This window comes from Hevea brasiliensis, chromosome 8 (assembly GCF_030052815.1).
Source record: "Hevea brasiliensis isolate MT/VB/25A 57/8 chromosome 8, ASM3005281v1, whole genome shotgun sequence".
In the NCBI taxonomy this organism is placed as follows: Eukaryota; Viridiplantae; Streptophyta; class Magnoliopsida; order Malpighiales; family Euphorbiaceae; genus Hevea; species Hevea brasiliensis.
In genome coordinates this window covers 59,971-132,059 of record NC_079500.1, presented here as the reverse complement: position 1 = coordinate 132,059, position 72,089 = coordinate 59,971, and the positions used below count along the sequence as shown (strand labels likewise).

Here is a 72,089-nt window from a genome sequence, read left to right as displayed (position 1 = left end):
CAAATCCCTAGGTTGTTCCATGAAAATGTTTTCTTCAATGTATCCATTGAGAAAACTGCTTTTGACATCCATCCGCCAAATCTCATAATCATAGTATGCACTATTGCTAATAAAATCCTAATTGATTTAAGCATGGCAACAAAGTAGAAAGTTTCCTCATAATCTATTCCTTGCCTTTGGCGAAACCCTTTCGCTACTAGCCTTGCCTTATAGGTCTCTACCTTTCCATCGTAACCAATTTTCTTCTTGAAAACCCATTTGTTTCCTATAGGTACAATACCTTGTGGGTCAAAAAGTTCCAAAACTTGATTCTTATACATGGAATCAATCTCGGATTTCATAGCATCAATCCATTTTGAATAGTCTATATCTGATATAGCTTCTTCTTAGGTAAGTGTATCATCCCCATGATCTACTTCTTCATGAGTTGACAACTCTTGTTCTTCTTCATGAAGAAAACCATATCTCATCGGGTGGGTGAGATACCTCGTTGTTCTACGAGGAACAAATGTAGATGTTTCATCAACGGGTATAGGTTGACTAGATGGATCTATATCCATCCGATGCTGGTTGGTCGAATTCTCCAATTCTAACTCTATTTGCCTTCCTTTGCCTCCTTCTTGAACAAACTGTTGTTCAAGAAATGTGGCATCTCTACTTATCACAACCTTTTGTGAAGTAGGCAATAAAAATAATATCCAAAACTATCTTTTGGATATCCAACAAATCGACCTTTTCTCGATCCGGTCTCCAATTTATCGTTGTTCACTTTTTGATATAAGTCGACAACCCCAAATCTTAACATGCTTAAGACTTGGTTTTCTTCCATGCCATATCTCATAAGGTGTGGAAGAAACTGATTTTGATGGAATCCTATTCAGAATATATAAAGTCGATTCTAATGCAAATCCTCAAAAGGAGATTGGCATATCAAGATAGCTCATCATACTACGCACCATATCCAATAAGGTACGATTTCTCCTTCAGATACACCATTCACCGTATGCGTCCCGGAGGAGTCACCGAGAAACAATGCCATGCTCTCTCAAGTATTCATCAAATTCAGTAATCAAATATTCACCTCAACGATCTGATCGAAGAGCTAAAATAATCTTTCCTATATGAATTTCTAATTCAGATATAAAATCTATGAACTTTTCAAAAGATACATGTTTGTATTACATCAAATACAAATACCCAAACCTTGATTTATCATCGAAAGGTAATAAAATAATGAAAGCCCTCTAGCCATTTCTTTAAATGGACCACATACATCACTATGTATTAGCTCCAAAATATTTTCACTCTTAGCCTGTCCAACAAAGGGTCATCTTGTCATTTTGCCCTGAATGCAAGATTCACAAGTTGGAGTAGGCTCAGAGCACAATGAGGATAGAATCCCTATTTTCTCCAATTTTGCAATCCTATCTTCTGCAACATGACATAACCTTAAGTGCCAAATATATTTTGAACTTGAGTTATTTTTCACCATGGCATTGCATTCATTTAGAGTGCTATACTATGGCCAGTGGTAACACTTTCTTACTGGCAATGGAAACACTTTCCTGTTAGCAATGGAAACACTTTCTGGCGGTGGAAACACTTTCCTTTGTCTTTGTCACTTTGGTCTTCCCTTTCTGCTTAGCTATTTTTTGGAAGGACCAGAATGTGAAGTTTCTTTTCTTATTGCCCTTCTTCTTGTTGGACTTTCCAGTGAAGAAGATGCAATCAAAGCTACCTCTTTTCCTTTATTCCCCAAAAAAATCTTTTGGGCAATAACTAGCATGTTGAGTAAACCAGCAAAGGTGCATTCCTGTTTAGTCATATGGAAATTTGTCACAAAATTCCCTAAAGACTAAGGAAGTGACTGAACGATCAAAAGCGTCTGTAGTAGGAAATACATTTTAAAGTAAAGATGTTACAACCGCTCAATCACCAATCATCTTGTGGACATGATCCTCAACATTCTGTCCCTCAAACATCCTCATACGGAATAGCCGTCTAGATATCTCATACCTAGCATTCTCGCGTGCTCACCATACAACTCTTGTAGGTGAAGGAGGATCTCACTTGCACTGCAAGTTTTCATCCCGTCAGAACTCATTACTCATGGAAGCAAAGTTGTAACAGTTTGCTCTCATATCATGGTGGTTACACTTGTCAAAAGTTTCATGTTCCTCTTTAGTGGCCTCTGGAGGTATGGGACCAGAACATTTGAATCTAGAACATATCCTATATGTTCAAGGTTCAAGACAAGTTTCAAATTTCTTAGCCAATCGCATGATTAGGTCCTATCAACTCTGTGATCAAGTATGCTTGCAAGGATATTGGATGGTAGTGGTTGTTTTGTGCTCATTTTTATCGTAAAATTAACTGCAGAAAATAACCAGATTAATTAGTAAATGTATCATGTAATTAACCAAAATGATTATGGTCTTTTAATCAAATTGGTCCTCCCACTAACTTAGCGAATCCTACACTTCCAAAGTAGAAAACGGAAATCCTAGTTGGATGGATTTCTAGTGGGTGATTGAATTCTTATAATTCTATTGATCATCCTCAGGTACATCCATTATTGGAATTACAATAAACTATAAGTGAGCAACTCCTTGCCCATCACATCTCATGTGAGGTTCAATCCTTTACCTAGCCCCTAATGCTCAAAATCTCAGGTACATCCATTATCGACTTATCTTGCATTAGTTAAGTTGATCACATTGAGACAGTAATTATGCAAATAATTTTAATGTCCTCAGGTACATCCAATATTGGCCACCAAACCATTTAAATATTTACAACATCTCATGCTTAACAATTATTCTTAAGAAAATCTCTTAAATAAATTGCATCTTATGCAACTATTTAAAATTTCTTAAAATAATTGCCCCAATGGAGGGGCTATGTTATAATTACTTTAATTATAGCATTTCCAACTTAATCATTTGTTTGGAAGATTTTATGGTCATTCTAATTACTATTAAGGTCTCACTTTGCACATTATCCATTTAGCATGCATATATCATATAATTGCATACATTCCCATACATCTCATGCATTCATGGATAAGCAGTAAATATGGTATGATCATGGACTTTCTAAGGGATTCAATTCTGAGCCACCAAGAATTGAATCTGGGCATTCCTAGGTGCATTTCATTCATTCATTTTACAAGAGTTGCTGAAGGAGTACATAATCAACACTTGATCTTGAATTCCTCCCACTGGTCCCACCAATGCTCTTGACCTCCTTGAACTTCTTGCAATCCAATATTACATAGTAATCCTTGGCATACCAAGGCGAATTTACAAGAACTTAAATAAATGAAATTACAACCCAAAAATATTATAAACTTAATAATACATGCCCAAAATAAATTAAAATAAATTAATTAATTTACAATCCCAAAGAAACATAAAAGAAATAAATCCAATCACATTGGTCTTTTATAGTCCATGATCATCCATCATGCATATCACTATTTAACAATTAAATAAAACATACATACTTAAATTAAATTGAATATCTCATATTCAACTTAAAAATCCAGATTTGAATATGATTCAAATAAATTTAAAAATTCAGATTTGAATCTCATTCAAACAAATTTAAAAATTCAGATTTGAATCACATTCAAACAACTTCAAAAATTCAGATTTGAATCACATTCAAACATTTTTTAAAAAATCAGATTTGAATCACATTCAAATATTTTTAAAAAAATCAGATCTGAATTTTATTGAATCAATTTTAAAAAATCAGATTTAAATATGATTCAAACAACTTTAAAAATTCAGATTTGAATCACATTCAAACAACTTTTAAAAATTCATATTTGAATCACATTCAAACAATTTTTTAAAATTCTGATTTGAATCATAATTTAATTGTGTGATTAAAACAACTAATTAAACACTTTAATTAGTCAAAGAATAGGCCTTAGATCATACAACAATTGCAGAATTAAAAGCCAAACCTTGAACCACCCATGGAACCATTGTTGCCGCCACCAATGGTGGCTCCACCATGTGTGCCGCCACACCTCATGATCCAACCAGCAATGAATCTCTTGATCTCATGATCAAACACACAATTAAATTATATAATCAACAATCTAAATGGCAAATATAGTGGCTCTGATAACAATTGAAGGAACGGAAGCGTGAAAAACACAAGATTATACCATTGAATTCAAAAATTTTCACCTAGGGTCACATGCACCATGCAAGATTTATTTTTATCTATTTGATTTCAATGATAAACAACATATTAAAACTCTTTTAATATGTTTTTGGATCTGTATTTGCCATTTAAGATTTTAAAATTAATCAGATTAATTTTAGAACCCTAGATTAAATCAAGAACGATTACACTAACCTCTTGATGTGCCGCAATGTCTGCGCCTTTGAGATTCGCCTTCGTGACACCAGATGTTGTCCCTCTAGCTTGTCCACACCAAGAACACCTATGGCAGCCCTTGAACAGCTTCTAAAGCTTTTTCTATTAATTAGAAATTCAAGTTCTGCCTTTTAAGAGATTAGAGATGTAAACAGGACACTAGAAACAATTTCTAGCGTTCTTAATTCAAGAGATTGATGGCTAATCTCTTTGAATTGATGAGAGATGAAGAGAAATAGCTGGAGAGGCTCAAAGTGGTGTGACAATTGAGAGGAGAGGCTGCTGGTTATGTTTTCTTTCATAACCACACTTAAATAGCTAGGTTAACACATTAAACCCTAGCCACATGTCACCTTTTGATTAGCTCTAGGTTTAAGTGACCCAATCACATTGTGCCAAGTGTAAAACCTATATTTAATCTTGATTTTAATCATCTTACATGATTAAAAAACATTTGGCAAGCTTATGTGTTATGCCATGTGTCACCATCTCATGGTGCCACGTGTCACACTGCAAAATGACCAAAATGCCCTCATGGTCTTAATTTTGAGTTCTTAACTCAAAATAATTATTTTCTTCTTCTAATTAATTTATATCAAATATAAATTAATCAATTAATCTCTATTAATTAATTTCTCATTAATTAAATTCATATTTAAACACTTTAAATATAAATTTAACTTATACTACACATCCAATAATCTAGATTTGGTTTCAAGTCATGCTAGGGACTTTGCAATTTAATTGCAAACCAAATCTATTTAATTAATCAATTAAACTCTTTAATTAATTAATTAAATCATATTTAAATAGGTGATAACTTGTGTATGTGTGTGACTTACTAGGCTCATCACTAATTGGCAATGAGACATGATATCAACTCTTAATATCATCAGAACTCTTTCTTACCATAAATGATTTCTCTAAATCATTTTATGAACCTCATAGACCATGATTAACACCTAGCATAGCATGCCATGGCCACCCAATTAGTAATAAGATTTACCTTAAATGAACCTATAATCATATGTTACCATGCACTAGAATCTCTCTCGGTAAAATCCCAACTCAAGCCGAGTCATGGTTTATGTCAAACTCCATTTGCTATGAATATTATGTTCTCTTTTAATTCCAGTTCTTGATTAAAAGATTTTTCTCATCGAAACTCTTTCTCAATAAATCTATCTGTCTGCCAGAACTTGAAACATCAAGAACAATTAAATGAATATAGGATTTTAACTCTATTTACTTAGAGGAACAGATTCCATCTTGATCAACACCTACCTCCATATATAACTAGTAGAGCCAACAGATGCCCATATACCTATACACAAGACAAGTATGAAAGCAAAGATCAAACTCAAACTACCTATATACAAGATAACTGTGCTATCTCAGGTCTAAAGATTATATGCACTGATATGATTTATGACAAAACATTGACAAGAGTAAACTCCATGTGCTTGTCATAAGTGTCACTGGTTCGGCCTACTTATCATGTATAAGTGCCTATCATGTTTGTTATATGGCATGAGACTCACCATTCCATCTTATTTATATCTCATATAAATAACTTGGGAACAAACATGAATACAATCTTTCTGGATAAGTCATGTCCTTATTATGAAGTATCCTCGATTGTGAACCTATTTATGATACTTTGTGCTAGAAATATTGTCACTCATATTCTTAACAACTTAAGAATAATATTTCTAACAAAATATCAATGGACCTTTTCTATTACACATAAATATATTATGTAAACGGAAAAGTGGAAATGCCTTTTATTAATAAAAATATATACAAGATACATACTAAATGATATGCTCTAGGGCATACTACTAACACAATCTTGATTAAAATCAAATTTAACATCATGATTCAAAAGATTTGTTAAGGGTTTAGCAAGTTTAGAAAAATCCTGAATAAATCGCCGGTAAAACCCAGCATGTCCAAGGAAACTCCGCACTCCTTTGACAGTGGTTGGAGGGGGCATTTTTTCAATAATTTCTATTTTAGCTCTATCCACTTCAATTCCCCTATTTGAGATTAAATGCCCTAAAACAATCCCCTCTTGGACCATAAAGTGGCATTTCTCCCAATTCAACACCAAATCATTATCAGCACATCTCTGCAAGATTTTAGACAAATTAGTCAAGCATGAATCAAAATTAGTACCATATACTGAAAAGTCATCCATGAAGACCTCCATAATTTCTTCAATAAAATCAGAAAAAATGGCCATCATGCACCTTTGAAATGTGCCAGGCGCATTACACAATCCGAATGGCATCCTTCGATAGGCAAAGGTGCCATAGGGACAGGTAAAGGTAGTTTTTTCTTGGTCATCAGGATGGATTGGAATTTGAAAGAAACCAGAATATCCATCTAAATAACAAAAGAATGAATGCTTGGCTAATCTCTCTAACATTTGATCCATAAAAGGAAGGGGAAAATGGTCTTTTCTTGTGGCATTGTTCAACTTCCTATAGTCTATGCACATTCTCCAACCTGTAACAGTTCTAGTGGGTATCAATTCATTATTCTCATTTTTAACAATCACACCCCACCTTTTTTGGTACAATATGCACAGGACTAACCCACTCATCGTAAATAGGGTAAATAATTCCAAAGACTAGTAATTTTAGGATTTCCTTTTTCACAACATCCTTCATTGTAGGATTCAATCTTCTTTGATGTTCAATGGAAGGTTTACTATTTGGCTCAAGGAAAATCCTATGCATACAAACTGTTGGACTAATTCCCTTTATATCATCAATTGCATAACCCAAAACTCTCCTATATTCTCTCAAAACTCTCAACAATTTTTCATTCTCAATATCAGTCAAAGATGCATTAATTATAACAGGATATGTTTCATTGGGTCCAAGAAAAGCATACCTGAGGTTGGAAGGAAGAGGTTTAAGATCTACCTTTGGGGCATCCTCTACCTTTAATGATGGTGGTTTGATCTCCAAATTTTGTACTCCTTCAAGTTGAAAAATTGTGGCTTCAGGATGTGGTGGAGAGCTTTCCAAATATTGTGCAAATATAGCCATGTTGTGATTATCATCATCAATGCTCCCACCATGGACTAAGCAATTTTCAAGAGGGTCTTGTGGATAGCTTTTTCTGAAATGCTCTTGAACAATCTCATCAATAATATCTACCCGCAAACAAGACTCAACTTCTTCATGTTTCCTTTTCATGGCTGGATTGATGTTGAATATCATTTGATCATCTCCCACTCTAAGTGTCAATTGCTCACCCTTCACATCAATTAATGCACCAGATACAAAAAGGGTCTTCCCAATAAGATAGGAACTTTTGTGTCTTCTTCCATATCCAAAATGACAAAGTCCACCGGAATGTAAAATTTCCCAACCTTGATAGGCACATTTTCAAGAATGCCTTCCGGATACTTAATTGAACGGTCAGCCAATGATAGATACATGTTTGTGGGCTTCAATTCTCCCATATTCAACTTCTCATATATTGAAAGTGGCATTAGGCTGACACTAGCTCCAAGGTCACATAAGGCATTTGCCACACAATTATCACCAATATGACAAGGAATGGAAAACACACCCGGATCTTTGAGTTTGGGAGGTAACTTTCCTCGGATTATAGCACTGCATTGCTCTCCCAAGTTGATGGTGTCATAATCTTCTAGTCTTCTCTTGTTGGAAAGAATCTCCTTCAAAATCTTGGCATAACTTGGCATTTGGGATAGTGCCTTAGTGAATGGCACATTGATATACAACTTCTTTAGCACTTCAAGGAATTTGCCAAATTGTTTGTCTAGCTTATGCTTGATGAATCTTTGAGGGTAGGGAAGGGTGGGTTTGTAAGGTTCAGGTGGGATGTATGGTTTCTCTCCCTCATCTTGCTCACTTTTGCTTTCTTCTTCTTTTTCATTTTTCTTGCTCTCAACTGAATTTTCTTCTTTTGTGCTCTCTTTTTCTTCTCTCTTTTTTTCACTCTCTTGACCAACTTTTTTACCACTTCTCAAGGTTACAACCTCACATTGTTCATGAGGGTTTTGTGGTTGGCTAGGTAGTTTCCCATAGGAATTGCTTCCCGATGAGCTTGCTTGTTGAGCCAATTGAGTCTCCAACATGCGGTTGTGGACTTGTAATTGATCCATGGTTTGTCTCATGTGTTGCATTTCTTCCTCCAATTTGCTATTCATCTTGCTTTGTTCAGCAAAAAATTTCTCCATCATGCTTTCCAAGGTTGGCTTCGGTTCATGAGGTGAAAGGGATTGTTGTGCTCTTGCTTGATATCCCGGTGGTGGTTGCCTTGTGGGCTGAAATTGAGGCTGAAATTGAGGCTTGTTCTGCTGCATAAACTGCTGGTTATGGGGATAATTTGAGCTTTGGCCTTGTTGAGCAAAAGTTGCTTGTGGTCTCCATGTTGAGTTGTTCACATTAGAGTAAGCATTTCCCATAGGTTTCTGTTGATAACCTCCTGCATAAGCAGCTTGTTCTTGCAAATAATCATCACCATAAGAAGAGTAATCAACTCCACAACTTTGAGTTCCATCTGTGAAGGCAACTTGTTGCATAGTTGTAGGAGTTGAGGTTGTTGCCTTTGTGCAAAAATCACTAAGAAGCTGAGTCAACTGATCAAATCTTGCATTCATGTAGCTAACTGAGTCAAGTTCATAAATCCCAGCCTTCTTTGGCTCAAGTGCTCTAGGATTTCCCCATAAATGGGTATTATGAGCAATCTTCTCTAATAGATCATAGCATTCTTCACTTGTCATTCTCATGAAATCTCCCGCTTGTGAATCAATTGTGTTTCTTATGGCTGGAGTAACTCTGGTGTAGAAATTCTGAACAATCATCCATTTGGGTATTTCATGATGAGGACATTGCCTTTCAAGCTCCTTAAATCTCATCCAAGATTCATACAAAGTTTCATCATCTCTTGGTTTAAAAGCTACCATCAAATTCCTCAAATGAGTGGTCTTCCCAGGTGGGAAAAATTGAGATAGAAAAGCTTGAGATAGCTGCTCCCAAGTAGCTATAATAGCTTGTGGAAGTGAGTCATACCACTCCAATGCTGAATCCCGAAGAGAGAATGGAAATAAGGTGAGCCGAATAACTTCATCTGAAACTCCAGGCTGCCTTTGTGTGCCACATATCATCAAAAATTTCTTCAAATGAGAATGAGGATTTTCAAGTGGACTACCTCCAAATTGTGAATTCTGAACCATTTGAATAAGACCAGTCTTTAACTCAAATTGATTAGCTCCAATGATAAGTCTGTTATCTCTCACATCAGCACATCTAGGAAAAGCATAATCCAACATGGATCTTCTTTGAGGATCATTTTGATTAACCACTTCATTTTGCCTATTTTGCTCATTTCCTCCATTGTCTCCACCAATAGCTCTATTTTGATTCTCCATATTTTCAATGGTCACCTCTTGCTCAAATCTTTGTTATTCTTCTTTTTCTGCTTCCTTTCTTCTCTTGTATTCCTTTTTGTTGGCTCGACAGAATTTTTCAATTTCTGGGTTGAACAACAATTCAGTATCACTTGTGCTTTTCGATCGTCTCATAAACAAGAAAAGTACCTGAAAAACACAAGGAACAATAGTGAAAATAAAAGAAAATAAAAATTCTAATTAGCTTAAAACAATTAAAATCCAACTTAAAAACAAACAATTCCCCGGCAACGGCGCCAAAAACTTGGTACGGTGTCCGCAAGTGCACAGTCATGAGTATAGTTTTAAAAAATGATATCGATCCCACAGGGAATTGTGCTTAAATTGGAAATAAAAGTATAAGCTAATTAGAATGACAAAAATTAAAGATGTAAAATGAAATTTGGAATTAAAATTGGTATTTGAGGAATTAAAACTAAATCAAACAATTAACTAAAATTAATTAAACTAGATTACCAAAAATTAATTTGAAATTTCTATTTATGAAATTTGAGAGGAATTAAATCTAAATTCAATAAAAAATAAAGTGACTCTAGAGATTGGATTTAAATTGGATTTAAATTTAATTTGGATTTAAATTGAAATTGCTATTTATGAGATTTGGAGGATTTAAATCTAAATTCAATGAAAATTAAATTGATTCTAGAGATTGGATTTTCAATATTGTTTGCATGTGGTTTATCCCTAATTTAGCCAAACACATGAGAATTGTAATTTTGAGGGAAATCAATTCTTAAATTTTTGAAACCTTTTTCAAGCATTTCAAAGTTGGTTTTCATTAAATCAAACCATGTTTTCACGGTATTTCAAACCTAACAAAAACCCATTTAAAGCTCTAATTGATTTTTGGAAAGTTCCCCTTAATCCTCTTAGCTTATCTCTAACACCAAGAAAATAAAGTTTATTGCAAGATTATCTATCCCTAATATTCACTTTTCAGTCCATCTATTAAGGATTAAAGCTTAACTTAATGAGGGCCCATTCATCAAGCAAGGCAACAAGCTCACAAGCAATAAATCAAAATGTAACAAATCCCATTTAAATGGCTAAATCAGTTCAAAACCACAATACAAATCAATATTTACAAACCCATCTCTAGAATCTCAATAAACTACTCACAAATCATTGTTTAAAGACAAACCCAAATGTATAAATGAAGAAATAATGGAAGTGTAAGCTAAGGGGTAGAAAAACCCAGAAATATGCAGCAGATTCTGCTGCACAAAAGTGCAGAAACGTGATCTGCAGCTGCTGGAAAAAGAATGCAGAAAGTGCTCCCTCTTTCTCTCTTTCTAATCTTGCCAAAAATGCCTCCCTTGCTCTCTATGGAAAGAAAATGATAAAATGAGGCTTTATATAGGCTAAGGGTCTGCCCTAGAATGGGTAAAAGGGGGAAGGTTCCAGAGAAAGTGAGGTAAAAGTCGAGTAACGGAAATGCCACGTCCAATTATTTCCAGAAATGACATAAGCCGAGTCGGTTGTGTCGTGGGTTGTTATGCGGGTTGTGTCGCCTCGGCGTGAATATCGACGATCGACACAACCCGTGACATAAGCTAATTCGCTTGGCTGCAGTTGTGTCGCCTCGCCATTTTTACTCAACTTCAAAATTTTTGCAATTCGACTTTAATCTCCTCCAAATGGCTACTCTGATCAAAATACATCAAATTTCTCCAAATTTACCCTACAAAACAAATAAATTCCAAAAATTAAACTAAGAAAAGTGAAAATTGCAAAATTGACTAAATATATACTAATATCTATAATAATGGCTATGAACAAGGGTAAATTATGTGCAAAAATTACACCTAAATGATGATCTAAAATGCATGCATCAGCTGTTGAATATGGTTCCATTAAAACTTTAGCTCCTTTGTTTTTTTTTTTTAATTTATTTATTCAAATCATCCTGATCTTCTCTTCATTTTTTTCTTACCCTGCTTTGTTTTTCTCCCTCCATGTTTATTTCCCTCTGTAACCACACTTTTTTTTCTTCTCTCATTCTATCTCTATTTTTTGTCTTATGATAAATGCTATAAGTTGTATGTGTAAAAAGATTAATAAGTTGTCTTAGATCTCCAAGGAATAAAGATGACAATGCAGGAAAATCATTTCTCGATAGAAAATGCATAAAAATAATGTTTAGAGAATTGAATGAAAATACTTGAATTGTTAAAAAAATTTAAAAATTTTCATTTTCATTTGGAAATATGTTTTCATAATATTGTATTTTTAAAAGGATATAGCCCAACAAATTAATTTTATTCAAATAGAGAGATTATATAGTAATTTGACTAGTATTAAAATTCACTAACTAATAAAAAAATAGACAAAAATTTTACTGATCGATACAATTTATTCATATCTGCAAGTATCCATACATGCAATTATCAGGACTAGAATATGTACGATACTGCTACTTCTGGTCGAAACTAGCACAAGAGACCATTTGCTTCATTGCTTCATCAATTACTAGCTGTGAATTAGAACTAGAAGCAACATCCTCCAAGATTTCATTTGTGCTATTATCCTCAGAAGCTTCCACTTCAGTAAATTCATTTGTTTCATCGAGTAAAACAAGACTCTCCACAAAAGTATCCAAATAAAAGGAGTGTGCATTGCCCCAAATTTTTGTATCAAAGATTTCTTCTGTCTTTGGATCATAGAAAACTAGGTCTCCAAATGATTTTGCCAATAGAACCTTACCACTTTGCCTAAATGCAACTAACTTTCGTATCCATTTCAAATGTGAAATATTGAAAAGTTTGGTCCAAGATCCTGGAATGCCATATTCTTTCATCATCCAAACTGTAAAACAGCCTTCTCCTGTCAATTTAAAAGAAGCAACCAGCAAAAGTGATCCATCAAAAACTGCAACATCCATAAAGTGATATTTCTTAACCAAACAATCTGGTACCTCCATTTCCCCAAACACCTCTTCTCCCAAAGAAAACGACACAATCACATCCCGTACACCTGGCCCATTGCCTCGCTTGGCAACCCAATGACAAGCTCCATTCAGAAAAGCAGACGTTGAGCGCGCAGTGATGAAATATTTCAGATCTTTTTTAACCTTTCTCCAACCCCTACTTCTCAAACTGTATATCTCAACAAAAGGCCGAATCTCATCAAAGATAAAATGCGAATACACTATTCTCACAAGCTTATAATCATCAGTAGTGGAATCAAAGCCAAACCCAAGTGAGGGTATATAGGGTCCATATGAGGTAAACGTAAAATTAGGACAAGGAATGTTAACAATCTTTCTAACACTAGGGTTCCATAAAAAAGCTTTCTCAGCGTATTTGCCATAAACGTCATCAGATAGACAAAAAACCCCATTGCAAGAACCCACTATATTAACAAAATGCTTTATGCCTTTAAATGGGCAATCAAGTTTAAGACTCTTTCACTCCTGACTACCATAGATCTTTCTGGAAATAATCTACATGGTGAGCTTCCTGAAGAACTAACAAACCTGGTTGGTCTTCTAGTTTTGAACCTGTCAAGAAACAACATCAGTGGCCAGATTCCACACAGCATTTCAGAATTGCATCAGTTGTTATCTCTTGATCTGTCAGGCAATAATCTTTCAGGTCCAATTCCTTCAAGCCTCTCTTCATTGACGTTTCTGGAATATTTGAACTTGTCCAACAACAACTTATGTGGTGCAATCCCATATACAAATCAGATGTCAACTTTTAATGAATCCTCCTTTGATGGGAACCCATGTCTATGTGGAAATCCCCTTGTTGTGAAGTGCTCGCATAACAATAATAATTCTGACAATGGAGGGACCAGTAACCATTCAGACTATAATGGGTTGATTGATAACTGGTTTTACTTGAACATTGGGTTGGGATATGCAGCAGGTTTACTGCTTCCATATTTGTTATTTGCAGTGAGAAGATCTTGGGGTGGTGCATACTTTGGTGTTGTGGATAGGATCGTAAACAGATTGTCAAATGCATCTGCTCGTGGATAGGATTGTACACAGATTGTCAAGTGCATCAAGCAGAATAGCAACAAGAACAAGAACTCAGTGCAGTTGCTGAGTTCTCTTTCCTCTTCCAGGTTCTTGTAAAAAATTTTGCCACTGCTGTCAGTTTAAAGTTGTTTGAAGTTAAAAGTTCACTTGTTTTCACATAAATGGCTTGTAAAGATATATAAAATGAGACATGGGTTAGCTTCTGCATTCCCATCAATCTTTCAGAGTACAGTCTTGACATAAAAAAAGGGTCTCAAAGATTCTGAGAATTAACCTGCTTCCTTCATGGCAAGGAAGCAGGCACCTACAGAGGAGAAAAGTTCAATTTAATATGCATAAGGTTATGAGATGATTGTAGTTCTTGAGCTTGTTCTTTTAAGGTTGATTTCTGAGTAGAAACTGTTTCAAATTGTTGCTCTAACATTACCTCCGATATAAAATTGAAATGTTTTCACCATTTTCTCATCCTTCCAACAGCAGCCATTGGCCTTATGATCCAGAATAACAAGACATCAGCCCAAACTAGGAGTCGTTTGGTAAAAGTACTTGCCATTCGTATGAAATGATCGGACTGTTATTGAAATACAGCGAAATCTTTAGCCTGTCTTTACTTAAACGACCTGCCGTCTATCAGTGATTGCTCCTTCCCTGGACAGGGTATGCAAACAGTCGATTCAGTGAACTGAACTGATAAAACTGAAAATCAAAAATCAAGAATTTTGACAATCAACCTAAATCGATCACTAAAGTATAATTGAACTGAACCAAATCGATAAAATATTGGTTTGATTTGATTTTAAACCGATCAAATGGAATTTTGTAAGATTTCATATTTTTAATATTAAATCTCAATAATAAAAACATAAAAAAAAATTAAAAATCAAAACTAAAAAAATCTTAGGGTTTATATATATATATATATATATATATATATATATATATATATATATATATATATATATATATATAATTCGATTCAGTTCTATTTTTTTATTTATTATGAAAATAATCGAAACAAACTGATTAACCAAAATTATCAAAATTTATAAATTGAATCAAACTGATTAAATTTTAAAACCAAATCGATTGAATTAAATTAATTCAGTTCAATTCAATTTTTCAATTCAAATCAAAATTTGCTCACCCTACCTCGACTAGAGTTTCCATGGAAACTTTATTTTTTACCAAATAATTTTTTATTAAAACAAATTTTATTTTGTTAATAATTGTTTTTTTAATGAATTAAAAAGATGTAATTTAATAGTAAAAAAATAAAGTAATTAGAAAATATTGCATGGAGTACTCCCTAAATCCTTCCTTTGTTGCATTAAACGGTGCCGTTTCCGACTTATCATATTCCCAATTAAATGTTAGCTTCCCTAATTGTACATAGCCATAGCCCCCGATTTCAAAATCCCTAATTCAAGACTTAGCGAACGATTTGAACTGGATCGGAACTGACGGTTCTGATTTAATATTCAGGAGATTGGAAACGAAATCGCTTGTTTCCATGAGATATCTAGAGCAGGAGCGATTCTTCTTCTTGGATTCCCTGAACTCGTAGCCAAAAGCAAGAAAATCTCCAACAGAGAAAATGTTCTGCTTTTGCGTGTTCGATATGTCCACCGCGTCAATCATTGAGAGAAGTTTCAAATTGCTTTTATTTGATCAATATCCCCCTTTTATGCTTGATTGCTATTATATCAGTTACATCATAATTGCTTATCTACTACACCAACAACCTATCAACAGGTCACTCATTGGCCGTTCATTACCCCATCTAACAACAGCGTTGGCCAAGCATGGCAGGACAATTTTCCATGTATATATGTGACATATTTAAATTAAGAAATCGAACGAAAAACTTAAACTTGAATATGGAGGAGTTTCATGATCCAAATGAGTTACCTGCATGGGATTGTGTTACACGGAATAATTATGGAATTCCAGAAAGAATGATTAATTATAAGCATGGATAAACCATGGAGAGTTCATATTCAAAAGTGCTTTATTTAAACTGCGTCGGATCCACTTTAAACCTCTGGACGCACCGGTGTTGTTAGTGGGGAAGTAAAGAAACGCACTTATATCCAATACGTGCTTAGAACTGTTTCTAGTCAATTATAGAACTGTTTCTAGTCAATTATATCCTATATGTTCAAGGTTCAGAACAAGTTTCAAATTTCTTAGCCAATCAGAGAGATTAGGCCCTGTCAACCTATTGCGATCAAGTACGCGTGCAAGGATATTGGATGGTGGTGGTTGTTCTGTGCTCATTATTATCAGAAAATTGCAGAAAATAACCAGATTAATTAGTAAATATATCAAGTAATTAACCAAAATAATTATGGTTTTTTAATCAAATTAGTCCTCCCACTAACTTAACGAATCCTACACTTCTAAAGTAGAAAATGAAAATCCTAGTTGGATGGATTTCTAGTGGGTGATTGAATTCTTATAATTCTATTGATCATCCTCAGGTACATAAGTTATTGGAATTACAATAAACTATAAGTGAGCAACTCCTTGCCCATCACATCTCATGTGAGGTTTAATCCTTTACCTAGCCCCTAATGCTCAAAATCTCAGGTACATCCATTATTAACTTATCTTGCATTAGTTAAGTTGATCCCATTGAGCCAGTAATTATGCAAATAATTTTAATGTCATCAGGTACATTCAATATTGGCCACCAAACCATTTACATATTTACAACATCTTATACTTAATAATTATTCTTAAGAAAATCTCTTAAATTAATTGCATCTTATGCAACTATTTAAAATTTCTTAAAACAATTGCCCCAATGGAGGGCCCATGTTATAATTACTTTAATTATAGCATTTCTAACTTAATCATTTGTTTGGAAGATTTTATGGTCATCCTAATTACTATTAAGGTCTCACTTTGCACATTATCCATTTAGCATGCATATATCATATAATTGCATACATTTCCATACATCTCATGCATTCATGGATAAGCAGTAAATATGGTATGATCATGGACTTTCTAAGGGATTCAATTCTGAGCCACCAAGAATTGAATCAGGGCATTCCTAGGTGCATTTCATTCATTCATTTTACAAGAGTTGCTGAAGGAGTACATAATCAACACTTGATCTTGAATTTCTCTCACTGGTCCCACCAATGCTCTTGATCTCCTTGAACTTCTTGCAATCCAATATTACATAGTAATCCTTGGCATACCAAGGCGAATTTACAAGAACTTAAATAAATGAAATTACAATCCAAAAAATATTATAAACTTAATAATACATGCCTAAAATAAATTAAAATAAATTAATTAATTTACAATCTCAAAGAAACATAAAAGAAATAAATCCAATCATATTGGTCTTTTATAGTTCATGATCATCCATCATGCATATCACTATTTAACAATTAAATAAAACATACATACTTAAATTAAATTGAATATCTCATATTCAACTTAAAAATCCAGATTTGAATATGATTCAAATAAATTTAAAAATTCAGATTTGAATCTCATTCAAACAATTTTTAAAAAATCAGATTTGAATCACATTCAAACAATTTTTAAAAAATCAGATTTGAATCCCATTCAAACAATTTTTAAAAATTCAGATCTGAATATTATTCAAACAACTTTTAAAAAAAATCAGATTTAAATATGATTTAAACAACTTTAAAAATTCAGATTTGAATCACATTCAAACAACTTTTAAAATTCAGATTTGAATCACATTCAAACAATTTTTAAAATTTTGATTTGAATCAATATTTAATTGTGTGATTAAAATTCTAATTAAAAAATTTAATTAGACATAGGATGAGCTTTTAGATCATACAACAATTGCAAATTAAAAAGCCAAACCTTGAGCCACCCATGAAGCCACAAACCTTGCACACCATGAAGGTGTTCTCTTGCATACCGCCACACATCCATTGCAAAAAACAATGGATAAATCATCTAATAATCAAAACACACAATTAAATCATATAATCAACAATCTAAATGGCAAATATAGTGGCTCTGATACCAATTGAAGGAGCGGAAATGTGAACAACACAAGTTTATACCATTGAATTCAAAAATTTTCACCTAGGGTCACATGCATCATGCAAGATTTATTTTTATCTATTTGATTTCAATGATAAACAACATATTAAAACTCTTTTAATATATTTTTGGATCTGTATTTGCTATTTAAGAGTTTAAAGTTAATCGGATTAATTTTAGAACTCTAGATTAAATCAAGAACAAACACACTAACCTCTTGAAGCACTGCAGTGTATTTGCGCCTTTGAGATTCGTCTTCAGGACACCAGATGTTGTCCCTCTAGCTTGTCTATACCAAGAACACCTATAGCAGCCCTTGAACAGCTTCTAAAGTTTTTTCTATTATTTAGAAAATCAAGTTCTGCCTTTTAAGAGATTAAAGATGTAAACGGGGACACTAGAAACGATTTCTAGTATTTTTAATTCAAGAGATTGTTTGTTAATCTCTTGGAATAGATGAGAGATGAAGAGAAAGAGAGAATATGAGTCTCAAGGGTGGCGGCACACAATGGGAGGCAGCAGCTTGTGTGTTTTAATTTTTCATAACAACACTTATATAGCTAGGTTAACACATTAAACCCTTGCCACATGTCACCCTTTGATTGGTTCTAAGTTTAATTGACCCAATCACATTGTGCCAAGTGTCAAACCTATATTTAATCTTAATTTTAATCATCTTACATGATTAAAAGACATTTTGCAAGCTTATGTGTAATGCCATGTGTCACCATCTCATGGTGCCACATGTCTCCCTGTGAAATGACCAAAATGCCCCTGTGTCTTAATTTTGAGTTCTTAACCCAAAATAATTATTTCTCTTTTTCTAATCAATTTATATCAAATATAAATTAATTAATTAATCTATATTAATTAATTTCACATTAATTAAATTCATATTTAAACACTTTAAATATAAATTTAACTTATACTTTACATCCAATAATCTAGATTTGATTTCAAGTCATGCTAGGGACTTTGCAATCTAATTGCAAACCAAACCTATTTAATTAATCAATTAAACTCTTTAATTAATTAATTAAATCATATTTAATTAGGTGATAACTTGTGTATGTGTGTGACTTACTAGGCTCATCACTAATTGGCAATGAGATAATTACTTTCATACTTACTTCAAGTTCCATGGCTTCCCAAAAATCAAGGATTCTTTCTTTCAAATTTTCTTTTCATTTTCATGATATTTGTACTTGGCTAAACATGCTTTTCATGTTTAATAAAGAGAAGAAGAGGGATTAGTGCACTAACCTTACTTGAGCTTCCCAAACTTCAATTTTCTTGCTTCCTATGGGTGTCTATAGCTTCCTTAGGGTGTGGGGAGTATTTTTTGTGAAGGGTGCTACAGGTTTTGATGGGTAGAAGCTTGGGAAATCAAGCTTGAAAGCTTGAATATCAATGGAGGAAATGGGGGACAATGGGGGACGGCAAAGAGAGAGGGAAGAGATGGAGAATATGACTTTAGTTGGTGAGTTTTGTCTCTTATGTTTTATATTTATATATTTATATGTGTACTTAATTTGTTTTAAATATTCATAAGCTTTTCTTTTCTTTTCTTTTCTTTTCTTTTCCTTTCTTTTCTTTTCTTTTCTTTTCTTCTTCTTTCTTTTCTAATTCAATTTATAAAGTTTTAATTCATACTAATTATTTTAATTCTCTAAATTTTTAATTTGACATTTAGGTCAAAATTCACCTTTGGGGGGTGAAATGACCAAAATGCCCTTAGTAGTGCATATTGGGTTATTTTTATTATTTTTGTACCAATTTATAAATTCTCTAAATTTTAATTTATTTTTCTCTCATTTTTTCTATATTTTTTTAACATTTATTTCTTCAATTTATGCCTACTCACTATAGTCTAGGTGTAGTTCTAGATATTTTGACTATCCGAACAGATATTAGTCGTTGGAACAGTAAAATGTACGGACTATCTATGTTGAGGGCGTTATACCTACTTCTCAAACTGTAAATCTCAACCAAAGGTGGAATCTCATAGAAGTTAAAATCACTATCTTGCAAATACACTACACTCACCAACTTAAAATCATCAGTAGTGGAACCAAAACCAAACCCAACTGAGTGTATATAGGGTCCATGTTGTAAAGGGGTTAGAAAGTTTAAGTAGTAATATGTAAATTTCAGGGACTAAAGGGGATATTTTGTAATTATTTTCTACTTATGTAATTTTGGGGTGTGATGGCTCAAGCATATTGATGTCTCCTCCTGTCACACCTCATTGTGCTCCTAATGCTCTTTAGGGGGGAGTGACTAGTCGGCAAGTGCTGGGCCGGACAGTCACCGGTTGGTGAGTCCCTATTCCTTCACTGCTTGTAGGTTTCCCCCTTGCCTACAAGTGAATGTGAGGAATCCCTATTTCATTGTATTGATGATGATATTTGAATGAAATAAGTAGCCCGTTCTTGATATATCGGTGCCTCGTTGTTCTTGATGCTTCTGTATATATATTATTGCCCCGTTGCTTGATGTGTTTGTTGTGCCTGTGATGCTTGCTTATATGAGACATTGTGGGAGAATCTCCCTTAATTGGCTTGCTAAAGCCCTATTCTAATGAAAGCCCCTTTTGATGTGCAGATTATTGTGAGAATCTCCTGGCTGACTTGTCTTGAAAGAGTTCAAGCCAAGTGCCGCACGGTCCCAAGTGAGTGCTAAAACCTGGGCCCGTGACAGTTGGTATCAGAGCAATTGATCCTTGAACGGCTTTGAAAGCATGACAAAATCAACCGTACGCATTGAGGCCCTGGAGAAAAGGGTTGAAGAATTTCTTACCTGGGTTAATGAAAAGCCCACTCGTGAGGAGCTGACAAGAGAGCTTGAGTCAGTCTACCTCATTGTTGAGTAACGAGATAAGCGCATTGAGGCGCTAGAAGAGAAAATTGAGTATCTCTTGGCTATGGTAGCCAAACTATCTGAGGGTGAGGGTGAGCCAATAGAGCTTGAGGCCACCCAAGATCCCAGAGCTGAGGGTGTGCCAATAGAGCTTGAGGCCACCCAAGATCCCAGAGGTGAGGGTGTGCCAATATAGCTTGAGGCCACCCAAAATCCTATGCATGAAAGAAATACCCGATTGGGAAACCTTGAGAGCAGAATGCTAAATCTTGAGGCAGTGGCCTCCGATATGGAAGAGCTTGTTAAAAGCTTAAAATCTATTTCCATTTCTCACAATTCTCTTGTAGGAGCTGTGGATGATATGAAAGAGGATGTCAGCGAGACCGTGAAGATAATCCAAGGTCAATTACATGAACTAGAAGGGAAGGTAAGCTTACTAATAAGAGCTACCAGAAACCCTATCATGGGGTCTTACGAGGTAGGCAATGCAAAAATCCCTGAGCCTAAGGCTTTTGGGGGTACTCGTGATGCAAAAGAGGTAGATAATTTCCTCTTTGATATTGAATTATATTTCAATGCTACTAAAAATAATTCTGATGAAGGCAGGTTGAAAATGGTCCCATGTACTTAGCTGAGGATGCCAAACTGTGGTGGCGTACGAAAGTGGAAGAAACTATATCCAGGCAGTGCTCAATTGCTAGTTGGGATGACATTAAAAGGGAATTAAAAGCACAATTTTACCCTGAGAATGTTGCCTATAACGCACGGTGCAAATTAAATGATTTACAGCAAACAGGTTCCATTCGGGAGTATGTAAGGGAATTCTCGACATTAATGCTAAATATCAAGGATATGACAGGAACAGATAGACTATTCAACTTTCTAAAAGGTTTGAAACCTTGGGTGAAGAACGAGTTAATGAGACAGAATGTGAAAGAGTTAAAGACAGCCTTAGCCATAGCAGAAAGTCTAGATGATTATTCTACTAATACTTCCAAAAGGAAGTTTGATTCCTCACTAAGCCTAGACAATTGCCCTAAATGGGGCAAGATTTCAAGTGGGGGAGTGAACAAGGATTACTCCCCATTTGAAGGGACAAAAAGTAAGAGTTGGGGCTTTAAGACTAGAGCAGATAGGCCAACCAATTTGGGGAAAGAGCCAAATGAGAGAGGATCATGGAATGATCAATCCCCGAGAATAAATAGCATGATAATGACTGAACCCAAACAATCGAAATGCTATCTGTGTGATGGACCACATCGTTTCACTGATTGCCCACATAAGAGTACATTAAATGTCTTACAAGCAATTCGAGAAGAAGAGAAAGGCCTCAAAGGAAAGGAACAAAGGGAAGATGATAGTACTCCATCAATGGTAGGTGCCATACGCTCTCTTGGAGCTCTGGAGAAGCAAAAACATAAACCATTCACTGAGAAAGGATTGATCTATGTTGATTTATGGATCAATGGAAAAGCAGCAAGAGCTTTGGTGGACGCTGGAGCCACTGATAACTTCATAGCTGATAGGGCAGCATTACAGTTTCAGCTAAACATGCAAGAGGATACAGGAAAGATCAAAGCAGTTAACTCTAAGGCAACAAACATTGTGGGAGTGGCTCGCAGAGTATCTTGTCAGATGGGGTCTTGGAATGGTGAGATTGATTTTACAATAATCCCTCTTGATGATTTTGATGTGGTGATTGGAATGGAATTTATGAAGAAAGCACAGGCCATCCCCATTCCAATAGCAGACTGTCTCCTATTGATGGGGGATAAACTTTGCATCGTCCCGACAAACTTTAATCCCATTTGTGAAAAGAAATTGATAGCCTCTCTTCAGCTCACAAAGAGTGCTAAAAATACGGAACCAACACGTACAAGAGACAAACATGAATTCATTATTGTGACCTGGTATGATAACTATAAACTTCTTGTTATGTCTTTTAGACTAACAAATACTTTGGCTACTTGTTGCATGATAGCAAACCAGGTGTTCCGGAAGACGCAAGTCAACTTTCTAAGCTATGAATCCCAACAGAGTAGAGATCACACCACATCCTACTTCCTAAAGGAGTGGAATCAAGATGGAGAGAAGACAAGGGTCCAATTAGAACAAGCATCAAATCAGATGAAGGATTGGGCAATTGAAAATCAACAACCAAAAGAATCGCAAGTTGAAGATCAAATGATGATGATACGACTACCAGACCAACTGCACCTCCTTTGTAATCAAAATAAGAGACTAATTCACAAGGATAAGAAGCCAAGGTTACTGATTATTGGGTTCGACCAACTAACTTGCAGAGCAGAGTTATCAAAATGGATGAAGATTCAGTCACTTTGCCATGCTACTAGTACAAAGCAATACCATGCAGAAGAGATAGATCCTAGCCGTGATAAATCCACTGGAGCTGTAGAAGAAATCCAATCAGAGCAAGCTGTCAAAACTACCCAGAGTCAAGCATACAAGGAGTATCTCATCAAATTAGAAACAGACATCCAACCACAAAGGCAACACAGTGGAGAGTTCTTGCAAGTGCAATCCTGGTTGTAAATACGCACTGCACTCTTTTTCCTTCACCAAGGTTTTTTCCCACTGGGTTTTACTTGGTCAAGGTTTTTTAATGAGGCAGTATCCCATCGCGTATTTTACAACCACATGCACAGAAGATTGAAGAGTTTCCATAAGCTTAGTCGACGAGGACGTCGACCGTTCAAGTGGGGGAGAATGTAAAGGGGTTAGAAAGTTTAAGTAGTAATATGTAAATTTCAAGGACTAAAGGGGATATTTTGTAATTATTTTCTATTTATGTAATTTTGGGGTGTGATGGCTCAAGCATATTGATGTCTCCTCCTGTCACACCTCATTATGCTCCTAATGCTCTTTAGGGGGGAGTGACTAGTAGGCAAGTGCTGGGCCCGACAGTCACCGGTTGGTGAGTCCCTATTCCTTCACTGCTTGTAGGTTTCCCCCCTGCCTATAAGTGAATGTGAGGAATCCCTATTTCATTGTATTGATGATGATATTTGAATGAAATAAGTAGCCCGTTCTTGATATATCGGTGCCTCGTTGTTCTTGATGCTTGTGTATATATATTATTACCCCATTGCTTGATGTGTTTGTTGTGCCTGTGATGCTTGCTTATATGAGACTTGTGGGAGAATCTCCCTTAATTGGCTTGCTAAAGCCCTATTCTAATGAAAGACCCTTTTGATGTGCAGATTATTGTGAGAATCTCCTGGCTGACTTGTCTTGAAAGAGTTCAAGCCAAGTGCCGCACGGTCCCAAGTGAGTGCTAAAACCTGGGCCCGTGACAGTTGGTATCAGAGCAATTGATCCTTGAACGGCTTTGAAAGCATGACAAAATCAACCGTATGCATTGAGGCCCTGGAGAAAAGGGTCGAAGATTTTCTTACCTGGGTTAATGAAAAGCCCACTCGTGAGGAGCTGACAAGAGAGCTTAAGTCAGTCTACCTCATTGTTGAGCAACGAGATAAGCGCATTGAGGCGCTAGAAGAGAAAACTGAGTATCTCTTGGCTATGGTAGCCAAACTATCTGAGGGTGAGGGTGAGCCAATAGAGCTTGAGGCCACCCAAGATCCCAAGGGTGAGGGTGAGCCAATAGAGCTTGAGGCCACCCAAGATCCCAGAGGTGAGGGTGTGCCAATAGAGCTTGAGGCCACCCAAAATCCTATGCATGAAAGAAATACCCGATTGGGAAACCTTGAGAGCAGAATGCTAAATCTTGAGGCAGTGGCCTCCGATATGGAAGAGCTTGCTGAAAGCTTAAAATCTATTTCCATTTCTCACAATTCTCTTGTAGGAGCTGTGGATGATATGTTAAAATTAAAAATATAATTGTGATAGAATACCGGGGAAGATTATTATTTTGTAATTGTATTTTAGTGGAATTAATTATTAAAATTAATTATATTTTTAATTTATGAGTTAAATTAAAATAATTAATTTTTTGATAAAATTATGTAAAAATAATTTTTAAATATTTAAGTATGTGATTAAAAAGTATTTAAATGAAGATAATGTTGATATTTTTAAAAATTATTTAGATAATATTATTTTTTATTTGGTTAAATAATAGTTTTAAAATAAATAAATAAATTATAAACAAGACATCCTTTCTTATGATTTTTAACTTATTTTAAGTAATTTTTTTAATTTATTAATCAAATCAAATGATAATTTACACATAACTTTTTATTTATACGTAGCTTTGACCAACTTATAAGTTAAACTAAACATCCTCTTATTTTTAGTCAATTAAACTATTTACACAATATGAGGATTTTTTTCATTAGTTAATGGATTTTAATTCCAATGAAATTATTAGTTAATTTCTCTATTTTGATGAAAATATTTAGTAAGTTATTGTATTTTAAAAACTTTAGGTCTTCCCTTTTTTTTATATTCAAATTTTTCAGATTTTCTCTTCTTTTTTCTTTTATCTCTGCTTTATTTTTCTCCCTCCATGCTTATTTCTCTCTGTAACCACACTTTTTTTTTCTCTCATTTTATCTTTATTTTTCATCTTTTGATAAATGCTACAAGCTTTCTATGTAAAAAGATTAATAAGTTGTTTTAGATCTCCAAGGAATAAAGGCAATAATAAAGAAAAATTATTTATCAATAGAAAAAGCATAAAAAAAAATATTCAAAGAATTGAATGAAAATTTAGTCTTCACACAGCTTTTCATTTTCATTTATAAATATGTTTTTCATAATATTATGTTTTTCAAAAGACATAGGATAATTAAATAGTTTTATTAAAATAGAGAGATTTTATAGTAATTTGATTAGTATTAAAATTTATTAACTAGTAGAAACTTTGACAAAAATTTTCCAGAAAGACGCATTTATTCATATATGCAAGTATCTATGCATGCAATTATTAGGACCTAAATATGTACGATACTGCTACTTCTGGCCGAAACTAGCACAAGAAGACCATTTGCTTCATTGTGTAGAAATGGACTCTCCCTGTGCTTCTTCCTTTGATTCTCCATTTGCTTCATCAATTACAATCTATGAATTAGAACTAGAAGCGACCTCCTCCAAGATTTCACTTGTGCCATTATCCTCAGAAGCTTCCACTTCTGTAAATTCATCTGTTTCATTGAGTAAAACAAGACTCTCCGCAAAAATATCCAAATAAAAGGAGTTTGCATTGCCCCGAATTTTTGTATCAAAGATTTCTTCTGTCTTTGGATCATAGCAAACTAGCTGTCCAAATAATTTTGCCAATAGAACCTTACCACTTTGCCTAAATGCAACTAACTTTCTTATCCATTTCAAATGTGATTTAAAATCAGGAATATCGAAAAGTCTGGTCCAAGATCCTGGAACACCATATTCTTTCATCATCCAAACTGTAAAACAGCCTTCCCCAGTCAGTTTAAAAGATGCAACCAGCAGAAGTGATCCATCAAAAACTGCAACATCCACAAACTGGTATTTCTTAACCAAACAATCTGGTACCTCCATTTCTCCAAACGCCTCTTCTCCCAAGGAAAACGACACAATCGCATCGCATACACCAGGCCCATAAAATCGCTTATTGGCAACCCAATGACAAGCTCCGTTCAGAAAAGCGGACGTTGAGCGCGCAGTGATGACATATTTCAGATTATTATCAACCTTTCTCCAACCCCTACTTCTCAAACTGTAAATCTCAACAAAAGGCCGAATCTCACCAAAGTTAAAATGCGAGTACACTATTCTCACAAGCTTATAATCATCAGTAGTGGAATCAAAGCCAAACCCAAGTGAGGGTATATAGGGTCCATATGGGGTATGTTAACAATCTTTCTAACACTAGGGTTCCATAAAGCAGCTCTCTCGGTGTATTTGCCATAAACATCATCAGATAGACAAAAGATTTCTTCTGTCTTTGTATCCAAGTAGAAGGAGTATCCAAATAGAAGGAGTGTGCATTGCCCCGAATTTTTGTATCAAATATTTCTTCTGTCTTTGGATCATAGAAAACTAGCTGTCCGAATAATTTTGCCAATAGAACCTTACCACTTTGCCTAAATGCAACTAACTTTCGTATCCATTTCAAATGTGATTCAAAATCAGGAATATCGAAAAGTTTGGTCCAAGATCCTGGAACACCATATTCTTTCATCATCCAAACTGTAAAACAGCCTTCCCCAGAAAATTTAAAAGATGCAGCCAGCAGAAGTGATCCATCAAAAACTGCAACATCCACAAACTGGTATTTCTTAACCAAACAATCTGGTACCTCCATTTCTCCAAACACCTCTTCTCCCAAGGAAAACGACACAATCGCATCGCATGCACCAGGCCCATTAGGTGGCTTAGTGGCAACCCAATGACAAGTTCCATTCAGAAAAGCAGACGTTGAGAAATCAGCGATGACATATTTCAGATCATTATTATCAACCTTTCTCCAAACCCTACTTCTCAAACTGTAAATCTCAACCGGTTAGGCAGCAGTTATATCTTTCTTTGTATATAAACAATAGAAGATTCTGGAATAGAGGTCGTTACTCTTTCTTTCTACACATAATTTTTCTTCTTCTAGTAATTTCAAAATATTCTTTCATAATTTTTCTACACAAAATATTAAATTGAACATTAATTCCAAAATAAAAATATTATTTAATATTATTATTAAAATATAAAAATTTTCTTTTAAGGAATTGAAGAAGTAGAAATTCAAATAAAACTGAGAGGAATTCTAGAATTGTAGTTACTGCATGTGTTCTTAATTTTTAAACAAAATTTAAAGGTTTACGATTAAATAATTAAACAAATAAAACCCTCATTTTATTATTTTATATATTTGTTTTTGTTAATTTAATATTTAAGAAATTTTTAAATAAAATGAGGTTTTTTTTAAGGTAGAATAAATTATTATTTAGTTCTGTATTTTAATAAAACTAATTATTTAATTTTTATATTTTAAAAAATATTTTGTTTAGCTTTTATATTTTACTTCTGTTAAACTATTTAATTTCTTCATTAATTTTTTCGTTAGTTAATACTGATTAAGCTACTATTTAGTCTCTTTATTTTAGTAAAATTAATTAATTAGTCCTTATATCTTAGAAAAACATGTTAGTTGATCTCTATAATTTAACTCAATTAATTATTTACTCTTATAATTATTTTTTATACCTAAATTATCCTAATCCTTTTCCTTCTTATTCTCTCTTCATAAAAATAGTATAAGCAATCTACATAAAAAAAAAATCAATTTTCTTAAATTTTTAAATAATTAAGGAAAATTATTTCCCAGCAAAGAAGCACACAAAAAAGATGTCCAAAAAATTAAAAATGAAAAAAATTTACATTTAAATTTAATTTTCACATAACAAAATTTCAATTTTTATTGAGGAGTATATTTTTAAAATACGGTATTGTTCAAAATATATAGATAAATTAATTAGTTTCACTAAAATAAAGAAACTGAATAGCGATTTTTTAAAATACAAGATCAACTAATTAATTTTCTAAAAATAAAAAGACTAAATAATAATTTGAATAGCATAAATATTAAAAAATTTAACAAAACGAATAAATAATTTAACAAAAAAATAAAATATATGAACTAAATGAGTGTATGCGTTTACTTTATACTAAAACAGGCTATGAGTATTCTGAAACTCGGTATTTAGTCTAGAACACCATGCAGATGTAACACGTATTGTAGGCCCTGTAAGCTATAATGAGCTTGATTTTGATGATAACAAAACTTAATGAAATATACATTAACCCTTTGTGCATAAGTATTTGAAGTAATTTTATAGGTCATGATATGCAAAAACATTGATGGAAGGACTATTCTATTGACATGGCTTATATAAAAGGAGTTTATCATCTTGTATAACACAAGACGAATCAAAGTCCATGAAGAAATAGAATAGAAGTTAAGTTCTTAGGTCCATTGTACAAGATTGGAGAATTTATGCCATTTGAGACCTAAAATCAATTTTGTTTTTAGATTTAAGAGTTTAGAAAGTGTTTTTATATCATTTCTAAGGTTTTTGAATGGTCAAAATAATTTTTACAACCTTTCTTCAAAAACTCAAAATTTCAATTTTTAAGTCAAAAGAGCTAAATTAGTTAACCCGCTAAGTAAAATTAGTTAACTAGTTTTGATGTCTAAAATTCTCTGTCTTACAAAACTAATTAACCGGTGAAAATTTTAGTTAACTATTTTTATGACCTGACCTGACTCAACTCTGCTGCACGACTTTCTAAGCAATAATGGCTAGTTTTTTGAAAATTAAAGAGCCGTTAGACACACTCTCCAGCAGACGTTTTTGGCAATGAAAAGCACCTATAAAAGGCATCATTTACTACAATTCTAACTAATGAAAGTGCTCTTATTCATAGTGAATTTATTGTGGTTTTTAAAGCTTTCATTCAATTACTCTTGAGCTTGAGTGGCAAATCTTCTCTCTCAATCTTCTAGCATTAAATTTTGTATTTGAGAGTTATTGAGAGTGATTTCTTCTACACCAAAACCTATTTAAGGTTGTGTACGTGTGAGGACACACTTGTGGAAGGTTTTCAAGCACCTTGTGAAGCTTGTGGGAGGTTTTCAAGCACCTTGTGAAGCTTGTGGTCTTTTGTGGGTGTAGAAAGAGATGATTCTCATATATTTCAATTAATCTGTTCATGGGTATTTATATACAATTGATTCCTATAATTGTGTTATACTAATTAGGAAGAAATCCTAAATAAGAAATCCTAAATAGGAATAGAATCTGAGAATATACAGAAATAATATAATGATTGACTTTCCATAACACTCCCTCAAGTTGGAGCATAGATGTTAATCATGCCCAACTTGTTACAAATGTAGTCAATCCTAGCTCCATTGAGCTTTTGTGAAAATATCTCCTAACCGCTCTCCGCTTTGATATGTCCTGTTGAGATGATCTGTTGTTGAATCTTTTCACGAACAAAGTGACAATTAATCTCAATATGTTTGGTTCGCTCATGAAATACCGGATTAGAAGCAATATGGAGAGCAGCTTGATTATCACACCACAATTTCGCAGGCAGGGGGGTCTTAAAACCTGTCTCATCTAGTAATTGAAATATCCACATTACCTCACATACTGATTGTGCCATGGCTCTGTATTCGAATTCAAAGACTAGATCGAGAAACTACACTCGCTTCTTGCTTTTCCAAGACACCAAATTTCCTCCAACAAAACGCAATATCCAGAGTTGACCTCCTATCAACCTTAGATCCAGCCGGCATCTCAAAAACATTCAACATTTAAATGCCCATGATTACCATATAACAAACCTCTTCCCGAGCTCCTTCAGATAGCACAAGATTTGTCCCAAGACTTCCCAATGAGCAACGGTTGGGAAGACATAAACCGACTTACCACACTAACGGCATAAGCAATGTCGGGACGAGTGACGAAGGTAGTTCAATTTTCCTACCAATCTCCCAGATCTCTCTGGATCTTCAAACAACTCACTATCCCCGCTAATGATTGTAAATTTGGAGTCATTGGTGCACTACAAGGCTTAGCACCTAATTTTCCTGTCTCTGTCAATAGATCAAGGACATATTTTCTTTGAGACAAGAAAATACCCTTCTTACTTCTCATAACTTCAATACCCAAAAATACTTTAATAATCCCAAGTCTTTGGTGCAAACTGGTTTGGAGGAAGGTTTTAAGAGATGAAATACTGTAGAGTCACTCCCGGTGATGATAATGTCATCCACATAGACTACTGGAGAATTAGACCAGCCTCGATTGCTTATAAAATACCGAGTGATCACACTTACTCTTTTGCATACCAAATTCAAATTGCTTCACTGAATCTCCCAAACTGTGCCCTAGGACTTTGTTTCAAGCCATAAAGAGACTTAAGCCTACAAACTTTACCCAACTCTCCCGAGCAACAAACCTGTGGTTGCTCCATATACACCTCCTCGAAGATCACCATGAAGGAAGGCATTCTTGATATCTAATTGGTGCAGGGGCCAATCATATGTAGTCTGCTAAAGAGATAAACAAGCAATGTAGCAGTAAGTTTAGCTACAGGAGAAAAAGTGTCGAGTAATCAACCCCATATGTCCGAGCATATCCTTTGCTACAAGGCGTGCTTTTAATCTAGCCACGTAACCATCAGATTTACCTCATCAGAAATACCCATTTGCAACCAATAGCTTTCTTACCGGTGGGCAAGGCAACAGTTCCCATGTACCATTAGCATCTAAAGCCTCCATTTCCTCTTTCATAGCAAAGACACCAGCCAGGATGAGACAAAGGCCTCACCAATGATTAGGGATGGGAATAGAGTCTAAAGAAGTAACAAAACATCGAGAACAAGAAGACAATTGATTATAAGAAACAAAAGAATAGATAAGGTAAGTACATGAACGTTTACCTTTACGAAGAGCAATGGGTAAGTCTAGATCAGAATCATGATCGTGATGAGGCAGGATCTCCCAACGAAGTAGCCGTGGAGGATGCGAGTCAGAATCTCCAATCTCTTGGAATAAACATGAACAACGGGAGGCCGAGTAGGTCTAGAGACGGAAGAAATAGGCTGTGAGAGAGGACTAGACATTGGTTGGACAGTATATATTAAGATATCATCTTCCTCCCCCTGACTCTCATACACAGATGATTGAGAAAAAAATGGAGTGGACTCAAAAAATGTGACATCTGCAGAAACAAGATAACGATTAAGAGTAGGAGAGAAACAACGGTACCCTTTTTGGATCCGGGAGTACCCAAGGAAGACACATTTGAGAGACTTTGGATCCAATTTAGAAACATTCGGACGAACATCACGTACAAAACAAGTACAACCAAAAATACGGGGTTCAACGGGAAACAAAGATTTTGTAGGGAACAAAGCAGTATAAGGAATATCCCCATTAAGGACAGAAGAAGGCATACGATTGATCAAAAAACATGCCATAGAAACTGCATCCGCCCAAAAGTGTTTAGGAACTTTCATCTGAAAAAGAAGAGCACGAGTTACCTCAAGAAGATGCCGATTTTTTCTTTCGGCCATGCCATTTTGGGATGGGGTATCCACACAGGAAGACTGATGAAGAATGCCATTTTGTGTCATATAAGACTGAAATTGTGCTGAAAAATATTCTTTAGCATTGTCACTTCTTAATATGCGCACAGAAATATTAAATTGAGTTTTGATTTCATTACAAAAGGCACAAAAGATAGAAAACAACTCAGAACGATTCTTCATTAAATATAACCAGGTAACACGAGAGTAATCATCAACAAAAGTAACAAAATAACGAAATCCAGTTTTAGAAGTAACAGAACAAGGACCCCAAACATCAGAATGAACTAACTCAAAAGGGGATGAAGCCCGTTTATTGACTCTAGACATAGAAGGCAAATGATGATGTTTTGCAAACTGACACGACTCACATTCTAGTAATCGATAAAGATCAAATCGAGGACACAACTTCTTCATGGTAGACAAAGAAGGATGACCCAATCTACAATGAGCTTCAAGAGGTGTTAAGGTACTGGAGCAAACAAGCGATCGCGGTACATGATTTTTCAGAATGTAGAGACCACCTGACTCACGTCCTCTACCAATAATCTGCTTTGTCGTAAGATCCTGAAACAAACACTGATCAGAAAAAAAAAAAAGAAATAGAACAATTTAAGGTACGAGTAAGTTTACTAACAGAAAGTAGATTAAAAGAGAAATTTGGTAGACACAAAACAGATGACAAAGAAATTGACGAAGTCAGATTCGCAGTTCCAGAACCCATGACACAAGAAGTAGAACCATCAGCTAAAGTAACAGTAGAGGAAGTGGGATTAGACTGAAAAGCAGATAGAAGACTAGAATTACCTGTCATGTGATCATTGCACCGTAATCAATAACCCATTTGGATGAGGAAGACACAAGGCATGTAGTGGATTTACGACTCGTGATCGCGATGATAGGGAACCGGTAGGCTTTAGAGATGCACGATCGGGAAAATCGTGCAAAATCCTCTGCGGATACCAAAGCAGTTTTCTCGGAGGAAGAATCTTGTAGAATCCTCTCGCCATATTTGCCATCCGTGATCGCCGATTTTTCCTCCGAAGTTGCGGACAATTATATTTTGTATGGCTGTGCTCATGACAATAATAACAAATGACTCCACTTGAGTCCTGAGTAGAACTAGCCTCTCCATTACGATGATTACATCTGTTGCCTGTAATTCCTCCTCTAATTCCTCTTCTATAACCATGTTGTCCATTTGGAGTACGGCTAATAAGAGCACTCTTGTGTTTGTGAAGATTGGGTACTCTGCACGAAGGACCCGTGTGAATGTTTCATGCAAAGAGAAAATCTCGAACTAGAAAGAATCGAGATTTAGCAGTCTCATACTCAAGGAAGGCACGCAAGAAAACTCATATGACAAGTTGCTCGTTGGGCTCTGAACTTTCACATCAGAACTAAAATGCAACAATACATTAATTTCCTCATATAACCCTTTAAAATCCATAAAATAAGCCGTGAGAGACTTATTCTCTTTCTAAGCACGGTAGAATGATTTACAAACATCTTAAATACGGGAGATATTCCTTTACGTAATACTGAGAAAATCTAAGTAATCCATCAATTCCTTAACAAATTCACATGATTAATTAAACTAATTACCTCACCGTGAATCGAGTTCAAGCCGCAAAAACAACCAAGCATCCTCCCTTAGCCAAGTTTGTTGTGTATCATCGAGGTGGATCTTTAGTAAGGTGATCATCCTTATCAATGCTACGCAAATAGACCCTATGCCTTACTCCACTCCAGGTAATTCGAACCATTAAGTTTGTGTTCCGTGATCTTAGTCATCATCGGAATCACATCAGAAATAACATTCTTATTGTCTGCCATTTGTTGAGACAAAGAAAACTAACCGAAACGCTCATCCAAAGTGCCGACAAAGAACAAAATAATCAAAAATCACAAATCAAGAAAATACGAAATAGGATCCGAGAGCCAAACCTCGAAGTCCTTTAATGGTGTAATCGGATCGTGCAACAAAGACACAAGTGGTGGAATGAGGGGATTGAGGCGACGGCAATGTTGATCGGAGACGAAACGGCCGGTCGCGCCAAGGTCTCTCTGGTGGGTGGTGAGAACAAATAATCACCCTAGATAGATGACCTGCTCTGATACCATGTAGAAAGAGATGATTCTCATATATTTCAATTAATCTGTACATGAGTATTTATATACAATTGATTCCTATAATTGTGTTATAATAATTAGGAAGAAATCCTAAATAAGAAATCCTAAATAGGAATACAGAATACAGAATATACACAGAAATAATATAATGATTGACTTTCCATAACAGTGGGAAGCAAAGACGTTGTAAAGGTCCTCAAGAACCTAGGAAGCTTGCTGATTTTGTAAAGGCTTTGAATCTTGCCTGTTGAAAAGATCAAATAGTGGAGTGACTCTCAAAGTGGGACTTTGGGAAGAGTGGATGTAGGCTAAGAGAGCTGAACCACTATAAACATTGTGTTTGATTCTCTTCTTCCCTTAACTCTTTAATTTTCAGCACTTTGATTTTCTGATTATATATTGAATGTGTTGAGAAATTGTTTTAATTATATGTGAGAAAATACACTTGATATCAAGTAATTATTTTGTGTATGAGCTAGTATTTGTGCATAACTTGATTGATTACTTAAATTACATCCTAGGAACAGAGTTATACACATACATAGAAGTGCAAAGCCTCAATTTTTCATTAAATCTTGAGCAAGGACTGAAAAATTGTCTAAAGTGTCCAATTCACCCTCCTCTTGGTCACTTTCTTTGGGACAACACGTATGTTACATAACATTCAAAAATCCAATGGGAAGACCTAATCATATGAAGATATGCACATGACATGCTGTATTAGGGCCTAGTTGATCAAGACTCAAGACACAGAGCTATGCTTCAAAATGCTAGAACTAAAGCCCAAACTTAGGTGCTAAATATTTTCCTTACCATAATGAAACTTTAACATCCTGTCAAAAGGAATTAATTTACAAATAACAGAGACTTGTTAAAATGCTCCATTAAGCTTACATAGGCTACTGCTGCTACTCTGGTCCATATATGCTAGCACAAGAAGACCATTGATTTTGAATAATGTTTGCAGTAGAACGATGCTCCCCAAGATACCGTTTGCTTCATTCTGCAGAAATGAACTCTTTCTATGCTTCTTCCTTTGATTCCATCATTTGATTCATTAATTAACATGTGTGAACTAGAAATAGATGCATCCTCCTCCAAGATTTCATTTGCTTTATCGTTCTTCTTCAAGTCCTACTTGTCCACACCCTCAGGAGAAGAATAATGATCCTATTTTCAAATTTCTTTTGCTGATTTTAAAAATATAATGGAATTTAGTTCTTTACCTGTCACACCTTACCCCTCTGTAAAGCATAACATGATCCCGCAGAATACCTAATGAACTACCGAACTTCACCTACCGATAACTCATTAAGTACCCTACAAGGGATTTTAAAACAATTTTCTTACTTTCATAAGTGGTGAGCATTTTCTACTGGGTATTAAAACACTTAATTAGAGTTTGAAAACTATTTAAAATTTTTTTTCCATTTTATTTTTTCGCAAATTTTATAAAAATTTCGGCAGAGTGCTGTCTGTATTTTGAGAAAACAGTTCTTCAAATACCTGAAAAGAAGCACTTTCAATAATTTATCTCAATAACTTCATCAATTTCACAGCCATCCCAACCAATTTCAACATCATTTCTCAATTTCTAAAATTCAATATCATCAAAATACTATAATTTAATTTCATTCAAATTAAAACAAAGTACTTCCATTCATATTTCATTAAAGATAAAACAATTTATATGCATCATTACAAAATTTTACATTAGGAAAAATCCAAACTAAAATTAATTACAAGATTTATACAACTCTATACAAATTTATACAACTTTATACAACTGCTTATAACCAATTTTATATGTCCATACAGTTACATACATTTACATATATCAAAATAGTTTTTACAATCAGTGTATAAAATATACCCGATAGACTTCAAGGCAGATAGCTCCTCAATCCTCAGCAGCTTACTCTGCTGCTCCTCTAGTCTCTATATCTGTGTCAGCAATAACAGTCATCACTGAGTACTAGGACTTAATGGTGCACAATATACTAAAAATAATCTTTATGCGGAATTTAAATCATATTTATTCAAAAATTAAACTGAACCTGAAATATAAATTCAAAACATGATTTATAAGATTTTAATCCAAACAATTTCATTGCAAAAGTCTCAAAACAAATTTCATAAAAATACACAGTTATATCATGCCATTTGAAACAAATATCATCTCAATAGCCAGAGGCTAAGGAGAAGTCACATCACAAGGCTAGCTAGCTCAAATATATGGAAACCCATTCTTTTTCTTCTTCTACTAGCACACACCTCTACACTTCAACCAGAGAAGGAATCAAAATTCGAAACTGATTTCCCCCACTAGTCGTGCTAGTGAGGTGTTCAAATATATGATCATGACACTGTGGTTTCAAAACTTACCTTAACAATTTACTAAAAATTTATTGCCATTTCAAACATACACAAATAAACTTTCAACAATTCAAAGCAAAAGCATAATACACATTTCATGCACTTTGTAAATGAATTTTAAAGCATATTGATGTTGTGCACAAACCTTATACGAGTTACCTCTTGGCCTTGACTCGATCCCTCGGGTTCTTTCCCGGTATTCTTTTCCACTGAAACACACAATTTCACAGTGTTTCAGTATCCTAACTTATCATGAATCTAAAAATAAATCCAAATTTACTTTTACCTAGCTTTAATATGCTAAAATTGACGTTCTTTAAAATTTATGTTTCGGGGTTACTATTCACTACACTATTTAAGTTAATTTGTTGACTTTCTAAGGCTTAATAGGTATGGGAATTCCAACTATACTCACATACCACATTTTGGTCACCAATTTTATTGGTTTTGGTTGTTTTCTCAAAACTTAAGTCTTTTAGGTAAATTTTTAAATTTTCAGTTTTGGTATCTTATGTTGCATTGTTTCATTAGTCATTTTGCTGTTAGAATTTGGCTAAGTTTTCTTCATAGAAATTGTTCCTTATTGTCTTAAATTTATTCTCCTTTTTGAATCACTCCAATTGGAGTTTTGTAGCTCAAGTTATAGCCATTTGAATCATGGCTGCCGGATTGGACTTAACCCAGATTTTCTGGGCAAATTCTGGTTCTGACAGTTTTAGGTCACTAGCTTTGAGTGGCTAAATGACTTGGTTAAGGGCATAATTTGGGTTTGTGTTCCTCATGAAAGTTGTAGGTCTATATCTCAGCTTTCTACTGGTAAAATTTCAGATCATTTAGATCTCCCTAGCCCAAGTTATGGCTAAATGAACAACTTCATTTGGTCATTTTGTACAGGGCAAAATACCTAAGTCTGGATTTGTCAATTTGTTCACTATGCTATGGTAACTTTTTGGGCATGATTCCTAAATAAAAAATGTGTCATTTTGTGTCTAGTTTCATTACCAATTGGCCTCACACCAATTGGGATTGTAAATTTTCAGTTTTGGTCCCTGAAAGGGACCTTGGTCATGCTGCCTCTAGCATGTCCCTAATCAATCCGAATTTGAACCTAATTCTAACACTTCCAACATACCTCAATTGGTCACAAATGATAATTTTTCAACTCCAACAAGGTCAAACACATCCTTTAACAAATTTTTACATTTTTGTCTTACAAACCCTAGGTGTCAAAACCCTAACTACACTAATTGTTACATTTAATTAATTCTAAGCATACTAACATCACTCCATCACTCAATTAAGCTTCCTAACATAATTAATTCAATCAAAACACAAGTATTTCCAACACAAACCCTAGCTAGCCGAATTTACTTCTAGTCCTCCAAGGATCTTTTCATTTCATTTTAAGCATATTTATAAGTTCTTTATGCTATAAATACATTGATTAAACTAAAAATGTCAAGTTTGCTTACTAACTTTATGCATAATTTTCTTTCTCTTCCAATCTCTTCCTTTCTTTTTTCTTTCTTCTTCAAGCTCCTATTCTAGTTGCCAAAATAAGTTTTAACAATGGTGAGTAATTTTTCTATTAGTTCTTTAATTTAATTTCTGATTATGAAATTTTCTTTTCTCCGACTTTATTTGACAGTTAGGTCAGGAGTCAGCTCTAGGGGTTAATTGACTAAATTGCCCCTCGCCTGTTCGACCCGATTTGCAAATAATTCAATATTTCTTCCGGATCCCTGACCTAATTATTTGACATGCTTAACAATTTTTTTTCGTGATTTTCTCTTTTCCACTATGTTCGCAATAGTCCTAAGGACCGCAGCGTCGCATTTTACGGTTCGAAATTTGAGTTTATGTGACGCCCCTTACCCGTCTACTGTATAGCCGAGAAAGAAGTGCCACATTTGGTGCTGAAGCACTCTATCTTGTTTTATCATATCTATTGTAAACTTTTAATGTCATTTAAAACATGTATTCAATGTGTAGAATTTTGTTTTTTATCTTATTTCTGTAGAGACCCAAACAGAGCCTCCCCTGTTTTATTAGCATCTGTCGGGTTCCACTATCACCTGTTAACATATTCATAGTCATCTCACATATTTTCATATCATATTCTCTTTTATCATATCATTCACAACTATTTATGAGATCTCAAAATGAAGTGTCATCTATTGCATTCATATAGAAATTCATAGATAATAAATTATAAGTTTTCATTTCAAGTCCAAAATGAAATACATCATAAACTAGTAATTACATCATGACTAAACATAATGAACCAAAATACTAGTCTATACATGGGCCCTACCAAAATACAAAAGACCGGTGAGGTGACTCTGGACAATTGCAGATCTGATCAGAGCTCTGTCGATGCACTCTTGGTGTCTTCTTTGGTCGCCGCGGGGACTGATCTCCAGTACCTACGCGATGGAAAACCAACGCGCTAAGCATAACGCTTAGTGGTGCATAATTTATAATAACAATAATTTAATAATTTGAAATAATATATGCAACTCATAATTTCTTGATCTTTTATATTTTTATTGCTCTTTGGAAACAATTAACATTATCGGGATCTTTTATGATTACTTATTGTATTTTAAGTCTTAATTAATTTTTATCAGTGCCCAAGAAACCTATAACAAATTTATAAAGGCTGGATGCACGGGTGTATACTGGTTAGACAGCCATATGTCTATCCAGAATACATCCGCCGTGCACGAGGCGGTATCGAGCACGAGACTGTTTCGAGCTTGTAAAGCCGAGAAATAAAGTAGGCACAATGGCCAGTAAGTAGGCATATAGCCTGTAGAACAATCATACCAGACATATATTGTCAGTTCATGATTTTCTCGATAGGCAGTACTGCTATCTATAGTCCCTAATTGGTATACCAATTTATCCAAACTAAATAAATAAGTCTAGGTATACTATGGGCAATTAAACATTTTTAATTAATTTAGCACTATTCACTATTACTATTTTCTAGTACTATTCATTGATACCATTAATTTCATATTAATAGGACATTAGTCCTAATTTACATATTCATATCATTTTTAAAATTAAATTTTTCTTATGAGTATTTTAATTATCCTATATAGCATTTTTCCCATGAACCTTTCTTTAGGTTCATGTTGATGTGTTATCTTTATCTAGGAATTTGACTAGGTTAGGATGTCTATTTAGTCACACTTCCTTCATAACAATTGCTCCTCTATGTTTAAACTTGAATTTCAGCTTTTGAATCACTGAATTTGGGGTTATAGAACTCAAGTTATGGTCAAAATACCAAAGGAATAGTATTTTGGGACAATTTCTGGGTTGGCAGTTTTAGTGACTAAATTTGTGCTAACAATTTGATTTGGTTAAAGGCAAAACTGGGTCAAGTGGTCTTCATGAAAAGTGTAGCCCTATGTCTAAACTTTCCATTGGTGAAATTTTAGGTCATTTGGACCAGTATAGAGAGAGTTATGACCAAATGAACACGTACTATTCATTTAGTCATTTTCTGGGTTGGCAGTTTCAGTGACCCAACTTATGCTAACAATTTGAATTGATTAAAGGCAAAACTGGGTTAAGTGGTCTTCATGAAAAGTGTAGCCCTATGTCTAAACTTTCCATTGGTAAAATTTAGGTCATTTGGACCAGTATAGAGAGAGTTATGACCAAATGAACACGTACTGTTCATTTGGTCATTTTCTGGGTTAGCAGTTTCAGTGACCCAACTTATGCTAACAATTTGAATTGGTTAAAGGCAAAACTAGGTTAAGTGGTTTTCATGAAAAGTGTAGCCCTATGTCTAAACTTTCCATTGGTAAAATTTTAGGTCATTTGGACCAGTATAGAGAGAGTTATGACCAAATGAACACGTACTGTTCATTTGGTCATTTTCTGGGTTGGGTGCAGGGTAAATCCGGATTTAGGCAGTATTTAGGTCAAGTTTTGGACAGAATTTGGGCATGGTTTCTTCATAGAGTATGGGCTATTTTGGGTCTAGTTTCACCCCCAATTGGCCTCATACCAATTGGGGTCACACAATTTCATTTATGGCCTAAAATGTATACTGCCCTCAACAAACACAACCTGCAGAAAATAGCACTTCCAATAATTCATTTCTCCTCCAACTTCCTTGCTTCAATTTGACATTCAAGGCACTTTTAAATATCATCAACACATCTCAACAATCCCAATTGCATGGTATAATACAAAAATACCAAAGTTAGGCCAAACCCTAACTCACAATTTCAACCTCATAAAATCTCAATGTAAATCAACTTCTAATACTTATAATGTATCAACCAACATCATTAAATCACTTTATATACATCATAGTCATAAAAAACCATCACTCACCATGGGTACCAAAAATTCACTCCCCCCATAACTCACCTATTTCTTTTAGTTTCTTACAAATTTCACTTCATTTTAACCTTAACTCAAGGATTAATAAAGGAAGAAAGAAAGATTAGGTACTAACCTCTTGGGTAACTTGTCAAACTTCAACTTTTCTTCTTCTTTTCACTATCAATGGCTTCCTTATAGAGTGGGCTAACTTTTTAATGAAGGGGACTATGGGATTTGGGGAGGAGAAAGCTTGGAAAATCAAGCTTTAAGAAGAACAAAAATGGAGGGAGAGAGCTCCCATGGTGGACGGTTCAAAGAGAGGGAGAGAGAGACGAGAGGTGAGGAAGATGACTTGTGGTAGGTAGATTTTGTCTCTTGTATCATACATATATGTATTTTATTGTACTTTATTTTTTTATGTCATAAGCTTAGCTTCTTTTCTTTTCTTTTCTTTTCTCTTCTTCTTTTTTTTCTTAATTCAAATTCATAAACTTGTAATTTTAATTTATGTTAATTATTTCATTCTCTAAATTTTAATTTGACATTTAGGTCAAAATTCACCTCTGGGGTGAAATGACCAAAATGCCATTCATGGTGCATATTGGGTTATTTTTATTATTTTTGTACCAAATAAATAAATTCTCTAAATTTTTCTTTATTTCCTCTAAATTTTTTCAATATTTTCTTAACATTTATTCCTTCAATTTATGCCTCCTCACTATAGTTTAGGTGTAGTTCCAGACATTTTAACTGTTCGAACAGACATTAGTTGTCGGAACAATAAAATGTACGGACTACCTACGGTGAGGCCGTTACAGTTTAAATCGACTTCGCAGTCGTTCCTGAAAAGGTCACCCATCGCTGTGACTCTCGGCTCATTTAACCTCTTATGTTCTGTTTTTCTTATTTATACTTAACTAATTGATAATTACTAATTATTTGTGTTTATGGCTTATCTAGTTGTCTTAGATATGGTTCTAATCTCCTTAATTATCCGGACCGACATAGGTCACCGGAATAGTGAAATATACCAGGCTATACAAATAGGGGTGTTACATTACCCTTATGAAAAGAAATTGAATAAGAAAAATAAAGAGAAAAGAAATGAAAGTAAATCTAATCTCTCCAATAAATTATTAAAATATGATAAAAACAATTTTTTTTTTTGGAAAAAAATATATAATTATACTCTCTTTTATGTTCAAAGATATTTAATAAATATAATATAAGTGATACATTTATTCTCCTATTTCTCTTTTTTTTACTCTATTTAGAAGAAAATACTTTAGGTCAGTTAAGAGGATTTGAGAAATGAAAATTTAAGAAATGAAAATTTTCTTTTATTCTGTTTATTTCTCCTCTTTCCTCTTCTATTTTTATTTTAATATCTAAATAAAAGATCAACATTGGAGAAATTAAATTTCTTTTCTTTTACCTTCCATTCATATTCATCAATTCAAACAAAGGTTAGAGTTCAAATTACATATATTAAGAAACAAGCATAAAATAGAAAAAAAAAATAATAAAACATCTAATTTCATTGATTAAAATCTCAGTATCTAGTCCAAAACACCATGCAAATGTACATTCTAACATTCAAAAATCAGATGGGCAGACCTAATCATATGAAAATATGCATTGTAATGGAGTCTAGCTGATCAAGATTCAAGACTCAGAGCTATGTTTTTAAAGTTGATATTAAAATCTAATGCTATAACTAAATTTGCAATCACAAAAACTCGATAGATGCTCCATTAAGCTTATGTACGATAGAGCTACAACCACTACTAGTTCTGGTCCACACTAGCACATGAAGACCGTTGATTTGAACATCCAGTTGCTGGAATTTGATACAATGTGTGCAGGAGAATCATGCTCCCCAAGACACCATTTGCTTCATTCTGTAGAAATTGACTCTCCCTGTGCTTCTTACTTTGATTCTTCATTTGCTTTATCAATCGTTGAATTAGAACTAGGTGCAACCTCCTCGAAGATTTCATTTGCTTCGTTCAGTATCATAGGACTGTTGGCATTCTTCTTCCCTTCACTGATCTTCTGCAAGTCCTTGTCTACGCCATCAGGAGAAGAAGAAGGCTCCTTTGAAACTCCATTTGTGCCATCATCCTCAGAAGCTTCCTCCTCTGCAAATTCATTTGCTTCATCGAGTAAAACAAGACTCTCCACTAAAGTGTCCAAATAAAAGGAGCGTGTATTGCCCAAAATTTCTGTAGCCGAGATTTCTTCTGTCTTTGGATCATAGAAAACTAGCTCTCCATCCTCTTTTGCCAATAGAACCTTACCATTTTGCCTAAATGCAACTAACCTTCGTATCCCTTCCGAATGTGAAATATTGAAAAGTTTGGTCCAAGATCCTGGAACACCATATTTTTTCATCATCCAAACTGAAAAACACCTTTCCGTAGTAAATTTCATAAAAGGAACCAGCAAAAGTGATCCATCAAACACAGCAATATCCATAAAGATATATTTCTTAACCAAACAATCTGGTACCTCCATTTCTCCAAACACCTCTTCTCCCAAAGCAAAGGACACAATCACTTCGCTTATACCATCCTCCTTAATGGCAACCCAATGACAAGCTCCATTCAGAAAAGCGGACGTTGAGCCCTCGAGCATGACATATTTCAGATTATTATTAACCTTTCTCCAACCCCTACTTCTCAAACTGTAAATCTCAACAAAAGGCCGAATCTCACCAAAGTTAAAATGCGAGTACGCTATTCTCACAAGCTTATAATCATCAGTAGTGGAATCAAAGCCAAACCCAAGTGAGTGTATATAGGGTCCATATGAGGTAAACGTAAAATTTGGACAAGGAATGTTAACAATCTTTCTAACACTAGGGTTCCATAAAGCAGCTCTCTCAGTGTATTTGCCATAAACATCATCAGATAGACAAAAGACCCCATTACAAGAACCCACTATATTAACTATACGCTTTACGCCTTTAAATGGGCAATCAAGTTCTTCAACAGGGTTTGCAGGGAAAGACTTATCTGGGTATAGCAAATAACGCACATTTTCTTTAAATGGCCAAACAAGTTCTCTGGTGCTGTACCTAAAGAAAAGTAGGCCACTGTTTCTTGCAGCGGTTTTCTTGAGGTGGTCGTCTATGAAAGAAGGGTTGGTGATTAAAGAGTACCAAGTTTTGGAAACGCATCTGCATATGAGGATTGATTTCACCGGCAATCTTGACAAAATTTCTGCGAGCAATTCTTGAGGAAGATGATCAGACATTTTTCTTTTTGTTCTTCTTGCTGCGTTTGCTTTGTTTTATTGAGCTATGGATCTACTGGCTTTGAAAAGTATATTGGGCCTCAGGTAAGAGGTTGCTGGGAAGTCGCAAGCCCATCCAGTCTAACCAATTAGCATCCATATTCGACTAAAAAAAAATTAGCTTATTTAAAAAAAAAAATTAAATTTAAACTTAATTTTTAAGCTCATTTAATGAATAAATTGAGTTTGAACTTAATAATATTGGATTCATTAAAGCTTACGAGCAGCTCATTTAATAAATTTATTTATAAAAATATTTATATTAATTATTATACTTTATTATATTATATACATTTATTATTTTATATAAAAATATTTTAAAAATATATATTATTCAAAATTATGATATTATTATGTATAAAATATATTTATTAAATATAATTATTTATAATTTAAATTTATTTTTTAATGAAAATTAAGATATTTTTTTATGAGAGCGAATATAAATTAATTAGTATGAACATTATAATTATAAACTTAAAATTCATTCTTAAATGAGTCTAACTACTTGAGATTTAATTTAATAAAAAATTCATTCTTTAGAGCTCGTTGTCTAAAGAATCAAGCTTGAGCTTATAGAAATTATAATTAAGTTCTACACAAGTTTAGCTGTTTGAAAAAATTTTAATAAATTAAATATGAACTCTTTAAAAATCCGCTCAGCTTGATTTGTTTATATGGGATTTGCTCGTCTTGCTGCGTCTGCCCTGTTTTATTGAGCTATGGATCTACTGGCTTTGAAAAAAAATGCTGGACCTCAGATAAGAGGTTGCTGGGAAGTCGCAAGCCCATCCAGTTTAACCAATTGGACATTTCAGTCTCATCCTTTTAATTTGATTCTATTTTCAAATTTCTTTTATTGATTTTAAAAATGTAATGGAATTTAATTCTTTTCCCTTATGAAAAGAAATTGAATAAGAAAAATAAAATGGGAGAAATTAGATTTATTTTCTTTTACTTTCCATTGATTTTTCTCAATCCATAGAGTTCAAATTTCACACACTAAGAAACAAGAATAAAATAGAAAAAATTAATAATAAAACATCAAATTTCATTAATTAAAATCCCAGATAATTGATACAACTTGCTTGTCTTTTGGATCACTACTAACCCAAAGGCAACGCTATGATATATTTGTCCTTAAAGACGCAGTAAGCTTACGTTACCTTGGAATTGATTTCCAATGCCAAAATGAGCCATCAATGGCCAAACAAAAGTAACAAGTTCTCCACCTTTGGTTAATTGTCGATCATGGGATGTTGCAGTGCAATGATTTGCAGCATATGACATCATCCCCACCCACACACTGCTCAGTATCTTCCATTTCTGTTCTTTCAATTTTTTCAGCTCTTTGGTTAACATACTTGCAGTGAACAATACAGATTTGCTTCCATCTCCCTTCACTTCACTTCTGTTGGCTTAAACTCTGTATTCACTTCAAGAATCATTTGACATGCTTTCTTTAGTTAATATGATCTTATGCCTCTCTTTCTAAAAATTCTTTCAGCATCAGCACAGGTATCTTTAAACCTTACCTTACAAATTCCTGCCACAGTAGCCATCATCGTCGACTGCATAATTAGAAGATACAGCATGTAATCTGACAAAATTTTACTGAATTCTTTTTCATTACTCTTTTCTCTCTCCTTTTTATCATTGATCAAGAGCTCAGTTGCAATGTGCCAAATCAGGATGCTCTCGTCATAAGGGACAGCAAGAACATAAGCTATTAATTCGTCACTCCTTTGTTTATCCAAACCATTATTTTGAAGAACCCAGCCACCTCTAGCCGAACATATTTTCCTGACAGTTTCTGCATCATCTATCAACCGAGATCTCTTTTGCAGCTCGCCGAAAATATATTTCCAGAGCTCCATTGTCAGTGACTCGCTGGAAACATATCTTATCTCATCCAGAAAATCCTTGAGGCCCACACGATCAATGAGTCGATCTTTGAAAGCATTCAGGCGCAAGATGGCTTTATCAATGCACGAAAACCGAGTGACCTTTTTAGGTCCAGTCTTTATGCACCGATGTGTCCCAACTGCAAGTGCACGAGTTGTACAAGTAATATAGAAAAGATATCGTTCCCACAAGGAGTTGTGTTAACGATTGAATTTTTGATATAAAAATTCTGATTAATTTGAACTGTTTTTGAAATTAAAGTAATAAATTGATAGATATTGAAGTGTGAATTCTATGTGCGTAAAATTAACAATCTATTTAACAATGTAATGATTTAACTAAATTTGCATCAAATTAAAATAAGCAAATTGAAATATGACAATATTTAAAATGGCAAGTAATTAAATTCAATTAGAAATTAACAATGATAAAAAGACGATTCTGGAGTTCGGGAATTCATATTCAAGCTATTTTGGGACTTTTAAATTGGTTATCCAATCTTGTGGAACTTACGAGTTTTAGGGAGATTAATTCTTAAATCCTTTGAATACCTTTTCGAGTGGGACAAAGAGTGCCTTAATCAATCTAATCCTACTTTCGTAGAGTTAAAGTTAATCAAGACCCATTAAGTTCCTTAATTAATCTGTAAATCCTCTTAATCCTTAGTCTATTTCTAGATCTAAGTTAATTAAGTCTAATTTCTTGATTATCTATCACAAGTCTTTCTCCTTTCGGTGCTTCAACCATAGATTAAGAACAACACTTAATGGGATCCTACACTAAGCATGTCATTGAGCACACAAGAAATGAATAAAACTCATTAAAACCACAAAATATGGATTACCCAATCAAAACCCACAAAATATCTCAAATATTACATCCCAACTCCAGAATCTAATGAAAACTACTCACTATCCATAATATTTACAAGAAATTCTGAGTTAATATGGAAATAAGTCTTTAATCTAAGCTAAGAACTAAGAAACCCAATACAAGAAAGGTAGGAAATATGTAAGAAAGGAAAGAAAACTCCAAATCTGTCTGGAAATGGAGGGGGTGACGTTTTTGCTCCTTTTTTTGAGTCTTCAGCTGCTGCTCCTTCCTTTTCTGTTTTTCCTCCCCTTTTCTAAAATGGGATAAGGGCCTATTTATATCTTTTTCTCTGACAAGTAGCCCTAAAATGGTGTGTTTGAGGTGTGTTTTTATGAGGGAATCTTCTGCCAGCTCATTATGAAGACTTTATGGAACTGCATAAGTGGACTGCATAAGTTATCTGATCCCTTATGCGATTTTGGTTCTGGGCTCTTCTGGCTGCATGAGCAGGGTGCAAGACTGCATAAGTTATGCAGTTTTCTGTGAGGTCGCATAAGCAAGGCACGAATCTGCATAAGTTATGTGGCAACTTATGCAGATTTCGGCAGGTTTGGGAAATTGTTTCTTCTCCCTGTGCAGAACTGCACAACTTATGCGGCAAGTTATGCGCAATTTAGCAAATGCATACTTCAACTTTGAAACTTGTTTTTGACATCTTTGGCTGTAGAAATCACTCCTCAATGGCAAAATTTCTTTTTAGTCCCTCAAAAACACCATTTTTCCTACAAAACCAAGTAAAATTACAAATTAATCCAAAAATTGACAATTATAAAAAACTATCTAAATAACTAATGAAATTAGCTAAAAGTGACTAATAATCAAATAAAATGGCCATGAAATTAAACCTAAATGACTATGCAAAATGCATGTATCAAATACCCCCAAACTCAAGTTTTTGCTTGTCCTCAAGCAAATTTTAAAATATAATGCAATTTTAGGGGTGCCTTGTCCAAAGAGCTATGAAAATTTCTTATTAACTTGTCCAAAGAGCTATGAAAATTTCTTATTAAAGTAACTTAACATACCTTTAGCCATACCAACAATCCATATACCCATCCTTTCAAAAATGCAAAGAATTTAATGCTTATCCAAACTTTCACCGCTTAGCCATCAAGTCAAATATCATCCAAAATTCTCAAACCAATCAATCAAAAGAGAGAGTCATGCTCCAAAGGAATTCTAAAACAATCAATAGTCAAAGTGTCTCTATATAGAATGATGGAATTGAATGAATGAATGGATAATTTTTCAATCCCATGGGCAAATTCCCTACTCCTATCTCCACTGATGTAGCAAGTACTATCAAGAGATCAAAGGTCTTTTAGGGATGTAATGGGGCCATGGGGTTCAAAATGAGGCTAAGAAGAAAAAGGAGAAAAGGATTCAAAGCATGAGAATATTTTCAATCTTGAAAACATAAGGTACACTTCTTATTTTATTATTTTTTTCTTCTTTATATATATATGGAGGAGGAGGAGAGAAATACACAATGAGAATTGTCAAGTGCTAGCATATTTTACAAAATACATAAAAATGGAGGGACACTTTGATACTTTAAACTTGTATCTTGTATTTTCTCTTGATGATTGTCCCTAAAAATGCCACCCCCAAACTCATTTCCTTTGATTACTTTGGGTGGATTTCTTTTAATTTGAATGACAATAGTGAAAAGCACATATACTAGCACTTTTACAAGATGACAAGCATTTCTTCTCCCTTTCGTTAATATATATATATATTTTTTTTTTCTTTTTTTTTCTCTTTTTTTTTATTTTTTTTATCAGAGTATAAAGTGTACCTAATATTCAATTATCCTCATGAAAAGGGTTGGAGTGTTTGGTTCATTGGCTAGGTAGCAATAAGGGTTTCAAGAAAAATTAGGAATAAAAATGCTCAAAGGGGTTTACAAGGGTTAATTTTAATTAGGAAAAAGGCCAAAGGTTTAAAATGAGAAGGTTTAAATCAAATAATGCCTAATCATCTCTCTTTTCAAGTATAAACTGGTATTTCGCCTTGAAAGGTTTAGAAAATTTGTTCTAGGATTGGTGAGACATCATTTGACTACCTTATATCCAATAACTCCCTTTAAACACTCCAATCTCTAAAAGATCAGTTGGGTGACTTTTTGGCTAAGAAGATATAGGCAAGGGATAAACACTTCAAAACTTTGTACCTCTTAGGAAACTTTCAATCCACAAACCCAACTAAAGGTAAGTCAAATCACTCTCATAGGCAACTTTTCAATACTCAAGGGATTTGGCATAAGATTTTATTTCATGATGCATGATTCCTAAAAAAGAGCAATGCATTAACTAAATGGAGGAAATCTATTTGTGTGCAATGTGTACAATTTCTAAGTGATGTATAATGTGTGTGTAAATGTGTTATGTATATGTATGTATGGATGTATATGTAAAATATTTACAATATATATGTAAGTAGAATGGGATGAGATGTTCCTATACTCAAAATGTGAAAAATGTAGCAAAAATCAAAATGCACACCCCCAAACTCAAAATTGGACATTGTCCTCAATGTCTAAAGCAGTGCAGCATCAAAACTCAAAGCAAAGGAGAATAACCAGGAATAGTTAAATTTAAGAGCAAAAAGAAAGAGTTACCTGGTATAGAGCAGATGTGAATTCAAGAGATAATGGTGATGCATAAGAAAGCTGCACAAGTTATGTAGAATATATGCTGTACAAAACAGGTGCATAAGGAGAGTACATAAACTGTGCAGTATGGCATGAGTTGCATAAGGGACTGCACAGGCTATGCAGAACATTTGCATAAGGAGTTTCACAGCCTGTGCAGTATATTGAAAAGCTGCTGCATAATGATATAGCAAGAAAAAATGTGCAAACACCAGTAGAGGTATGTAAATATATACAGTGTATTGACAAGTATGCACAAAAGGGCGGTAAAGGCAATGAGAATCAATAAAAAAAAAACTAATGGAATAGCCATCCAATAGAACTTCAAGAAAACAGAATTCAAGACAAACTAAAATTGTTTCAGCACATCCAAAAAGAAAAACTCCTAGAAGTTGAACAAAAGCAAAATAAAAACTAATCTAATTCTATGGTTTTGCCCTTATCCAAAGGTGCTGCTAAAGGACTGGATGGAGCTGGCTGCTGCCGAAGGGGTGGTTCTGGAGGAGGTGATGGAGGTGGAGGTGGCATTCCCAGAAAAGCCATGAGCTGCTTCATCATCTCTTTTAACTCTTTCTGCTTATCTCTGGTTTCCATAACAAAATCAAAGAGTTGATCATGACGATCCTTGAGGGTATCAAGACCAGTTTCAAGCTTCCTATCCACAAAATATACATCATCACTAAGCCTCTCAAGATAGGTGAATAAGGCTTTAGTGTTGAAGGGAGGAGGTGCTGTGGATGAAGAGGGTCCAGCTGCAGATGGTATTGGTTGTGCGGTCTCTTTGGGGTATCTGTCTGCGGTGAGTAGGTGGTGCGAGTTCGGTAGAATCTTGTTGGACTAGTGGTACAGATTGTGCCTCTGGTTTGTGCGATGGATCTGTAGATGCACTCTTTGGTTGTGCGATGTCGGATGGTGGCAAATCGAATCGATTTTGGATAAGTGAGTAGCATCAAAATATAGAGTGTCTGAAAGTGCTGGTAGAGGATGCTCTTCTGGATCAAAACCAAAATGCTTAGCTATAACAGTTATGAGCCCACCCATGACTATATCACCTACAAATTTGGTAGCAATATGTAACACATGCTCACAAAAGAAGTAACCAGGAGATATTTTGACTTTGTGAAAAGCACACCATAGCATGAACAAGTCAGATTTTTCAACAGCACCAGAACTAGTCCCTCGGCCTAAGATAGTGCTAGTAATAAGTCTATGGATAAATCTAAGTGCAGGGTCTATTATTTGGGAGGTCTTGGATCTGCCAGCATAAAAACTCTGAGGTTGGTTTGTGATACTCCTCCAAAACTGAACAGCATTCCAAACACCTTTATTTGCTACCTCTATGCCTGTATATGGTACCCTAAACAATCCATCAATTGCAAACCCAAAAATACTATGAAATTGGTCTAATGATAGCTCTCTATTTTGCCCCAAACACCTAAATTTCATAGTTGGCTTGTAGTCTATCTCATGCAATTTCAAGGTAGCAGAAAATGAGGAAATGAATTCCAAAACTAGAGCTGGATAAACTAGTTCTTGTTTATGCACAAATTCCATCCAACCTAAACCATCAAGGTAGGCAATAACATTATCAAATAAACCAACTGATTGGAGAGCATCTGCAGAAATATACCTAGTGGGTTGCCCTTTCCTGTCCTTTAGCCTCTTAAAAGTTGACTTATGGTTTGCATCAGGAAGGGGCCAAGGTAGTTTGGATACCTGTGATGCCACTGTTGAATGTTGCTTCTTGCTAGAGGAGGGTGATTTGGCTTATGGGGTAGAGGTAGAAACGCCAACCCCCTGTCGTGTGGAAGCTGAAGTTTTGGGGTTTTTGAGTGTAGGCTCTGAAAGTGGAGTAGCAGGTGGGTCTTTGCGTTTTATGAGAGGTGGTGCAGAGGCCATGGGTCGGGTTGATTTCGATAGGATTCTCCTCTTATAGGTGGATGTAGGAGGAGGTGGAGGGGTTTGTTGTGGAGGAGAATCGGGATTGGGAGCCTGCATTGCTAGGGGCATGACTTGGAGAGGAGAGCCTTGAGGGGAAGGGGGAGGTGATTCCATGGTGGTTGTCGTCGATGGTGGGAATGGAGGAGGGAAGAAGAAAGTGAAAGAGGTAAAGGGAAGTTAGGGCATCGGTCGGTGAAAAGAGGTGTGGGGAGAAGGATTAATGCCGAGAAAAACGAGCTGGGGGGAGGTTGTGAACAGGAACGACGGGAAGTGGGAGGTGGGAAAGTGGGGTGCCAAAAATTTTTGATTTGCACAGGACATGTGATTTTCTGCATAAGGGGAGAATGGGTGTGTATAAGTTATGCACTCTCTTATGCAGGTGTCGGCAGAAAATAGAAGTGTGAAAAATTGGTTGTGCAAAAGTGCATGACTTATGCACTCCCTTATGCAAGTTTCGGCAGAAATAAGGGTCTAAAAAATTGATTATGCAAAAGTGCATGACTTGTGCACTCCCTTATGCAAGTTTCGGCAGAAAATGGAAGTGTGAAAAATTGGTCGTGCAAAAGTGTATGACTTGTGCACTCCCTTATGCAAGTTTCGGCAGAAAATGGAAGTGTGAAAAATTGGTTGTGCAAAAGTGCATGACTTATGCACTCCTTTATGCAAGTTTCGGCAGAAAATGGAATCCAAGAAAATGTGGTTATGCAAAAGTTCATAACTTATGTACTTAGTCATGCAGATTTCGGTAGAAATGAAAATGCAGGATTTGAAGTTATGCAAGAGTGAATAAGTTATGCACATCCTTATGCAAGTTTCGGCAGAGATGAAAAATGGCAAAAATTGTAGCAGTGCAGAATTGCATAAGTTATGCACATCCTTATGCAGATTTCAGCAGAGATGAAAAATGGCAAAAATTGTGGTCTGAAAGCTGCATAAGTTATGCAGTTGCTTATGCACATTTCAACAAGATTGAGATTACAATTGAAAATGTTTTGCAAGTTTGAAAAACACACTAGAATGAAGAAATGTAATCCTATGAAGCATAAATCATGAGAAATTATCACCAAAAACACATCAATATATATACAAAATCCATCACAATTGTACCATACAAGCTTGTAGAGGTAAGTTCTGCATAAGAGGCATTTGTGAATTATGCCATTTCAACTCAAACTCTGCAAATTAATATTTAGCTCATTAAAGCTCAATAAAAATCTGCACAAAGTTGCATTTATCCACAAAAGAAAATGGACTCTCCAAGTTATGCCAAGAAAATGCAGCATGTGCACATTGAATCACACAACCCAAATAAGCTCAAAACTTCTAAAATGACCCACTTACCATCATATTAACATGATAAGCACAAATACTTAAAAGTTACACACCCAACCTCAGCAAGGAAGCAAGCACCATATGCTTCAGACCCCTTTTTGCTGAAAACTTTATTTCTCTGCATAAGCCAAGAAGGAGTCCTGCAGAGGTTATGCAATGAAAGTAAACCAATCTTGGGAGAGTTAAAGGATAAAATATCAGATTAAGAGTTACTCCCTAGCAGTGCAACAACCTTCATCCATTGAAATACATCTACAAAAGACAAAATTCAACAATGTCAAAAATTGAATTTGGGGAGATTTAAAACAAAAACAAAAGTAATACAAATAAAAGTAAATCAACAAAAACAAAATAAAGAACTTGGGGTGCCTCCCAAGAGTGCTAATTTATAGTCCTTAGCTGGACTCCTGTCATTTCATGGTGGCTGGAATTGGAATTTATTGCCTCTGTTTCCAATAGGTGCTTCAATGAATCTATACTTCATTTTCTTTCCATCACATGAGAAGATCCTTGTTGCTTTGTCTAAAAATCCGACCATTTCTTTCTTGACAACCTTTGGTGCATCTTTTTCTTTGAGAGATGGTTGTTTTACTTCGCTTTTCTTTACTTGCTCAACTTGAAAGATTGGTGCCATAGGACAAGGTGAATTACTATTCAAATGTTGTGCAAATGCAGCCTCTTTTGGATTTTAATCATTGATACTCCCTTCATGGATAAGACAACTTTCAAGAGAAGCCTTTGGATAGCTCTTTCTAAAGTGCTCTTTTACTAACTCATCAACTATATCAATTCTCAAACAAGAGTCTACATCTTCATGTTGCTTCTTCTTATCATTGCCAATGTTGAAGACTAAATGATCCTCTCCGACTCCGAGAGTAAGCTTTTCACCTTTTATGTCAATCAAAGCACCAGCTGTAGCTAGGAAAGGCCTTCCCAAAATGATTGGCATATGAGAATCCTCTTCCATGTCCAAAATGACAAAGTCAACTAAGATGTAGAATTTTCTAACCTTCAGTGGTACATTCTCCAAGATCCCTTCTGGATACTTAATTGATCTGTCTGCCAACTGAAGAGAAATGTGGGTTGGCTTAAGATCTCCCATATTGAGCTTCTCATAAATGGAGAGGGGCATAAGGCTAGCACTAGCCCCTAAATCACATAAAGCTTTTGTAGAATAAGATTCCCCAATGTGGCATAGAATTGAAAAACTCCTTGGATCCTTGAGCTTTGGAGGAAGTTTCCTTTGGAGGATAGCACTGCATTCCTCAGTTAAGGCTACAGTTTCATGGTCTTCAAGTTTCCTCTTGTTTGAGAGAATTTCTTTTAAGAATTTTGCATAAGAGGGCATTTGTAAAAGAGTATCAATAAAAGGCACATTTATGTATAGCTTCTTAAAAACCTCTAAGATTCCAAATTGCATATCAAGCTTGGCTTTTTGAAATCTTTGTGGAAAGGGAAGTTGTAGTTTGTAAGGCTCTGGAGGTATATACTTCTCTTCCTTCTCTTTAATTTTCTCTTTACATTTTTCTGCACTTTCTTTCTCACTTTTTTGTTTTTCACTCTCATCAATTTCGTTCTCATTTTCTCTCTTCTCACTATTTTCACTTTTCTCATTTTTTTCACTCTTCTCATTATTTACAACTTTCCCACTTCTTAAAGTAATAGCTTGACACTGCTCTAATGGGTTTTCCGGTTAACTTGGAAGTTTTTCAAAAGACTTGGTACCTGAGAAAGATGCTTGTTGTGCAATCTGATTTTTCAATATTCTGTTATGTGTTTGTATTTGTTCTAGCCTTGCTTTCGTCTCTCTCATCTTCTCATCATGCTTAGTTTGGTTAGCAAGAATCTATTGTAATAAAGCTTCTGTAGTGGAACTTTGTTCTTGCTTTTTTGGTGGAGGATTCATATTTCTCTGCTGAAAATTAGGCAATGGTTGCCTATTTTGTTGATATGGAATTCCTTGTTGCTATTGTGGCTGAAGATTCTGATTTGGGACTTGACTTTGTTGATTTCCCCATGAAAAGTTGGGATGATTCCTCCAAGTTGGATTATAAGTTTGAAAGTAAGGATTCCCCATTTGTTTGTTTCCATAATTACCAACATATGCAGCTTGCTCTCCATAGTCTACTCTACAGCTGGTAGTTCCTTCTGCATAAGCAACTTGTTGTGAACTTCCAGATGATGATGATGAACTAACCAACATACTTAAATCTTCCATCTTCTTAGCCAAAACATTTGTAAGTGCATCAAACTTTGCATTAATCATGTTGAATGGATCAAGGTCATACATTCCAGCAGCTTGCCTCTTTTGAGTTGGAGTTGGTCCTCTTGGACTACTCCAAAGATGAGTATTCTTTACAATTTTCTCCAATAGCTCATAAGCTTCATCTTCATTCTTCATAATAAATTCTCCTCCTGTTTAAGCATCAAAAATCCCTCTAATTGCAGGAGTAACATTGGTGTAAAAATTCTGGTTTATCATCCATTTTGGAATGGCATGATGTGGGCATGGTCTCTCTAATTCCTTCCATCTCATCCATTATTCATTGAGAGTTTCATCTTCTCTTGGTCTAAAAGTTGTCATTTGATTCCTCAATTCTTGAGTTTTTCCAGGTGGAAAATATTGTGTAAGAAATGCATCAGTAAGTTGCTCCCAATTTGTAATGGAGTTGTGAGGTAAAGAATCAAGCCAATCCAATGCTCTGTCTTTCAAAGAGAATGGGAATAGCTTCAATTTTGCTGCATCATCAGATACTCCAGGTTGTTTTTGCATATCACAAATCATAGCAAACTTCTTTAGATGTGTGTGAATTTTCAGAAGGATGTCCCCCAAATTGAGAATTTTGAATCATTTGAAGAACCCCGAAATCCATCTTGTAGCTATTTGCATCAATTATTGGTCTTGTTATACTCTCTCTCAAATCATCAAAACGAGGAAAAGCATGATCCATCATGCTTCCCCTAGGCACATTAGCATTTACAACCTCTTCACCTTAGGCTACATTTTCATTGTTTCGATCATTTCCAGCATTACCACCACCAACTCTAATTCTTTCATCAGCCATGTCTGCTTCAATTTCAGTTTCTCTCAAGGCTTCTTTCCTTTTTCTGGTTTCTTTCTTGTTGGCTCTACAAATTTTCTCAATTTCAGGATTAAACAATAAGGATGTGTCACTTGTGCTTCTAGCTTTTCTCATAAAAGACACAAAATGAAAAGATAACAAAGATAAAACTATAAACAACTAAAACAATAAAAAATTCAATCTTAAACAAACAACTCCCCAGCAACGGTGCTAAAAACTTGATGTGTCCCAACCGCAAGTACACGGGTCGTACAAGTAATATAGAAAAGATATTGTTCACACGAGGAGTTGTGTTAATGATTGAATTTTTTATATAAAAATTCTGATTAATTTGAATTATTTTTGAAATTAAAGTAATAAATTGATAGATATTGAAGTGTGAATTCTATGTGCGTAAAATTAACAATCTATTCAACAATGTAATGATTTAACTAAATTTATATCAAATTAAAATAAGCAAATTGAAATATGGTAATATTTAAAATGGTAAGTAATTAAATTCAATTAGAAATTAACAATAATAAAAAGGCGATTCCGAAATTAGGGAATTTATATTCAAGCTATTTTGGGATTTTTAAATTGGTTATCTAATCTTGTGGAACTTACGGGTTTTAGGGAGATTAATTCTTAAATCCTTTGAATACCCTTTCGAGTGGGACAAAGAGTGCCTTAATCAATCTAATCCTACTTTCGTGGAGTTAAAGTTAATCAAGACCCATTAAGTTCCTTAATTAATCTGTAAATCTTCTTAATCCTTAGTCTATTTCTAGATCTAAGTTAATTAAGTCAAATTTCTTGATTATCTATCACAAGCCTTTCTCCTTTCGGTGCTTCAACCATAGATTAAGAACAACACTTAATGGGATCTTACACTAAGCATGTCATTGAGCACACAAGAAATGAATAAAACTCATTAAAACCACAAAATATGGATTACCTAATCAAAACCCACAAAATATCTCAAATATTACATCCCAACTCCAGAATCTAATAAAAACTACTCACTATCCATAATATTTACAATAAATTCTGAGTTAATATGGAAATAAGTCTTTAATCTAAGCTAAGAACTAAGAAACCCAATACAAGAAATGTAGAAAATATGTAAGAAAGGAAAGAAAACTCAAATATGTCTGGAAATGGAGGGGGTGACGTTTTTGCTCCTTTTTTTGAGTCTTCAGCTGCTGCTCCTTCCTTTTCTGTTTTTCCTCCCCTTTTCTAAAATGAGATAAGGGCCTATTTATATCTTTTTCTCTGATAAGTAGCCCTAAAATGGTGTGTTTGAGGTGTGTTTTTCTGAGGGAATCTTCTGCCAGCTCATTATGAAGACTTTATGGAACTGCATAAGTGCACTGCATAAGTTATGCAGTCCCTTATGCAGTTTTTGGCTGGTTCCTGGGCTCTCTGTGAGAAGCTGCATGAGCAAGATGCAAGACTGCATAAGTTATGCATTTTTCCGTGAGGTCGCATAAGCAAGGCACGAATCTGCATAAGTTATGTGGCAACTTATGCAGATTTCGGCAGGTTTGGGAAATTGTTTCTTCTCACTGTGCAGAACTGCACAACTTATGTGGCAAGTTATGCGCAATTTGGCCAATGCATACTTCAACTTTGAAACTTATTTTTGACATCTTTGGCTGTAGAAATCACTCCTCAATGGCAAAATTTCTTTTTAGTCCCCCAAAAACACCATTTTTCCTACAAAACAAAGTAAAATTATAAATTAATCCAAAAATTGATAATTATGAAAAACTATCTAAATAACTAATGAAATTAGCTAAAAGTGACTAATAATCAAATAAAATGACCATGAAATTAAACCTAAATGACTATGCAAAATGCATGTATCATGCACTGACAGAAATTGTTGGTGATGCCACATTGATGAAAACTTTTATCAATTCCCGGATAGGAATGATTGTGTTGTGCAATGCGGAAGCGTGAAAACTGTAAAGAAATAAAATGAATACACAAAACACTAATATTTACGTGGTTCATTCCCTTAACATAGGGCTACATCAACGGACATGCCATCTTCCACTATCAATAGTAATAAATCATCATTACAAGCTTAAAATTATACTACCCATAAACTCAATTACACCCAAAAGAAATCATACAATATCAAACTGCTTATAGTAAATATATTAGTTAGTCCATCTCAGTCTCCTCTACACATAACTCAATATATTTACTATTACAATATTACACCACAAATGGTACCTTCAACTATATAGGCTAGAGCCCTCTCATCAATGGACAAGAATCCCTTCCTTTTGAATTCTATGTCCTTTCTCCACCTTAGGCCAAAGCCTCTCTTCACTGCAATGGGCAAGTGCCCCTCATCAATGGGCAGAGCTAAATCCTCAGTAATTAGCAAGACCTCTCTCTACAATGAGCGACAGCATCACTCCATGAGCTGAAAGCGAAATAACCCTTTCCACCATTCTCCTGTTTATAGTGTTAATTCCCTCAATCCTAATCTGATTGAAGTCCCACTTAATTTAGGAATAACACTAAAATAAGAGTTCTACTTTATATAGAAAATATTCCTCTATCAATATTTCTCCTACTCAAATTAGGAAAAGGTCTCTTCAAATGTTACTAGGATTTTGAGTCATAATTCTAACAATCTTCACCTTGACTCAAAATCCATTAACCATTGCATACCTCAAATTCTTGGGTGCCTTCAATCATCATATCTCTATGCTTGAGCTTGAACCCTTCAAATCATCAATCTCTCCAATCTTCATCTTGGGTGTAACTTGCTTTTTTCTTCAAAAAATTTTCACGCAATCAATTTTCTCAATTTTGCATCAAGAGCTCCACTTCAATTTCAACTCTCCATCATCACCATTATTGCATGTGCGACTTTTACATGTCGCAGTAACTCCACCTTCAACCAAACTCACCAATACCATTCCCTTGCTCTGATACCAATTTGTTATTCACAACGGAAGCGTGTAAACTGTAAAGAAATAAAACAAATACACAAAACACCAATATTTACGTGGTTCACCTCCTCAACATTGGGCTACATCAACGGGCATGCCATCTTCCACTATCAATAGTAATAAATCATCATTACAAGCTCAAAACTATACTACCCATAAACCCAATTACACCCAAAAGAAATTATATAACATCAAACTGCTTATAGTAAATATATTAGTTAGTCCATCTCAGTCTCATCTAGACATAACCCAATATATTTACTATTACCAACACTACACCACAAAGGGTGCCTTCAACTATATGGGCTAGAGCCCTCTCATCAATGGATAAGAATTCCTCCCTCTTGAATTCTATGTCCTTTCTCCACCTTAGGCTGAAGCCTCTCTTTACTGTAATGGGCAAGTGCCCCTCATCAATGGGCAGAGCCAAACCCTCAGTAATTGGCAAAGCCTCTCTCTACAATGGGCGACAGCCTCACTCCATTAGCTGAAAACCAAATAACCCTTTCCACCATTCTCCTATTTATAGTGATAATTTCCTCAATCTTAATCTGATTAGGAGTCTCACTTAATTTAGGAATAATACTAAAATAAGAGTTCTACTTTATATAGAAAATATTCCTCTATCCTATTGAGAAATATTTCTCCTACTTAAATTAGGAAAAGGTCTCTTCAAATCTTACTAGGATTTTGAGTTATAATTCTAACAGATTGAGTTATGGATCTTGCTTGGACATTCTTTGAAACAGTATCTTATCAAGCTATGGCCAGACACAGATTCAGACCACATGCAAAAAAGAAGGGCCGCAGTCAAAGTTGTATGTTTGTCTGGTTCAAGATCAACCTTCTTTGATTTCTTTCGACTGAGAAAGTTTCTGAAGAGACTCAATGCCCATTGAGGTGATATTCTGAAGAGATTCAATGCCCAATGAGGTGATCTTTCTCTAAGCCTAGTGAATTCCTCCAGGACAGTCACCATTGTCCAGTTTGAGAAAATGGCCATGAAGAATGATAATATATCGAGTCCTATGGCACCAAACAACAGAGAATAAGTAAGCTTAACACCAAACTTGTTGAAAGCATACTTTTTTACCTGGAAATGGAAGATAGTAATGGATACCACAACTGAACTAAATGATATGAAGCAGAAAAACATACCCCACTTGGAGTGAACAATCACTACTTTCATGTAGAGAACTTCATAGAAGAAGTTGAGCTCTCCTGCCATTACTTTGAAAGCATCTTCTGCAGATATGCTATTGAAAAAGTTTCGACTCTCATCGCGCTCCTTGAAGCTGAGGATGAGATCAACAATAAGTCTCTTGAGGATTTTAAAAAACTCGTAAGCCTCCTCCACCAATTTGACATCATCTAAGCCTCTTTTTTCCTGACGCATATCCGTAACCTCAGTTTCTCCTTTATGTTTAGATAATTTCTTTTTTCTGATTTCGTCTGATTTCTCTGAAAGTACCTCCGAAAGCTTGTTATAATTGACACCAGGATCTGGATTTCTGAGCATGGAATCTCTGAATTTATCCTTGCTTGCAAAATACAAAGAAGAAGTGCGCTCCAAATATTTGATTATCCCTGCTAGAAATAGGAGCGCGGTTGTAACATCCCGATCCATCTTCAGTTACTATTGTCCGCTTTGGCCCATGGGCTTCACGGATTTGTCCCTTGAGAGGTTTCGTTCCCAAAAGCGCGCTAACCAGGTGAGGAAGGCTCCCACATATATGGCCCAAATCTTTCCTTCCCGTTTCCGATGTGGGATACGAAATCCACTCCAGTGCGTAGCTGGTTAAACGAGCACGTCTCAACCCCATCCCTAAGTCGTGACAAGCCCACCAGCTTTCGCTTGGTGCGTCCTCGCACCACACACCATACTAGAGGGAGTCCAGCTCTAATGCCACATTATAACAACCCGATCCATCTCCAGTTAGTATTGTCCGCTTTGGCCTGTGGGCTTCACGGATTTGTCCCTTGGGAGGTTTCATTCCCAAAAGCGCGCTAACTAAGTGAGAAAGTGTAACACCCCTATTGGTATAGCCTGGTATATTTCACTGTTCCGGTGACCGGTGTCGGTTCGGATAATTATTGGGATTAGGGCCACACTTAAGACAACATGAGAAGCCATAAACACAAATAATTACTAATGTTTAAATAGTTAACTATAAATAAGAAAAACAGAACATAAGAGGTTAAACGAGCTGAGAGTCACAGCGATAAGTGACCTCCTCGGGAACGACTGCGAAGTTATTTTAAACCCAAATTTTGAACCGTAAAAAGTGACGCTGCGGTCCTTATGACCCTTATGGACACAGTGGAAAAGAGAAAATCATAAAAAAGAACTGTTAAGTCAGTTAAATAATTAGGTCAGGGAACTAGAAGAAATATTGGATTATTTGCAAACCGGGATGAACCAGCGAGGGGTAATTTGGTCAATTGACCCGAGTCGACTCTAACCTAATCACAAATAAAATCGGAGAAAAGAAAATTTCGGAATCGAGAATTAAATTAAAGAACTAATAAAAAAAAATAAATAGAAAAAAAAAAGAAAAAGATGAAAAGTCAAAGTTGATGACATCATTAATGATGTCATAAAGAAATTAATTAAGTGAATTATTAATTAGGGAATTTTGGTCTTCAAAAAGGGATAAGACTAAGGAAAATAAAACAAAAAAAAAAGGAAAAAACACTCTTCTTCTCCATTGTTGCCGCCCCATCTTCCTCTCATCTCCCATGAGAATTTCTTCATTTAAGCTTGCATTAAGCTTAATTTCTTCACCCCAATCAACATAACTCCCCTCAAAACCTCACTAGACTTTGCAATCTCAACTTGAGAACAAGAAAGAAAGAGGAAAGAAAGAGAACAATTGAAGGCTTGGCAATTAAATTGAGGTTAGTATGCTAAACTCTTTATTTATCCATTCAAATGCATATGTGATGGTTGAAAGTGAGTTTAGAACTTGATTTAAATGAAACAAACATGGGAGAAGGACTAAACTGAAATTTTGACCTAGTTGAAGGGAGTATGAATTGCATGAATTAAATGAGATAGAAGGAGTTTAAAAGTCTTAATTAGTTGATTGATTATAGTTTAAAGTTTTGAATTTAGCTAAATGCAACATTTTAGAGTAATTAGGGTTTGAAGACCTAGGGTTTGTGAACCAAAATTTGGAGAAATGCATAAATGACATGTTGGACCTATTGTGAAGTGAAATAATGGTCAATTATGACCAAATAACTTGTGTGGGAATGATAGGAAACTAAGTTAAATTCGTAGGTCAATGGTCATGCTGCTGGCAGCATGACCAAACCCACTTTGAAGGACCAAAACTCAAATTTTACAAGCCTAATGGATATGCCACCAATTGGAGATGAAAATAGACATAAAAGAGCACAATTTTCATCAAGGAACCATGGCCAAAAACTGACCAAAACTTGGTGAAACAATTGACCAAAGTGAAATGATAGCAGGCTGCCATCAGATGACCGACCAAATGAACAGTAACTGTTCATTTGGTCATAACTCGAGTTAGACAGGTCAAATTGACCTGAAATTTGGCCAGGGGTTAGAGGGCATATAGATCTAAAACTTTCATGAAGAACATCACCCCAAATTATGCCATTAACCCATTCAAATTATTGAGCAAAGTTAGGTTACCAAACCTGCAACTCTGCAGAATTTTCATTGAGCAGTAATGTTTGGATAGCTATAACTCTCTCTAGAAAACTCGGATTTAGGCGATTCTTGAACCGATGGAAATCTAAGACATAGTAGAACATTTCATATGAAGAAAGTGAGACCAAATTATGAACTTAACTTGATCAAATTATTGACCAAAGTTGGATCAAAATCTGCCAGAACCCAAAATTGCAGCATGAACAGTGCACGTGAACAGTAAACTTATTTTGGCCATAACTTGAGCTACAAAACTCCGATTGAGGTGATCCAAGAATGAGAATACACTTAAGACAATAAGGAACATTTTCTATGAAGGAAGTTTTGTTAAATTCCAACAGTAGATCGACCAATGAAATAGTGCAACTTTAGAGAACCAAAACCGAAAATTGGCAATTTTGCCAAAATGACCTAAGCTTTAAACAAATGACCAAAACCAACAAGTTTAATGACCAAAGTATGGTATATGGGTGAAGTTAGAGTTCCCATACCTAGTAAGCCTTAAAAAGTCAACTATTTGACTGGAATAGTGCAGTGAATAGTAACCCGAAATACAAAATTTCGAGAACGTCGAATTTAACACATTAGAGCTAGGTAAATGTGGAGCTAAGTTTATTTTGGATTTATTTTAAGTTCTAGTACTGAAACATTGTGAAATTACGTGTTTCAGTGGAAAAGAATACCGGGACAGAACCCGAGAAGTCGAGTCAAGGCCAACAGGCGACTCGTTTGAAGTTTGTGCACAACATATACTTTTATAATCATCTTTTGCATATCGTTTTGAATAATGTGAAATATTGGATTATGGCATTCTTATAATGTTTGATCTAAATTGTTGAAAGTTATTATGTATATTTGAAAAGACAATGTTTAACAAATTGTTAAGATAAGTTTTGAAACCATAGTGTCATGACCACATATTTGAACACCTCACTAGCACGACTAGTGGGGGTAATTAGTTTCAAATTTTGATTCCTTCTCTGGAGAAGTGTTGAGGTGTGCCAGTAGAAGAGGATGTGAATAGATATCCATATATATGAGCTAGCTAACCTTGTGATATGATTTCTCTTTAGCCTCTGGCTATTGAGATTCATGTGATTTCTCTTAGCCTCTGGCTATTGAGATTCTATTTGTTTCGAATGGCATGATCTAACTGTGGGTTTTATGAAATGTGTTTTGATACTTTGAAATGAACTTGGTTTACATGTAAAATCTCACAATGCATGATTGTATTTAATTTTCATGTTTAGCCAAATTTTTGAATGAATGTGCTTTAAGTTTTGCATAAAGATTATTTTAGTATATTGTGCACCATCGAGTCCTAGTACTCGTGATAGCTTTTATTCATTGCAGATCTGAGAGACTAGAGGAGCAGATCGAGTCACGAGGTGTGAGAAGCTACCAGCCTAAAGTTTTCGGGTATAATTTATACCCTAACTGTAAATATTCCTTTTGATGTATATATTGCATATAAATGTATGGACATGTACATGGGTCTTGAGCAACTTGTACAAAGTTTGTATAAAAGTTGTAATAAATTTTAGTTTAGACTTTCTGAATGTAAATTTTAGTATGATGAATATATAAATTGTTTATCTTGAATGGAATATGAATAAATGATATTGATGGACAGTATTTTGAAGTAATTATTGAACTTGTGAATTTGAGAAATTGATTGAGATTGAGTATGAATTTGAAGCAGTGGTTAGAAAATTATTGGAAGTGCTTTTATTTCAGGTATTTGAAGAACTGATTTCTCAAAATACAGAGGAAACTCTGTCAAAATTTTTATAAAATTTGCGTAAAAATAAAATGGGCCAAAAATATTAACTAGTTTTAATTTAACTAAATGTTTTAAGTACTTATTAGACAATGCTCACCACTTGTCAAAAATAAGAAAATTGTTTTAAAATCCCTTGTAAGGTACTTAATGAGTTATCGGTAGGTGAAGTTCGGTAGTTCATTAGGTATTCTACGGGATCATGTTATGCCTTACAGAGGGGTAAGGTGTGACATGTTTTAGTGGTATCAGAGCAAAATTTTGAAGTATGTTTTAAATTGTGAATTTGTGTAATTCTTTGTTAAGTACAACTACTCAATGTCCATTTTTGTTACATACAGTGCATTACATCATGAATATGAACTAACGGAGGGAAATCTCCTTGTGTTACTTGTTCAGGAGATACCCTACTCCAAACTGTTATGGAAGAAGGGGATCGCTCAGTTGAGCAGTCTGTTGAAGCTGAGGCACAAGGGGAAGCCCCAGCTTTACCGAATGTTAGTGGGTCAGCAGCACCAGCCCCACAAATGCCGCAGTTTCCTGCACAGTTCGCACAGCAGATGGCTGCGATGTTTCAACAAATGGCTGGGGGTATGCCTGTTCAAGCTCCACCCCAACCACCTGTGGCACACCCACTGCCTCCAGCCAGACAATATGATAAATTACTGAAGTATGGGGCTGCAGAATTTAAGGGTACAGTGGACCCTTTAGAGGCAGAGCAATGGCTTGAAAGAATGGACAGAGTGTTTAAGAAATTGCACTGCCCAGATGAGCTGAAGTTTGAATACTCTGTGTCGCTACTGCAAGGGGATGCGTATGACTGGTGGAAGACCATCCCCCACAGCTTGGCTGAACCACCAGTGCTGACCTGGGATGACTTCATTAGAGAGTTCAGACAGAAATACATCCCAGACGCATATGTTGATCAGAAGTTGCAAGAATTTTTGAGTTTGAAACAAGGAAATCGATCAGTGGCAGAGTATGAGAGGGAGTTCTCCCGCCTGAGTCACTATGCGGAGAGTCTCCTTACTACCAGCAAAGCAAGATGCAAGAGATTTGAGATGGGTTTGAAGCCCAAAGATAAGTATGCAAGTTGTGGGATTTCGACACAAAGAACTTCTCGTAACTTATGTCCCAAGCACTTGAACGAGAGAGTTGAAGCGTATAACCCAGTGAAGGAAAAATCGAGAAATCGTAAAAGACAAGGGGGAAAAATCGGTTGAGCAGTTACGTGCGACCTCTGGAAAGAAAAAGAAGTTTAGTGGACCCAGCAGGTGTCGAGGTGGAAGATTTGGTAGAGGCAGATTTTCCGGACAGAGACCCCCTAGGTCTAGTCAGCAGTCGAGCAGGGGTTCACATTCTGCCCGCCCCTGTGAGACTTGTGGCAAGATTCATGGGGGGGAGTGTTATTGGGCCACTGGAGCTCGCTTTAGCTGAGGCAAGGGCCATATGGCTAAAGATTGTACTAGTGCTCCGAGATATGGTCCAGCTCCTACTACTGCCGAGGGATCTATTCAGAGTCCTGCTCCCAGAGGTTCACAGTCATTTGGCAGAGGAAGAGGCAGAGGTAGAGGCACTGCTTCAGGCAGTCATGGTACAGTTGGTCAATCAGCACAAGGAAGTGCTTCAGCTAGAGTCTATACAATGAGACAGCGAGAAGAGGCTGAGACTTCTGATGTGGTAGCTGGTACATTCTCTATCTCTGATCAAGAAGTATTTGTATTGTTTGATCCGGGTTCAACCCATTCATATGTTAGTGCTAGCATAGTCAGTTCACTTGCTGTTCCATGTGTGCAAATGGGTTTTGAAGTGCTAGTAACTAGTCCGTTAGGACAAGAGGTCCGGGTCAACAGAATCTATAGAGACTGTCATTTGGTGATCCAAGGACATGTTTTCCTATCAGACTTGATTGAAATGCCCTTTAGAGAGTATGATATCATTTTGGGCATGGATTGGTTAGCCAGGTATCACGCCATGATTGACTGTAGACTGAAGACAGTCACTTTTAGTCTCCCTTTGTATGATGATGTGGTAATACATGGAGAGAGGCATTTACTGCCATCAAACATTATTTCGGCTGCACTAGCCAGAAGAATGATCAGAAAGGGGTGTGAAGCATACTTGGCACATGTGATAGACACCCAAGTGGGGAGTCCAGCACTAAGGGACATCCCTACGGTATGTGACTTTCCGGATGTGTTTCCTGATGAATTGCCAGGATTACCTCGAAAGAGAGGTGCGCTTTGAGATTAATGTTATGCTCGGTGTGGACCCAATCTCCATAACGCCATATAGAATGGCACTGCACTGAAAGAGTTGAAAGTGCGATTGCAAGAATTGCTTGACAAGGGCTTTATCCGCCTAGTGTGTCACCTTGGGAGCGCCGGTGTTGTTTGTAAAGAAGAAAGATGACACTCTCCGCTTGTGTATTGATTATCGGCAGATTGAATAAAGTGACAATAAAGAATAGATATCCATTGCCCGCATTGATGACTTGTTTGATCGCTTGAGGTGCGGTGTGTTCTCCAAAATTGACCTGAGATCAGGTTATTATCAGCTGAAAGTACAAGAGCAGAGTATTTCTAAAACTGCCTTCAGAACCCGCTATGGCCATTATGAGTTCTTGGTCATGCCATTCGGGTTAACTAATGCTCCGGCTGCTTTTATGGATCTGATGAACACTATCTTTAGACCATACCTCGACCAGTTTGTTGTGGTATTCATAGATGATATATTGGTCTATTCGAGGAATGCAGAAGAGCATGATAGACATCTGCGGACTGTACTGCAGACTTTGAGGGAGAAACAGCTATATGTCAAATTGTCGAAGTGTGAATTTTGGCTAAAGGAGATATCCTTTTTGGGGCATGTAGTATCAGAAGAGGGCATTAAGGTAGATCCAAGTAAGATTGAAGCTGTCCTTAATTGGAGGCCACCCAGAAATGTCACAGAGATTCGCAGTTTTCTAGGTTTAGCTGGATACTACCGTAAATTTGTGAAGGGATTCTCCATGTTGGCATCTCCATTGACCAAACTACTTAGAAAAGATGTAAAATTTCAGTGGATGGATAAATGCCAGCAAAGCTTTGATGAATTGAAGAAATGTTTGACTGAAGCTCCAGTCCTGACTTTACCTACACCGGGTAAAGAATATACAGTTTACAGTGATGCTTCTCACAATGGGTTAGGTTGTGTGTTGATGCAAGATCGAAATGTCATTGCCTATGCATCACGCCAGCTAAAACCGCATGAGAGGAATTATCCGACACATGACTTGGAGCTTGCAGCTATTGTGTTTGCTCTTAAGATCTGGAGACATTATTTGTATGGGGAGAAATGCTACATCTACACAGATCATAAGAGTTTGAAGTATTTGGGCACTCAGAAAGAGTTGAATTTGAGACAGAGGAGATGGTTAGAGTTGATAAAAGACTATGATTGTCTGATAGACTATCAGCCAGGGAAAGCTAATGTTGTGGCTGACGCCTTAAGTCGCAAGACTATGGCAAGTCTACGGGTTACTCCTTTGTCTTTGGTACATGAGTTGAGATCATTACATGCCAGCTTAGAGATTAATGATGATGGGCAGACAGCAGTTGCATGGCATGTACAACCAATGTTGATTGATCAGATTAGAATGGCTGCTCAGAATGATCAGAAGTATCAAAAGTTGATGGAAGAAGTCCGACAGGGCAAGAAACCAGAATTCTCAATCAGAGATGATGGTCTATTGCTACACCAGGGCAGAATATGTGTTCCTAGTATTGTTGATTTAAGGCAGATCATTTTGAAGGAAGCACATGAGTCTCCTTTTTCCATGCACCCTGGTGGCACAAAAATATATAGAGGGCTAAAGGAGCATTACTGGTGGATGGGTATGAAGAGAGATGTGGCAGAGTTTGTATCCAAATGCCTAACTTGTCAGCAAGTGAAGGCAAAGCATCAAGTACCCACTGGGTTGTTACATCCACTACCAGTACCAGAGTGGAAATGGGAGAGAATAACGATGGATTTTGTGATGGGACTTCCGAGGACACAGAAAAGTCATGATGCAGTTTGGGTCATTGTTGACAGACAGACTAAATCTGCTCATTTTCTGCCAGTCCGGATGGACTACAGTTTAGAAAGATTGGCCAAGTTATACATCGATGAGATTGTGAGATTGCATGGAGTGCCAGTATCTATCATGTCAAACAGAGATCCTAGGTTCACTTCTAGATTCTGGGGTAGTCTTCAGAGAGCCCTAGGAACTAGATTGAACTTCAGTACTGCATTCCACCCACAGACAGATGGCCAGTCTGAGAGGGTAATTCAGATCTTGGAGGATATGCTACGGGCTTGTGTGATTGAGTTTGAGGGTAGTTGGGATACACACTTGCCTTTGATTGAGTTTGCTTATAACAACAGCTATCAATCAAGCATTGGGATGCCTCCATATGAAGCTTTGCATGGCAGAAAATATAGAACCCCGTTGTGTTGGGATGACGTGGGTGAAAGAAAGATGATTGGACCTGAAATTGTTCAGCAAACTGAGGAGAAGATCAGGGTGATCCGAGATCGACTTAAGACTGCATCAGACCGTCAGAAGTCCTACATTGATTTGAAAAGAAGGGATATTGAGTATGCAGTAGGTGAGAAAGTATTCCTCAAAGTTTCTCCTTGGAAGAGAATTATGAGATTCGGCCGAAAGGGGAAACGAAGTCCTCGTTTTATCGGGCCATATGAGGTATTGGAAAGAGTGGGTCCTTTGGCATATCGGTTGGCACTACCTCCAGAGTTGGAAAAGATACATAATGTCTTCCATGTGTCTATGTTGAGGAGGTATCGATCAAACCCATCTCATGTACTACCAGTAGAGGAAATAGAAGTGAATCCAAACCTCACATATGAAGAAGAACCCATAAAGATTCTGGCTTATGAGGTGAAGCAGCTACGGAACAAGCAGATACCATTGGTAAAAGTGCTGTGGAACCATCATTCGGGCCAAGAAGCTACTTGGGAACGAGAGGAGGACATGAGGAGACAACACCCACAACTGTTTAGAGATTGATACCAGGTAAAATTTCGAGACGAAATTTATTTAAGGGGGGGAGAATTGTAATACCCCTATTGGTATAGCCTGGCATATTTCACTGTTCCGGTGACCGGTGTCGGTTCGGATAATTATTGGGATTAGGGCCACACTTAAGAAAACCTGAGAAGCCATAAACACAAATAATTAGTAATGTTTAATTAGTTAACTATAAATAAGAAAAACAGAACATAAGAGGTTAAACGAGCCGAGAGTCACAGCGATGAGTGACCTCCTCGGGAACGACTGCGAAGTCATTTTAAACCCAAATTTCGAACCGTAAAAAGTGACGCTGCGGTCCTTAGGACCCTTATGGACACAGTGGAAAAGAGAAAATCATAAAAAAGAACTGTTAAGTCAGTTAAATAATTAGGTCAGGGAACCGGAAGAAATATTGGATTATTTGCAAACCGGGATGAACCGGCGAGGGGTAATTTGGTCAATTGACCCCGAGAGCTGACTCTTGACCTAACTGTCAAATAAAATCAGAGAAAAGAAAATTTCGGAATCGAGAATTAAATTAAAGAACTAATAGAAAAAAAAATAAATAGAAAAAAAAAAGAAAAAGATGAAAAAGTCAAAGTTGATGACATCATTAATGATGTCATAAAGAAATTAATTAAGTGAATTATTAATTAGGGAATTTTGGTCTTCAAAAAGGGATAAGACTAAGGAAAATAAAACAAAAAAAAAAAGGAAAAAACACTCTTCTTCTCCATTGTTGCCGCCCCATCTTCCTCTCATCTCCCATGAGAATTTCTTCATTTAAGCTTACATTAAGCTTAATTTCTTCACCCCAATCAACATAACTCCCCTCAAAACCTCACTAAACTTTGCAATCTCAACTTGAGAACAAGAAAGAAAGAGAACAATTGAAGGCTTGGAAATTAAATTGAGGTTAGTATGCTAAACTCTTTATTTATCCATTCAAATGCATATGTGATGGTTGAAAGTGAGTTTAGAACTTGATTTAAATGAAACAAACATGGGAGAAGGACTAAACTGAAATTTTGACCTAGTTGAAGGGAGTATGAATTGCATGAATTAAATGAGATAGAAGGAGTTTAAAAGTCTTAATTAGTTGATTGATTATAGTTTAAAGTTTTGAATTTAGCTAAATGCAACATTTTAGAGTAATTAGGGTTTGAAGACCTAGGGTTTGTGAACCAAAATTTGGAGAAATGCATAAATGACATGTTGGACCTATTGTGAGTGAAATAATGGTCAATTATGACTAAATAACTTGTGTGGGAATGATAGGAAACTAAGTTAAATTCGTAGGTCATTGGTCATGCTGCTGGCAGCATGACCAAACCCACTTTGAAGGACCAAAACTCAAATTTTACAAGCCTAATGGATATGCCACCAATTGGAGATGAAAATAGACATAAAAGAGCACAATTTTCATTAAGGAACCATGGCCATAAACTGACCAAAACTTGGTGAAACAATTGACCAAAGTGAAATGATAGCAGGCTGCCACTGCACTTAACTGACCAAAAGAACAGTGTAACTGTTCATTTGGTCATAACTCGAGTTAGACAGGTCAAATTGACCTGAAATTTGGCCAGGGGTTAGAGGGCATATAGATCTAAAACTTTCATGAAGAACATCACCCCAAATTATGCCATTAACCCATTCAAATTATTGAGCAAAGTTAGGTTACCAAACCTGTAACTCTGCAGAATTTTCATTGAGCAGTAATGTTTGGATAGCTATAACTCTCTCTAGAAAACTCGAATTTAGGCGATTCTTGAACCGATGGAAACCAAAGACATAGTAGAACATTTCATATGAAGAAAGTGAGACCAAATTATGAACTTAACTTGATCAAATTATTGACCAAAGTTGGATCAAAATCGCGTAACCCAAAATTGCAGCATGAATTGGCACGTGAACAAAGAAACTTATTTTGGCCATAACTTGAGCTACAAAACTCCGATTGAGGTGATCCAAGAATGAGAATACACTTAAGACAATAAGGAACATTTTCTATGAAGGAAGTTTTGTTAAATTTCAACAGTAGATTGACCAATAGAGTAGTGCAACTTTGGAGAACCAAAACCGAAAATTGGCAATTTTGCCAAAATGACCTAAGCTTTAAACAAATGACCAAAACCAACAAGTTTAATGACCAAAATGTGGTATGTGGGTGAAGTTAGAGTTCCCATACCTAGTAAGCCTTAAAAAGTCAACTATTTGACTGGAATAGTACAGTGAATAGTAACCCGAAACACAAAATTCGAGAACATCGAATTTAACACGTTAGAGCTAAGTAAATGTGGAGCTAAGTTTATTTTGGATTTATTTTAAGTTCTAGCACTGAAACATTGTGAAATTACGTGTTTCAGTGGAAAAGAATACCGGGACAGAACCCGAGAAGTCGAGTCAAGGCCAACAGGCGACTCGTTTGAAGTTTGTGCACAACATATACTTTTATAATCATCTTTTGCATATCGTTTTGAATAATGTGAAATATTGGATTATGGCATTCTTATAATGTTTGATCTAAATTGTTGAAAGTTATTATGTATATTTGAAAAGACAATGTTTAACAAATTGTTAAGATAAGTTTTGAAACCATAGTGTCATGACCACATATTTGAACACCTCACTAGCACGACTAGTGGGGGTAATTAGTTTCAAATTTTGATTCCTTCTCTGGAGAAGTGTTGAGGTGTGCCAGTAGAAGAGGATGTGAATGGATATCCATATATATGAGCTAGCTAACCTTGTGATATGATTTCTCTTTAGCCTCTGGCTATTGAGATTCATGTGATTTCTCTTAGCCTCTGGCTATTGAGATTCTATTTGTTTCGAATGGCATGATCTAACTGTGGGTTTTATGAAATGTGTTTTGATACTT

At 35.4% G+C, this 72,089-nt stretch overlaps 3 protein-coding genes and 2 non-coding genes across 5 annotated transcripts; 2 read left to right on the top strand and 3 right to left on the bottom strand.

Annotated features, from left to right (window-relative positions):
• The first annotated feature begins 9,254 nt into the window (after positions 1 to 9,254).
• On the top strand, positions 9,255 to 9,361 carry LOC131182652 (small nucleolar RNA R71). Its single transcript, XR_009150914.1, has one exon. It is a non-coding gene; the product is annotated as a small nucleolar RNA R71 (small nucleolar RNA).
• Positions 9,362 to 12,263: 2,902 nt separating this feature from the next.
• On the bottom strand, positions 12,264 to 13,189 carry LOC131182404 (F-box protein CPR1-like). The gene is made up of 2 exons (XM_058151951.1): positions 13,081 to 13,189; positions 12,264 to 12,997 (listed from the first exon to the last, which is right to left on the bottom strand). The coding sequence occupies exons 1-2, from the start codon at positions 13,187 to 13,189 to the stop codon at positions 12,264 to 12,266; spliced, it is 843 nt and encodes a 280-aa protein (XP_058007934.1).
• A 12,589-nt stretch (positions 13,190 to 25,778) lies between these two features.
• On the bottom strand, positions 25,779 to 43,922 carry LOC131182403 (uncharacterized). Its single transcript, XM_058151950.1, has 3 exons — positions 42,586 to 43,922; positions 26,775 to 27,184; positions 25,779 to 26,467 (listed from the first exon to the last, which is right to left on the bottom strand). Exons 1-3 carry the CDS (start codon positions 43,908 to 43,910, stop codon positions 25,779 to 25,781), a joined length of 2,424 nt encoding a protein of 807 aa, XP_058007933.1. The 5' UTR covers positions 43,911 to 43,922.
• A 1,493-nt stretch (positions 43,923 to 45,415) lies between these two features.
• On the bottom strand, positions 45,416 to 60,317 carry LOC110654993 (uncharacterized). The gene is made up of 5 exons (XM_021811151.2): positions 59,476 to 60,317; positions 58,649 to 58,704; positions 58,407 to 58,459; positions 57,960 to 58,125; positions 45,416 to 45,993 (listed from the first exon to the last, which is right to left on the bottom strand). Exons 1-5 carry the CDS (start codon positions 60,315 to 60,317, stop codon positions 45,416 to 45,418), a joined length of 1,695 nt encoding a protein of 564 aa, XP_021666843.2.
• On the top strand, positions 55,146 to 55,252 carry LOC131182692 (small nucleolar RNA R71). The gene has a single exon (XR_009150953.1). It is a non-coding gene; the product is annotated as a small nucleolar RNA R71 (small nucleolar RNA).
• Positions 60,318 to 72,089: the final 11,772 nt, after the last annotated feature.

Bases quoted from the DNA above. Each gene is read 5' to 3' on its own strand.
- LOC131182403 (XM_058151950.1), bottom strand. From the start codon at position 43,910: ATGTCTGATCATCTTCCTCAAGAATTGCTCGCAGAAATTTTGTCAAGA. The intron at 27,185-42,585 runs GTAAGAAGCACA...TGAGATTTACAG, and splicing joins AAAGCAAATGAAGAATCAAA to TTTGAGAAGTAGGGTTTGGA. The intron at 26,468-26,774 runs GTAAGGTTCTAT...TTGTGAGAATAG, and splicing joins AGTTGCATTTAGGCAAAGTG to TGTACTCGCATTTTAACTTT.
- LOC131182404 (XM_058151951.1), bottom strand. From the start codon at position 13,189: ATGGGGTTTTTTGTCTATCTGATGACGTTTATGGCAAATACGCTGAGA. The intron at 12,998-13,080 runs GTTTACCTCATA...TTGTGAGAATAG, and splicing joins ATTCCTTGTCCTAATTTTAC to TGTATTCGCATTTTATCTTT.
- LOC110654993 (XM_021811151.2), bottom strand. From the start codon at position 60,317: ATGGATCGGGATGTTACAACCGCGCTCCTATTTCTAGCAGGGATAATC. The intron at 58,460-58,648 runs GTGAGTTTGGTT...GATGATTTGAAG, and splicing joins AGAGCAAGGGAATGGTATTG to GGTTCAAGCTCAAGCATAGA. The intron at 45,994-57,959 runs GTACCATTTGTG...GTGCACTTGCAG, and splicing joins TCTAGCCTATATAGTTGAAG to TTGGGACACATCGGTGCATA.